Genomic DNA, 72,089 nt, shown 5'->3' on the forward strand with positions numbered 1-72,089 from the left:
TTTTTGTCAATTCAAAGGTTGCAGAAGCTTTGAGCTGTAAATCTGCCGTTGAACTTACCTTTGAACTGACAAAAATGCCCTCATGTGCAAAGCACATAACCAAATTTAACTGAAAAACTAACTGGGTTATGCCTAAAGGACAAAACGTGTATGATATGAAAACATAAAGGACAAAACTCGTCAATTTTGAACATAAAGAACAACGCCTGAAAATGGGTATAAAGATAAAGGACAATTCTTGAAATTCACTCTAAATTTTATTTTTCAAATACAATACATTTTTACTTTATTACCATTACACCTTGCTAATTTTATCTACATTTAAAATAATTTGTTCTAAACCCAGCCACAGCAACACGGGGCATATCCCGCTAGTTATATTATACTAAAATTTAAAAGATAAAGTCGGTGGAAATCTCACCGGTTTTGCCTCCCCTTCTCCCATACTTTTATGATCTTGCAATTTTAGCTCTTTGACTTTGTTACCTTCAAAGTTTCATAAAATGACATATTTAGTCCCTAAACTACTACTCCATTTTACAAATAGTTTGCATTTGACACCCCAACTTTGTCGTTGTTTACTTTTCTGTCCCAACTTTGTTATAATTTCCTTCTTACCCCAAAACTTTATCAAATTTTATCTTTATGCTTTCTTAGCCCTTAAGTTTAGGAAATGAAATTTTTAACCACTTAACTTTTTATGAACTTTGTAAATGCCACTTTGACCCCCTCGAGAGTTTTTGGCTTGACGATATAAATTCGAGTTAATCGGGTCGCTTATAATACGTTATGATTGTACGATATAAATTCGATTTATGTTACGTTTTGATCCAATCGCATTGCAACTATAAGATACATTGAGTTCAATTGGATACGTCAAAACGTGTGTTTTAATATGATTAACACATCACAAAACGTTTGGACTAATTCGTTCGATATTTGCGCAGTACCCGTATCACAACACGCGCGAGTCTTATTACTAGTTTATATTAAAAAGCAATCAGCGCTAACAAAATTTGCTTGGATAATTACCATCACCAAAATTTAAACATTAAAACATTTGTAAAGCCAATGATCACTAGATCAAGTGGTGGAAGACTTGCATATTTTTTGAGAGATGCAAGTTCAACTCCCATTTGGTGGAGAGTGAGACATTGGTAAACAATGATAAAAGACCCATAGAAACTTGGGTTTGATCCTTGAGTCAAACGGGTAAATTCATCGTCGTGTTTACAGGTGGGTGGGTTACTAAATTTTCTCCGGAATTGATGGTGGACTCGAATTACTTTCAAAGTACTCCGTTTGGTCTAGTGAGTACCCCAAAAATGCTCAGAATTTATTCTGTTAAGCGTTAAAAAAACATTTGTAACAAAAATAAAATATTTTTCTAAACAGAACTAGAAGTCTAGAAAGACCCTGTAGATTTATGATTTGAGTGTGGATAAGATAGTGTAGTTTGGTTGTATGGAAATGCAACCTAGATTGATCAAACAACACAGCATACTTCAAAATCAAGCTCAAAACACACTCCAATGGCAGCATTCTATCCAGTTGGAACATTTTGCATAAACCCTAATTCCCTCAATTCGCTTTCCATAAACCCTAAATCACATCGTCCACAACATATCCCCCTCAAAACTCCATTATCAGTCAACGCAACATCTTCTTCATCATCATCTTCCACTTCGTATAATAAACCTCAAGACACGAGCGACGAAGCAATGACGATTGAAGCCTTAAGGCGCTTCATCAGACTCAATTTGGGGAACTGGACCGGTTCTTTTCACGTGGGTTGGGAACACTCATTTCAATATTTTGTTTGTTTGTGCTGCTGTTAATTGATGTTTTTTTTCTTTTGTTGGACCAGCAATTTGATCCAAAGGGGAAGTTGTTGCATAAGATTGATACTAGGCTCTCTGCTGGATCTTATGGTGAAAATGATTTGATTAGTTTGATTCAAACGTAAGCTTTATTTCATTTCATTTATCTTTTAAAATTGCTAGAGCCCTCACTAGCGATTAATCAGATTAGAATTTTATATGTTTTCAAACTTATATATATACACACAAAAAATATTCAAAATCTTATATAGAATTCTTTTTAATTTAATAATCGGATTGGAATTTTATATGTTTTCAAATTTATATATAAAAAAACAATTCAAAGATTTTGACCAACTTTGACTGATTACCGATAGGGATGATCTTGGTACCGTACCGGTACCGAAAGTACAATCCCAAAAATCGCCAAAAATGGGTACTGGTACAGAAAGTGCTCGGTATGGTACGATACGGTATTCCAAGATAAAAAGTGGGTAAAATAATGTATCGAACCGAAAATGCAGGTCCCGGAAAACACCAAAAATGGTACCGAATTGGTACTGGAATTCGATCGGTACTTCACGATTCAGTACCGGTATTTTTCAGTACCCAGTACCAAGTGCTCATCCTTTATTACCAATTTTTGGTCCAACTAGGTGGTATTTGATCGGTGAACTACTGATTACCGATTAATCGGCCATTAATCCCGATTTTGACAACATTGATTATATATTAGTTTGTGTTTGCTACTTGTTACTCTACTATACATTTGGTGTTAAATTTAGGTTGTATATCAAACAATGTTCCTCAAGTTATTCGGCTTCTGGAGGTGATGAGGAAGCCGAATGGGCAGAGTACAAGATTAAAGAAACGAATATGTTTACTGCGGATAAATATCAGCAGGTGAGCTTTTGTGTGACATATTGCATACTTAGAAATGGTGGGCAGGGCAGTTTTGGTTTATTGTGTGGCTAAATGTCAACTGTAATTAGCGTACAGATTGGATTCTTTCCGCAAGAGAAAGCGTTTGCGTTAAGGTATCAGACAGCTGGTATGTTAGAGACGGTGTTAAGGGAAGGAGTGTTGGGTGAAGACGACATTGGAGAGGAATCGCCAAAGTGAGTATTGTATTGTATGATAACTAGAGATGACATTGGGTTGGGTGTGTTGAATGACTTGTACTGTTTGCAGAAACCTAAAGATTCCTTCGAAATTACCTTCTATTGTATGCGAGTGTTGCCTTTATTCACTAGAGAAAGATTTGAGAGCAAGAGCATTCCATATAATGGATCCAAAAGGTTTTGTCGAAATGCTTATCCTTTTTCTTGAAGAAAAAGGTGTTGGAATTGTTACAGCTCCCTTCCTTGATGATGATTCTAAGGTATTTTTGTAGTTATCAAATGTCATGTAATATTATCATCTATGCGTGCATTGACGACATTGTTCTTTTTAGGATGATGCAAGCCGGATGACTCCCCACCTTGGCACGTGGAAAGGTCACTCTGTAACAAAGCGTAGCGGTGTTTATGGCGCAACCGAATCTGAAGCTGACACAGTGACATCACTCGGTTTTGATGACAACGGTCAACTAATCCAGGTGCATTAGCCATTTGATCATAGATAGTTAGATAAATCAGTTTGGGTTGAATTTGTGTATTTGATAAAACAGAATCAAACTTCGACATACAAGGGGAAAAAAGCAACCTCAAATGTGCGTTGGACGGGGAGCATATCGGATAACCTGGTGACCTATGATGGTGGTTACCAGATAACGTTACTACCTGGAGGTATGTACATGGGGTGCCCGTGTGATGTAGGAAAGCATGTGGCTGAAACCAAGTCTTTCCATTTGGAATTCTGTTGGCTCGAGTCACCTACAAAAAGGCAGAGACTGGTTCGCACTTATGACGTGGATGGCTTAGCCGTCTCAACAACTTACTTTCTCGAGACCAAAGTATGAGTCGTTTCAAGCGTTTTTATTACACTTTTGTTGGTTGATGTTGTATCACTTTGTAGCTTTTACCTCTTCACCTTTTAGCTATTTTCATGCTCTCAGATGTTTTTAGAAAAAAAGGGTAAATGTTGTTTGATACTAAAATCCACTTCTATATTTTATAAATAATGTTATATTCCTATTACTTATTTTTTGCGAAATAAATATTAGTTGCCACATGCCACTTATTCCTCCTTATAATTTAAAAAGAATAATACTGGAAAGTAAGCATGGAAATTGTAGAAATTAGAAGAGTTACACGCATTAATTTCTTTCAAACATGATCGAAAAGTAATTTTCACTATACTTTTGTTACCTCAAATGTATTTAATAAACTTTAGCTACTTTAGAAACAAAGTTATAGAGCTAACTTCATAATTTTATGATATTTTGAGCAACCAAAATGTTGGAAATCCACAAACCTTCGTAAACGTCACCTCAGTATCACATCAAATTTCCAAACTTTCTTAAAAACACCTCAATTTTTTCATAATGTACAAACTTCCACAAACTCCATTAAAAATATCATACATTATATACCATATATATATATATATATGGAGGCCGGTTAACGTACAATATTCCTTAACGTACGAGCATACGCTGTGAAATTACGCACGTTGTAAAACTCAAAACCCTAATCACGCATGTTGAAAAACCATAAGCATGCATGTTGAAAAGACATAATCACGCATGTTGAAAACATAACATGCTTCATTACATAAGTATAACATGCGTGATTATGGTTTTTCGACATGCGTGATTAGGGTTTTGAATTTTACAACGTGCGTAATTTCACAGCGTACGCTCGTACGTTAAGCAATATTGTATTTTACACTTTCAGTATATATATGTGTGTGTTAGGATGGAGGGGGGGGGGGTCCAACTTCCTCGTCAGGAACAACTCTGGGATTCCGGACTTTAGTCCAGGAACTACCCAACAAACTTCACCCACAATGCGTACTAGAGGTTCACAAAAGAATCGGTTCCATACCCGATCGGCGTACCCAACCCGGAACCGGTTTCGGTTCCTACCCGATAGTAGGAGGAACCGGTCCCAACCCGTTTATACCCTGTTGTTCCTACCCGGTTCCACTATTTTTTAACCGGACAATGATTGTCCGTATGTTTTTTGAGACTCGAGTTTGCCACGACTTTCATGAATTTCTCACAATATTTGCATCGAGCCATCTCGTTGTTGTCCGACATAAGACAGAGGTTGAAGTGCTACCCAACCTCTGGGGTTCTTTTGGTTTCAAGAACCAAAACTGCTAAAATGTCTTATGGATCGTTTCTTTCATATGCTTTGGGCCCTATATTGTTATGGGCTTGTTATGTGTATATGGGCTCAGTGTACTATGGGCTTTATATGTGTTAATGACATTTGTTGTTAGTGTTGACTAAATGCAAATATGGGCTTTATATCGGTATCCGATACCGAACCGATACCGATACCGCCTAATACCGATCCCGAATTTCACCCAAACTAGGTACCGATACCGATACCGAAACATGTCGGTTAGGTATCGGTACGGTATCGGTATTATACCGTATTTTGAGGGTCGGTATCAGTATAATACCGATACCGTACCGTACCGATACCGAAAACGCCAAAAAGTGGATACCGATCGGGATACCGATCGGGATTGGGATCGGTACGGGATCGGTATTCGGTGGCATATGCTCATCCCTATATGTGAGGGACTTGTGTGGAAGTTTGGAGTGACTGCGATCATTATGTGTCATTCTTGAAGGTCCTGAATGTAACTTATTTCTGATTCCCATATAAAAGAGAAGTTTACAGAGAATTCATTCATTATCTCACTCTTTCACTCACTTTTCTCTCTGTATAGTTAGTTAGGGTTTGGTTGTTGAAGTTGTTACTGCAATCTCTCAACTGTATTTTCTGATAGATTGATTTTGTGGTGTTGATGATCATCAGTGAACGATCATCAAGAGACTATGTATTTTGTATCGTTCTGTATTGTTTGTAGATCTTATAGTTGTAAGATCTAGGGTTTATTGTGGGTCAAATTCTTTGGGTTTGGTTAATAAGATTTTGTCACTGTTTTTGTCGCCATCTTTGTTGTTCATAGTTGTTAGTTGTTTGATTCATAAAATTCTACAAAAACAACACTTTGTTGCTTGCCATCGTTGGAGTCTTGGAGATATAATAAAACTTGAGCGGTTTTATGTTTTTGAGAGTTAGAGAAGCGATGTGGTTAGATCTAAACATTCTAGGCATGTTTATACGAAGCAGAGGGTTATAATGGTAAAAACCGGTTCCAAACGACTATATTACCGTCAGGAACCAATTACCGTGAATATTTTCAAAAATTATGCATACCTGATTTGTATGCGGTTCCGGGTAACCGGGACCTGATCCTACCCGAATCGGTTTTAGTGGGTTTTACTATATATTACCTATAACCGGTTCCTACTAACTAACACCGGGCCGGTTCAATAATGCGCGATTGGACCCTACCTGATTCCGGGTACGGCCCAAAAACCGGTTTGTGCACCTCTAATGTGTACAAACTTCCTCCCTTTGTCCGTTCATGTCCACTTCATCTATGGGTGCTCCTTATCCGATGTAAGACTGGGTATAGAATTTTTAATGGAATGCTGTTTTTTAACATAATATAGGGTAAATACTTTTCGTCCTTTATGTTTGTACCGAATTGCAACGGATAGCCTTTAACTTCAATAGTTACAGTCACAATCATTTATTTGCAAAACCCGTTACACTCTACGTCGTTTAGTACTAACCGGATTAAAATTTTCAGTTAAGTTTATTCATTTAAGGGTATTTTGGTCAATTCATGTTTTTATCTAAATGTTTAATAAATAAAACAAAAAAAATGCATAAACACGTCATATTCCCCAATTTCGTAACCCTAAAACCATTTCTTGCCACCACCACCTCATCCTGCCGCCACCACCACCACCACCACATCCTGCCGCCACCACTCCGGCCACACCCACCGCCCCTAACCCTTTGCAGATCTGCAACCCAATTGTTTCTTGAAGACAAAGTCGCTAAAACTGTAAGCAGATTTAATCTCCTGATCAGAAGAATCTTTAGAAACATTCAAAACTTCATACGAGTCTCTTCCATTTGCAATCACAGGGGTTGAGGAAGAAGTTCCCCCTTTAGTCTTTGAACCCACATCCCCTTTCTTCTTTAATTAAAATAAAAATCATTTTTTTTCAATCCCTAAAAGCAGCTATCTTTTTCTCGAGAAACCCTTTTGATATATGAAAAAAAAATGTTCAAGATTGATTGTAGAAGAGGTGTAGAGCGATCTTTGTAATGATTTGTGTTGGAGGTGATGATAATCAAACCCTACAATGGCGAAATTGAAGAGGGACTTCGATTAGGGTAATTGTGAAGTGAAATTGGTAGCTGTGAAATTGGGATTTCACCTTTGATTAAAAAAAAGTGAACCATCAGCTAAAGTCGGCAAGAAGCCCTTCAACAAGAATCGAAAAGAAGCTTGCTTTCTGGGCTTGCAAAATGGACTTTTTGAAATTTGTATTTGCAGTCTTAGCCTATTTGACTTCTGGAAATAACTGGGTTGCAGATCTGCAAAGGTTTAGGGGCGGTGGGTGTGGCCGGAGTGGTGGTGGTGGTGGTGGCGGCAGGATGAGGTGGTGGTGGCAAGATGTGGTGGTTAGGGTTTTAGGGTTAGGAAATTGAGGAAGATAAAGTGTATACGCAATTTTTTTGGTTTTATTTATTAAACATTTAGATAAAAATATGAATTGACCAAAATACCCTTAAGTGAATAAACTTAACTAAAAATTTTAATCCGGTTAGTACTAAAGGACGTAGAGTGTAACGAGTTTTGCAAATAAAGGATTGTGACTGTAATTACTGAAGTTAAAGGTTATCCGTTGCAATCCGGTACAAACATAAAGAACGAAAAATGTAATTTACCCCATAATATATAATACAGTTACCCTATTGCTTACAAAAATACGTCTTAGAATAACAAGGTTAAAGAGAGCTCGATTGTAGTGGTTTGTAATAGAGTCGTGCGTTTTGAAATATATGTTTTTAAGAGCATGCGGGGTGGTCCGTTATGGACTCCCCATAACGCGTGATCCCACCACGAACACCGCCGCCGCCCCTCCTATAACGCGTGATAAACAAAAGGCGTTGAAACTATAACGCGTTGAAAAGTTTGAAAAACCCAGATCGACGAACATTTATTGCTTGACGAACCCTTCTTTTCTGTGACGAACCTTTCACATTTTAGACGAACCCTCTTACTTGACGAACCTTACTTGACGAACCTTTAATTGGGCTTTTGGTTCGTTCATCAATTTAGGCTTTTGGAATCGTTCATCAATTTGGGCTTTTGAAATTAATTGAAATTTATAATTTTAGTGTGGCTCGGTCATTAATTTAAAATAAAAAAATTAGTAAAATTTATAATTTAGTGTTTAATTTCTAATTTTAAAATGAAAATTAAAAAAATTTGGGAGTGATAGAATTCCATCACTAGTGATACCACCCCACTACATTTCTATCACTAGTAATAGAATATTGGGTGATGACATGACATGAGTTGATTGGTGCTTGATAGTAATAGAAATGTATCACTAGTGACCACCTCTCCTCCCCTAAGAATGCATTAACACTTTTACACAAATTTTATTTTGTATAAGATTTAAGAATCATCCTCCTGCTTATAATGAAAGTCAATATCTTTCTCGAAGGATGGTGGCCTATTCTTGGTGAGTTGTATACAACCACGCATTCATTAATGACTGGCTGCTTAACGTTGATGGCTCATATGATATCAGTCAAATTCGTTACCCCATCCCATGATTCTGATTCGATTTTCGGTAAACATTATTAATCTTATCTAATTTTGATTTTTCTCTATCACAACAATCTGCTTTTGAGAAAAGCTGCAATAAGATTTATTTTCGAGGCATGTGTAAGATTATTAGACAATATGCTAATTCAAGTGAGGTTCGGCTATAAAGTCTAAATCTTCTAAAAAGTGTACAAAGTTGTAAAACACATTCAAAACCCACAAATAACAGAGTGAAATATTACTAAAACACTATATTCAAACCCTGACAATCCATAAAAAAAAACTCCAAACATACCATCGTAGAACTATGAATATAAAACACAACATGATAATCAACATAAACACATAATGTTAGTCATTGGATAATTAGAACTTTATCATCCAAAACATAAAACAAAATCCACATCTATGGTGTTTTTGTAATTTTTATTATGTTATTTGTGGATTTTATGTGTGTTTTATGGTTGACATTAAGATGTTCTATGACTTTTTATACTTTTTAGGATATTTAGAGTTTGTAGTCAACTCCTAGCCATAATAATCCAACACTTATTTTTAGTAGGGGTGTGCAAAAAATCGAATTAACCGAACCATAACCGAATTAACCGACAAAACCGAACCAAATAAAAAACCGGTGGGTCGGTTAATGGTTTTTTTGAAAACCGAAAGTAGCGGGTCGGTTATGGTTATCAATGTTTCCATAACCACCATAACCGAACCGACATGTAATAAATATTTGTAGGATTTAGGACTTTTCATCAGTTTTTTAATATTTAATGTTTTTGATTAAAAAAATCGTACTTATTGGTTATTTCATATCGTTTTGCTGTTTTTGTTGAATGTTTATTTGAATTTATAGAATATATGAGATCACTTTATTTGAAATTCGGTATTAATATTATAGATTATATGTATTTTTTAATATTATGCAATATACTAATATCTACAAATATGCAATAACAATTTATTGCATGTTAAAAAACATTAAGCTATTTTTAGCTAGACTAAATACACGGTTAACCACCCACAACCGACCCGCTATAACCATCAAAACCGATTAACCATAACCATCATAACTGATCGGTTATGATTATGGTTATCTATTAACCAATATCACGGTTATGGTTATGATTTTAGGCTAAAACCAACCCATACACACCCCTATTTTTTAGTACAACAATAATCATTCTATTAAATACGTTAAATAAAATATCTTGTTGGAACCTCGAAAGGACGGATAAGTTTTTCTTTAAGGAAATAATATAATAGAAAGCCAAACAAATCCGTAAAAATAATAAAAAGGTGGTCCTTTTGTAGTTTTATGGCCATCATGTCACGTTATGATTTTGTCTTTTGCATTAAACTACACATTTGATTCCAATAGAAACGTAGAAAGCACAAACATACGAATATACATAGGGAAAATCATGGGACCACTATCTTCGTATGGATTGATACATCTCTAGTCATTAGATATGTAAATCTAAGGGAGGGAAATGAAGGAGAAAGAAAAAGAATAGGTTCAGACTTTAGACATAAAAGGTACGAAGAACTCTAATGGCCGGCTCAAGTACCCTAAAAGTTTGTATCTTTCTAATCTTCCTAATATAATAAATCAATTTATCAAATCCTATGTGTCAACACTACAAGCCTCCCTCCTTATCTCTCTCCTAGTTGTCACCTTCTCCCATCTTCTAATTCAATGTGTCAATTTGTGAGATTTTTTCTTTTTTTTATAAACAAATTCAACCTATTCTCGGTATTGAATCAAAATCCTTTCTCTTACACCGCACACTTTCCTCTTTCCTTTCTACTGCTTCAAATCAAAAACCCTAAAATGTAATTCTATATTCCAGTTTGTCAACAAATCTCTAAGTCAATCCTCTCAATTCATACACTAAACTATCATCTGAGATCTGAAACCCTAATGATCGGATTGTTGTAAAGAACGCGGTGGTTGTGGTTAGTTGTGGATGATGGATGCGGCGTTGGTGATTAAGGTTAACAGTGTTAATGATGGTACATTGTATGGGGGTGACGGAATACAAGGGTTTTATGATGGGGTGTAATAGTATTGGTGGTGTTTGGATTCTGATGGTAAGCAGCGACGGTGGTGGATATACTCGGAGATGGTGACTGTGGTTAGGGTTTAATGGAGACGACGATGTGGTGGTCGTCAATGGCGACGATGTATGAACTTACTCCAGTCAGTGGGCGGTGACGAGGTAAACACCTTATTTCCCCAACTTATACTTTTCTGGAGATTTTTTACCTTAACAAAGGTGGATGATGATGGTGGTTGTTTGCAATTTGGATAATGCTGCTTTGATGAATTCGAAAACCCATAAACAAATTTTTGTAATTAGGGTTTTATTCGATTTATATTTCGGTTCAGATGAGGATGTGAGAATGAAGATAAAGATTAATGGCGATAAGGATCCCCCAGTTTTTGGAGATCGATGGAAACATGGTAAGGATCCGGTTAATACTCACGGGAACGGGGATATATCAAAGAACAGTCATAGTGGTAGTGATACAGGTGTAACACCCCGTGTTTCGAAAGTCAAAGTCAAAGTCAAGATTGAAGTCAAAGGAAGAAAAGATTGCTAATTGCGATTTGTCACTCCTTGCTCAACTACTGTTTTGACTTCTTTGACTTGTAATCGAATTTTTTTGTTTGCTTTAGTTGTATTATGTGGAGTGTCTAGTAATAATCGAGGTTTAATCGATATTTATCGCATGTTTTATCGCTTTATCGCTTATCGTATCGCATTCGCAACTCGAATTATGCGTTCTGGATATTGTTTTACGTGTGTGTGCTATTTATGTGTTAATTGTGCATGTTTAATTATATTTATGTTTGTGGTGATAAATCGAAACACAATCGCAACTCTATCGCAATCGAATCGCAAACGCTAAACGCCAGTTATTTATGATGATTGTATGTTAGATATAGTATTTGTGTGTTTATTATTAATCTATCGCATCGCTCGCTCAAAACGCATCGCAACGCTCAGCATGCGAATCGAAACAACAAAACTCAAAACGCCGGACACCTGGATCGAGTGGCCATCCGATCGAGTCGCCATCCGATCGGTGACCAATCCGACCCTGCCCACTTTCCTCTTTTGGAAACCCTATAAATACCCTCCTATCACATCATTTGTGATGTGACAGCTCCTCCACTCGACCAGCTCGCTCAAGCACTCGTTTCTCTCGATTTCTCGCGATTCTTGTAAGTTTTCAACCTAAATATTGTACTTCTATGATCTACACGCACTCCTTCATCTTTTTCACCTTTGAATCTCGACTTTTAATCGTGAAATCAGTGGATTTGAGGTGTTCTAGGGTGATGTCATCATGGAGTTCTTATGAACTTCAAGTTTTGGCCTCATTCCACCAAGAACAACTCAGATCTGAAGGATTTCCACATGAATCAACAACGATTTCGCATAGATCTACACATATTCATGGTTAAAAGGATTGAAAGATGGTTTTCTAACTTTCATTCAACTCTTTTACACTCAATGCACTCAAAACCGATAGAATCGGAGCTCGTTCTGACCTTCTACTATTTCTTAGTGATGTGTTGGTTCAAGATCTGAATTCTATCTAAGAGACAACTGATTTCGGGTTGAATGTGAACCACTGTCTCGAACGGTTAACCGATCGGACTAGGGTGATTCCTGTTCGATCGGAGCACTTGGGTCTTGACGGGGTTTCTGTTGTTTAGCACATTGTCATATCGTCTCGAACAAATCGCAAACTTAACGAATTTCCAAGTTAGCAACACGATCAGGTCGCGGGACGGATTGTCGTCCGATCGGATTGCCATCCGATCGAACTGCAATCCGATCGGATTGCACTTGAAGGTTCAACACTTAAACTTTTTATTCAAACCTTTCAAAGTTCTGAACGTCGAACGGATTGCCGTCCGATCGGATTGCCATCCGATCGAACGACCACCCGACCATGTGACATTTGGAGCTTCAACACTTGAACAATTTTCAACATGTTCAATGCATAGTCAGTAACCAACGGATTGACACCCGATCGGATTGCAATCTGATCGAGTGACAATCCTGCTATGAACTTGTTCTCACTAGGTGTCCTACCAATCGGATCGCTACCCAATCGAACGACCGTTCGATCGACGACCTGAAGGGTAGAGATACTTCTCTGTTTTCAAAATGCTACAACGAAAACTTCAAAGCCATCATACACAAACACATCCTTACCAAACAAGATGTCAATCCAGTTGAATGGCCATCCAATTGGATGACCATCCGATCGGATGACCATCCGAACGGATTGACATCTGATCGACTGGTCATCCGATCGGATTGCCATCCGATCGGATTACCATCCGACACTCACCACCCTTGCACCGTTTAACGCGTCGCTCATCGTTTATGCTATCGTTAACTGTTCAGGCTAATCTCTCTCAGCGCTCCCTTCAATCCAAGAGAGTGTTTACTTGTTAAACACAATTTGTGAGTATACTCGATCCCTTTTTGTTTTACGCACTTTTGGGTGTTACATACGTTACTTATTCTAAATCACAATCGACACACAACGCAAACACTATTTATACGCTTACCGTTATTGCATGTTACGTGTTATTCGATGAATGCTTGTATGTTATGTTAACACAGTGATTGTTGCCTGACACCTTAGCAACGATAGTACTATAGTTTGGACTCAGCACCTGTCGTGCACAGGGGTTGTTAAGGGCTTTACTTCACGTGTCCTAGTAGGGATATGTGTTGCGCATTCTACAACTCGCAGTCACGTCTGTGCATATTCCTCTGTCGATAACCTACTTGCCTTCACTTTGTACATGTTACATGCTGGTTATGCTTAAACTATTTCGAACTCTATTATGATATATCAAACTTGTATGCTCACCTTTACACTACGTGTATTGACCTTTATTTTAACGTATGTGACAGGTGTTTAGGATGCTATCTGCTAGGAGGCTGTGTTTTACCTGCTTTTGTGGAATCAAGTAGGATGGAGTCTAGAAACAAACAAAGACAATTTATTTTACTTATTTAAATTTGAGTTGTCGGAACATGTTATTTGTTTTTGAGATATCGCTGTCTGTAATAACTTATTTTGCTTGATGGGTTATGGTATGGGACATAATGTTAACTATTTGGTAATGTAGTTGTTATGGAATTTCTCTTAAACAATCTGTTTCGCTCAGTGCCATGCCCCGATGTTTCCGCCATTGGTTGGGGTGTGACAGATTGGTATCAGAGCCATAACTATAGGGAATTAGGCAAGACTCGACCTAGTCCGGGTCAATGTCTTAGAAACGACCTAGTCTATAGTCTAAGTACCAACAGACCCCTTGTGCGAACCCGTTAGGGGTTCCGTACGAGCTTATTGCTATTTCTCGATCGACTCGCACTACACTATCACTGCTCTCTAATTTTCGAAAATGAACGAGTGGTTAGGTCGAGATTAGGTGTGAAAACCGCAAACTCTCGACTAAATCGCCTGTTCGACCTGCATTTTTTATTTATAAACAGGAGAATTTGCGTTGAACCAGGAGTGAAATCTGTACTTTAATGTAGATTTTCTTCTCTATTTTTATCAAAACGGAAACAAAGCTGTTAAGTCATGGGTGAAACCCGAACCTTGACAACTTGTTCCGATCTTTATTTTGGTTTCATAACACTCTCAACAAAGTCTGGACGGACTCCAACGACTTGAAGTCACACTGTAACTGGAAAGATGCGTGCCGATCACCCAAATCGAGGCGAGAGTACAGTCCTGAAAGCCAAAGTATGTACTAAAAGTCCTTGTGAATAGTCGATCCACTTTGGTTAGTCAACGTCTACGCACCCAAGACAATCTACTTTTGATTTTATGTGTTTCAATTCTGGAGTTCGCTGCTACTAACTCTAATAATTCATCACTTTTATGTGGATTTTATGTGATTAAGTGGCTTTACCTGTTTATGAGTTTCGATTTTGGTGATTTATTCGCTTTTCGCTTTCGCTTTGATCGACACACACGACCCACACTGCACATCTATCTCAATACGCTAACAAATCGCTACTACTGGTGGATAATCGCATGCTATGTTAGTCGCTTATGCTATACTACTCGCTTTGTACTCGCCGATCGCAATCGCTATTCTCGAACGTGCGAACTTCGAGTGATAGGTTTCTATGTTCTGACTGTCTCATGTGTTTCTGTGCCTTACGTGCTTACGTGCTCCTACGTGCTTATGTGTTCTGTGATCATGTGCTTATGTGATTATGTGTTTGTATGGTTGATGTGTTCCTGAGCCTTATATGTAGTGATTTAGAGCGGAGTGGGAATCTATACTAGGGTTTAATCGATTTTATATAGTGTATGAGTCCTATGGCGATGTCGGTTGCAGACAATGTCGTCATTTGGATCATTTCACTCCCGATCAGCTCGCCGCAATCACGATGACAAACGCATCTCCTCTCTGGTCGCTAAGCAGATAGCTAAAGTCATTCCCCAGATTGTTAGTGAACTGAATGAAAACGCTAGCAAGTCGTCTGAAGAGTCCCGGACTGATTCACTAAAGTCCGCTTTTAGCTTCAAGCAGTGCAAAGCTTGCGGCCCGAAAGAATTTACTGGCGAAGATGGTCCACGACCATGTTTCAGTGGTTTGATTCTATCGAAGTCACCCTGCGCTAGAGTGGCTGTCCTGATAATCTCCGTACTCTTAACGCAACTGGCGTCTTCCAATCTCGAGCTTTAGATTGGTGGACGACCGAGAGAAACAAACGTGGAAACGATGCAGCTTACGGGTTGACATGGGATGAGTTGAAGGACGTCATGATGCAAGAGTTCTGCCCTCCCCACGAGTGCCAAAAGCTGGAGGACGAATTCTGGCATATCAAGCTGAAAGATGGAGATAACGCTGGTTTGACTGCTCGCTTCAAGCAGCTAAGCATAATCTGTCCGAGCCAAGTTACTACGCCCGAAATCACCATCAAGAAGTATATCCGTGCTCTTCCGGATTGCGTGGCTGATTTCGTTCAAGCTGCAAAGACGACGACAATTGAGTAAACCTTCTTACTCGCTGCTGAGATTAACGACAAGCGAGTCAAGTCTAGTTACTGGGATAAAGGCTCCAAGAATCTGCATCAAGCTACCACTACCGCAACCGCTGAAACCGCCGCCGCTCCGCAGTCATCAAAGTCCTCTCGTCGCAAGAGGAAGAACAACAACAACAGTAGCAAAAATTGCGCTTTCACCACTGCTGCCCCGCTCCAATCGGTCCCTGCTCAACCGCAGCCTCAACACAGCCAAGTAGCGGCACCGGTCACCAACGCACCGCCAGCCAAGCGTGCGTACACTGGTCCTCACCCGGCTTTCCCTACTTGTACCTATCACCACCCAGTGGGAATCGCCGGCAGATATTGTATGCATTGCAACATGTACGACCATTTCACCGCCAACTGCCGTACAGGTCCACGTCAAGCTCCAGCTCCTACTCAACAAGCTCTACTTCCTGCTCCGCAAGGCCAACAAGCGGCTCCTGCACCCGCGATCCATGCTAGAGCTTGCTTCGCGTGTGGTGATCCCAACCACTTTGCAAACATGTGCCCGAATCGAGTGGTGAAGCAAGAGCCACAACAGCAGCAGCCCCAGCAACAGCAGCAGCAGCAACCGCAGCCAGCAGCCCGCGGACGCACGTTCAACATCAATGTCCGCCAAGCTCAAGCCGATAACAACGTGGTCAATGGTACATTCCTTGTGAATGGTATATATGCTTCGTGTTTGTTTGATACCGGAGCCGACAACTGTTTTGTGTTGTTTGAATTCGAAAAGCTCCTTAATCGTAAGCGCATCCATCTCCCCTCGACGTTCGATGTTGAAGTTGCCACCGGAAGAACCGTCGCTGTCATTTCAGTTCTTCGTGATTGTACTCTCGAACTCAACAATCATGTTTTTCCTATCGACCTTATCCCGATGCAACTCGGTAGTTTTGACGTCATAGTAGCCATGGACTTTCTTTGTGAAAACCATGCTGAAATTGTTTGTTTTGATAACATGATTCGATTCTCGCTCGCTAATGGTGATCAATTGTGTGTTTACGGTGAATTCGCGTCGAAGAAACTCCAACTCATGTCATGTGTCCAAGCTAGCAAGTATCTCCGCAAGGAATACCAAGCTTTCTTGGCGCACATTGTAATAGCAGAGAAAAAGGAAGTTAAGGAGGTAGAACAGGTACCCGTGGTTCGTGAATTTCCTAATGTTTTCCCTGACGATTTACCAGGATTACCTCCAAGTCGTGATATCGACTTTCGTATCGACCTCATTCCTGGAGCCAATCCTGTTGGTAAAGCGCCTTATCGACTCGCTCCGTCCGAAATGCACGAACTCTCGAGTCAGCTCCAGGAATTGCTTGATAAATGCTTCATTCGCCCTAGCACCTCTCCGTGCGGTACACCAGTTCTTTTCGTCAAAAAGAAGGATGGGTCGTTCCGGATGTGCATCGACTATAGAGAATTGAATAAGCTGACGATCAAGAATCGCTATCCCTGCCTCGAATCGATGATTTGCTTGATCAGTTACAAGGTGCTGCGTGTTTCTCAAAGATCGATCTACGCTCAGGCTATCACCAATTGCGTATTCAAGAGGAGGATATACCCAAAACCGTTTTTCGCACTCGTTACGACCACTATGAGTTCGTTGTTATGACTTTTGGTTTAACCAACGCACCCGCGGTTTTCATGGATCTGAGGAATCGCGTGTGTAAACAATTTCTTGACCACTTTGTCATCGTGTTCATCGATGATATCCTAATCTATTCCAAGTCGAAAACCGAACACGCGCAACATCTACGTTTGGTTCTCGAGCTACTCCAGGGGAATCTACTCTGTGCCAGGTTCTCCAAGTGTGAATTCTGGCTAGAGGAGGTTCAATTCCTCGGTAATATTGTCAATAGTCAAGGTATTCACGTCGACCCCGCGAAGATCGAAGCAGTTAAGAGTTGGGTTACACCTGAGAACCCGTCTGAAGTCCGTTCTTTTCTCAGACAAGCGGGCTATTATCGCCGATTTATCGAAGGATTCTCCAAAATCGCCGTGCCGCTTACTTATCTCACGCATAAAGACAAGCCTTTTGTTTGGGGAACTGAACAAGAGTCTGCCTTTCAAACTCTCAAACATATGCTCTGCAATGCTCCCGTCCTTGCTTTACCCGACGGAAACGACGACTTTATTGTCTACTGTGATGCCTTGAACCTTGGTCTTGGTTGTGTTCTCATGCAACGAGACAAGGTTATCGCTTACGCGTCTCGTCAACTCAAGATCCACGAGAAGAACTATACAACCCACGACCTCGAGCTGGGCGCAGTTGTTTTTGCGTTGAAGATTTGGCGACACTACCTTTATGGTACCAAGCGTACGGTCTTCACCGACCATAGGAGCCTACAACACATCTTCAGCCAAAAAGAACTAAATATGCGTCAACACCGATGGGTAGAACTTCTCAACGATTACGACTGGGAGATTCGTTACCATCTTGGCAAAGCTAATGTCGTTGCCGACGCTCTCAGCAGACGAATCTATTTGCATAGCATTCGTAATGTTCACGCCCAGCATCATCTCAAAACCCTCATCCGAGAAGCCCAACATGCTTGTTTCACCGAGCGCACTTTGAAGAAGGAAAGGATTCTCAACGATGGAGCCCAGTTAGTGAACAAGTCGAATGGGATATTCCATTATCTGGACCGAATTTGGATCCCTAAGCGGACCAATTTACGACAGATTCTGATGGACGAAGCCCACAAATCCCGATATTCTATTCATCCCGGTGCCGATAAAATGTACCAGGACCTTCGCTACAAGTACTGGTGGCCGGGCATGAAGAAAGATATCGCTCTCTATGTTTCAAAGTGCCTGACTTGCTCGAAAGTCAAGGCCGAGCATCAAAGACCCTCTGGCTTACTCGTCCAACCCGAGACCCCCATGTGGAAATGGGAGAGTATAGCTATGGACTTCATAACGAAACTTCCGCGCACGCCATCAAGTCACGACAGCATCTGGGTTGTCGTTGACCGCCTGACCGCGACATCATCTCTGACCGTAATGGTCGGTTTACCTCGCGTCTTTGGGAAACATTTCAATCCGCTCTCGGTACTACGCTTAATCTAAGTACCGCTTTCCATCCCCAAACTGACGGTCAGACTGAAAGAACGATTCGTAGCCTTGAAGACAAGCTCTGTTCGTGTGTCATAGATTTCGGTGGTAATTGGGACGCATACTTACCTTTAGTCGAATTCTCGTACAATAACATTTATCATTCCAGCATTCAAATGGCACCATTTGAGGCATTATATGGAAGAAAATGTCGATTGCCTATTGTATGGCACGAGATCGGAGACTCGCAAATAACCGGTCCTGAGCTGTTGCAAGAAACGACTGACAAAATTGTCTAAATTCGAGACAAACTGCTGAAAGCTCGGAGTCGTCAGAAAAGTTACGCCGATAGACGACACAAGCCCCTTGAATTTGACGTTGGCGATCACGTACTCCTAACTTGGAAGGGTGTGGTCAGATTCGGCAAGAAAGGGAAACTCGCGTCTCGATATGTTGGACCCTTTAAGATTCTGGAAAGGATCGGCAAAGTGGCCTACAGACTCGAACTACCGGAGGAACTTAGCAATGTCCACCCGACTTTCCACGTTTCGAACCTCAGAAAGTGTCTGGCTGAGCATGATTTACAAGTTCCACTGGAGGATTTTCAAGTGGACGAAACATTACACTTCGTGGAAAAGCCTGTCGAGATCATGGACCGAGAAACCAAGCAGCTCAGGCGCTCACGCATTCCCATTATGAAGATCCGATGGGAAGGTAAACGAGGCACAGAGTTCACCTGGGAACTCGAAAGTGACATGAAGGCGAAGTACCCGCAGTTGCTTGTTACGGCTAAAGCCTAATTTCGGGACGAAATTCCCTTATGTAGGGGAGGTTGTAATACCCCGTGTTTCGAAAGTCAAATTCAAAGTCAAGATTGAAGTCAAAGGAAGAAAAGATTGCTAATTATGATCTGTTACTCCTTGCTCAACTACTGTTTTGACTTCTTTGACTTGTAATCGAATCTTTATTTTATTTGCTTTAGTTGTATTATGTGGAGTATCTAGTAATAATCGAGGTTTAATCGATATTTATCGCATGTTTTATCGCTTTATCGCTTATCGCATTCGCAACTCGAATTATGCGTTCTGGATATTGTTTTACGTGTGTGTGCTATTTATGTGTTAATTGTGCATGTTTAATTATATTTATGTTTGTGGTGATAAATCAAAACGTAATCGCAACTCTATCGCAATCGAATCGCAAATGCTAAACGCCAGTTATTTATGATGATTGTATGTTAGATATAGTATTTGCGTGTTTATTATTAATCTATCACATCGCTCGCTCGAAACGCATCGCAACGCTCAGCACGCGAATCGAAACAACAAATCTCAAAACGCCGGACACCTGGATCGAGTCGCCATCCGATCGGTGACCAATCCGACCCTGCACACTTTCCTCTTTTGGAAACCCTATAAATACCCTCCTGACACCTTAGCAACGATAGTACTATAGTTTGGACTCAGCACTTGTCGTGGACAGGGGTTGTTAAGGGCTTTACTTCACGTGTCCCAGTGGGGATATGTGTTGCGCATTCTACAACTCGCATTCACATCTGTGCATATTCCTCTGTCGATAACCAACTTGCCTTCACTTTGTACATGTTACATGCTGGTTATGCGTAAACTATTTCGAACTCTATTATGCTATATCAAACTTGTATGCTCACCTTTACACTATGTGTATTGACCTTTATTTTAACTTATGCGACAGGTGTTTAGGATGCTATCTGCTAGGAGGATATGTTTTACCTGCTTTTGTGGAATCAAGTAGGAGGGAGTCTAGAAACAAACAAAGACAATTTATTTTACTTATTTAAATTTGAGTTGTCGGAACATGTTATTTGTTTTTGAGATATCGTTGTCTGTAATCACTTATTTTCCTTGATGGGTGATGGTATGGGACATAATGTTAACTATCTGGTAATGTAGTTGTTATGGAATTTCTCTTGAGCAATCTGTTTCGCTCAGTGCGATGCCCCGATGTTTTCGTCATCGGTTGGGGTGTGACAGTTTCCTCTTTCGTGCCTAAAGATTTCAACGTCATAGTATGATTGGCTCACAACCCTACGACCGCTCCTTACTTTGGAAATTAAGGTTTTTTTTTGTGTGTTGTATGGTACCCTATTGCCAGCTATTTTGAGGATTTTAGGCACACTTTATTTGGCTCTATGGAGAATTTGATTATGCTCATTAGTGTAAATATTTATTTATTTATAATTAAATTTGTGATTGTGTTGTTTAAATTGCTACTGTCAATTTATCTATAACCTATTATTAGATGTTCTTTAGGAAACTTATTGTGGAAAGTTAATTGAGTTTGATGTTTTTTTTTTGTTTGGTGTGTTTAGCTTATCTTTGTCAATTGTCAAGGTTAATGGTTAATTTTTTGAAGTTGTAGGTGAAATGAAGAACCCTACAGTAAATCAACTGCCAGAAGCAGATTCTTTGCCTGATGGTTTGTTGATAGCTTTGCAAAACCTCTAACCTCTTCGCCCCAACACCAGATCAAGAAAGTCAAGTCACATATTATAAAGAGGTAAACTTAATTTGCTTTCTCCCACTAGGTTTGTATTTTGTTTGGTAATTTGTTTAGCAAGTTAATTGGATTTTGTACTTGATAAATTTTGTAATGGTCTTTAATTCATGGTAGGGTAGTTTCAATTCAAATTGCTAAGCAGTTTGAGGCCTTTGGTTTTATGGACAACTTCGCTTAAAGTGTAGATAAATTGTGGAGAAGAAAGGGTTAGGAGCAAGAATATAGTGGGATGCGACGGAAAACGATGAGAGTCTGAGTACGTGTCCCTACGGAGAGAGATGAGAGTCTGAGTATGGGTTCAATCACTTGCTTCTCGAAGAACCGATATGCATGGCATCCACTCCCGAACCTTCTAGATCTGTAAGTTCCATTCGCCATTTTCATGACTCAAATAATCAGCGTTTTCATTTATTAATAATAATTGGGCGTTTGTTTTGTGATCGTGTTTGTGTAGAGTAATTTTTCATCAATGAAGAAGATCGTTGGTACTCAGACCGAAATCGATATCTCTGGAGGTTCTTTCACAGTGTCTCGACCGAAATCGATATCTCTGGAGGTCTTTCACAGTGTCTCACGCCCGGAACGTCTGGTAAATCTACGATTTTTATGCTTTAGGTTACTGAAATGTGGATCTGGTGGTAAGTATTGTGAATATTGGAGATGAGTTCAGAGTTATCTTTTTGTTTTATTTTCTAATTTATTGTTATTTTTGTAGGTAACTGGTATCATCCTTTTGGAAAAATCACAACCTCCGCTTCCATTTATATATTCCATATGTGTGTTTGATGTTGAATCTAAAAGATGGTTTAAGGGTTTGGATTTAATTTGAATTGTATGATGTATTCATCTACTACAAATCCACTAGTAGGATCCTCTATAGATGTGGCAAAATGGGCGGGTTGGATAACGGGTTAAACGGGTCAACAGGGGTGGGTTCTAGATGACTGTGATAAATTGTGTGCATTTGTTTTAAAATTATTTGTAAATAATGAATTAGTTACTTGTGATTACATTAACAACATCATTACAATAATTATGTTTCAGCTAATTTACATAGGTAGCAACTGGAGATGGAATAGCCATGGCACCGAATTGTGATTATTTCTTCTAAAATTGTTTGCTTATTAAACTTTCCAAAAACTAATGAAAAAAGACAGTGATTAATATGACATACATTCTCTTACAGGCTCTAAAAGCGTTATAAGCATTGTATATAATAATGATGAAAAAGGTTTGTATTGCAGATGTAGCGTGAATATATTCTTTTCAATCATGGATGAATATAGACAGGTAGCAATTTATCCATTTCTTGCACACATGCATGTTTATTTTCTTTTACTATCATTGACCGTACCTTTTTTACCTGACCCGTTTTGACCTAACCCATTTTATTACCTCAAAAGGGCCAATGATTTATAGTTCGCTTTGGCCCCCCCCAAAATGGTTGAGCCAACCCTGCTGATTGCTATCTAAAAATTCTTATGTTTTTTAATTATGGAAAACAACAAACTTTTTAATTTAAGGTACGGAAATTACATTTGAATTCTATTAAATGTGTTAAATGAGTTGTGTTCATGAGTTGGCGGGTCGAATTTAACTGTTTTTTTTAAAGAATAGGTAAAGCGGGTCGACCTGGTGGGTTCAACCTGTTAAGCTAAATGGGTCAGTGTTATGTTTTTGTGATTGGATAATGTTTGTGATTGGGCTATTTGGGATGTCTTTTATCATGGTTGTTGTGTTGCTCTGCCATTTTGCGTGGCAACTTATGTTGCAGCCATGGCAGATCTGAGCCTTTAATTTTGGATTTTGACTCGATGCTGATGCATCTAGGAATATCTAAGGGTTGCTTGGTCTGTCTAGTGATGGCGATGGGTGCAAAGTGCAAACTCGATGAGGTTGTATCCATCACTGATGGTCTGGTTTTATTTGTAAACTTGTATTATCCTTACAAAACATCAAATAAATTGTTTTTGTTACTCTTTAAAGTTTATCTAATGTTATGTTTTTGTAGTGTCTGGAACTATGGTAGTAAGCTCAAGTATGAAATAGAAGTCAAGAAAAAGATGTCTATAGATGTATTGTGTGGGTTAGGCTCCAATCTAGGAACTTGAGCGCTCCTGGCTTTGGATTGTTTTACGATGAACTGGTGAAAGGTGTGCCTGAAATATTTGGACACTTTCTGACTACTCTCCCAACTGTTCATTCAATGATTATTTTTGTATGCATAAAGTACACCCATGTTCCCGTTTTGCCTCAGAATAAAAGATTTTTGTTCAAGCGAGTCTGCTTCAAAAGTTACCACATATTCCATTGCATTGTCAGGTGAATTTGTTTCTCAAGATATTATTCCTACATGCAGTAAATTAGTGTCATTGGGACCCACCACAAAACTTTTTACATGTTTCTAATAGTTGGTTTGCACAGGGAATTAAATGCCTTTTTTTCCTGAATGTTTTGCTTAGAGTTGGCAAGATAGGCAGGGTTGGGTAACAAGTTGCAGTGTGTTCGGGTTGGTTGGATTACCCACATTTTTTTTCTTTTATTAATTTTTTTAGTAAAGGATTAATGCGTTAAATACATTTACAATAGAGATAGGCAATTTCAGCCCGTCATTTGTGAATGGGCTAGGTCAAATTCTAGATTCTTAGCTAAAAAATAAATCAAATGGGTCAAAGTATGGGTTAATTCGGGTCTCCTAACGACAAACATGTAAAGTACAAGATTTAGCTTAAACAAAAGCAGGTTAAACGGGTCAAAAGTTGCACAGTGTGTGTTTTAAATGCATTAGACTTCCTAATTCCTTAGCGATTAAATAGATATAGCTTCCATGGTCATCATATGTACAAAGTTTTTTTGGTCAACCAACCTGCTCAAAAGATTTAACCGTTTACCCAACCTCATTTGGGTCCAATAACTACTTACATACATTAACATTTTGTGGCAATTCTCAAAGTGCACATTTATTAACAGGTATGGTTACAAACACGTGCGTAACGAAAACCACAAGCTATTCCAGCGACTGTTGCTTGCAAGCCTTGAAAGGTTCAATTGTCGTGAAGCTCTAGAAATATTATGAGAGGGTGACATGGATGATGATGATTCTGATTTTGAAGATGACTCATCAAGAGTAGTTGTTGGTCCAGATGGCAGTGTCTATTTTGGTGTCAACGAAACCGGCAACATCATCATAACAGTTTCAGAAGCAAGCACCTCACAAGATCCCGAGAAGGATGTTCCTGCCACCTCAGATCCCTAGCATAGTCTTGAGAGTGAGGTTGCTTTTCTGCACAAGGCTAAGGAATTAGGGGTTTTTTTGTTGTTTAATAGATGGATGATTTTCTTTCTGGATGAAAGTGTAGGTGGCTGTGTTACAGATTGTTTGTTAGTTGTTTAATTGGTACTTCAATGGTATTTATCTTGCTGCCTTCTATGCCAAGTCTGTATTTAACCGCTTCCTATCATTCTATGCTTGGATTTAACAATGTTTTTGTAATATTCAAATGATTTTTTGTCACTTTGTAGTTTCAATCATGCTTTAAGATGTTTTGTATACTTAACCGTATCCTGACGTTCACTGTAACACCCGTCTCATTTAATTAAAGTTTTTACATAAAAGAACACAATTTTTTTTAAAATAAATGCATTACTTGCACAAAACTTAGTTACGTTAACAAACTTACACGATAATAGAAATTTAGTTAACTATCCAACTAGTTTAAAACATTCAACATTTGGTTTAGTGTTTACAAAACAAACATTGTCTAAAACAAGGTTAGATTAGAGCGGAAGCTTCAAAATATAGTGTTTGGTTCTTGGATTCTTGCTTGATCGCCCTCCGGAATGAGACCAACGTCACCTAATGTCGAAACCATATCAAATGTTAGTTTTGACAATGTTAAAACTCATATAAACTAGTTCTAATATCAAACAATTAGAAAAAAAATAATAATTTTCGAAACATAGTCTATCGCGCCACGCGACAGACTCACTTAAATCTTTCGCACCCCGCGAGCGCTCCCGCGTGTCGCGCAGGGCTTGATGTTCCCTGTCGCGTGTCACGGGGGAACCCATTTTCCAGCAGGTGCAAGTTTGAGACCTGCATTTCCTGCCAGCTCCGTTTTTTCACAATTCCAACTTCAAACTTGCATAACTTTCTATCTAAGTGTCCGTTTTAGGTGATTCTTTTTCCTACGCGTCCGTAATTAAATTACCAACGCATCTATCATGATTATCATGTCAAAATTTTAGTTTACGGACTCAAAGTCTATAAATCCCTATTGTAATTGTTCGACCCGCATAGTTTTGCATCAATTCTACCACCAATATTTTTATGACCACAAGGCGTATTTACCCATCTTCCGGGGCTTACGATCTTTGGCGTATCATTACCAATTCCATGGTTTACGCTCTTATGATCTGCAATCGCCAAGAGATCTTTCAACATTTTCATAGTATCAATTAAACACACATTTATTTGACCCGTTTGGCTGATTTATGGAATCCACCATTTCAACAATTACCAAACGTTTCCTAATCTAGTCTTGAATTGTTCAATTAAGTAGTGATCATCGTCAATTCAACTAATACAAATCCTTATTCTAAAACACAACTTCAAGCGACTATAATTTTCAAATAACATAATGACGGTTACATACCTTTAAAGCGCTCCCTTCAAACGCGCGTCACCACCGGCTTGTCCGCTCGACATTCCGGTTTCCTTTCCTATAGAGTTCAAGCACGAATTGTTTAGAACTCTTTTCTTAACATTCCACGCATAATTCGCCAAGATATACAAGTATGCATTTTTCAATAAAATTTTCAACATTAGGCTTTCTTTTAGGCATTTCTACGAATACCTAAAGGGCATAATTTATGGAAATTTACAATTAAGCTCATGACTAACTATGTAGCCAAAATTAATCATCAATTAAGCAAGTTCATGTAAATTTTTCACATCACATTCTGAAATCACTTCATAGAACTCAAATTACACTAGAATAACAATCATAATCCTAGTGTTTAACATGTTTCTACCCACTTAACGCCTTCAATGGTGATTATGAATTTCACAAGTAATAAGCAAAATCTCAACAAGTAATTGACTAGGGTTTATCCCTAGACACTATTTCATTCTAATTTCATCCAAGCAACAATCATGCATCACTAATTCCGAATTTCATATGTTCATCCAGAATTTTAGATGAAATCAAATAGTGAATTTTCACATACCTTATGATCCCTTTACTAAGGAGATCACCAATCTATGCTCGGATTTCGTTTTGGAACTGATTTGAGCCTTCAATTTGTTGTGAAATTTGTATGAGTTAGGGTTTGATGGAGGATGCTTGGTCGCCCCCTGTGTTTTGATCGAACCAGACACACACTCAAGTGTGTGTTTGGTGTGTTTATTTTTGTTTTAATATTATTAGTTTCAAACTTAACAACTTTGGTCCCCCATCTATCATTTGGTTCTTATTTTAGGTGTTTCTAACACACTAACGTATTACCACAAGACTTCTATCTAACTAGGTTATTTTTATTCCTAGTTAGTTCATTTTATTTATTTTCGACGTCGAATTTATAACAACAGGTTTATATTTTTAGAGGTGTTACATTCACCAGTAGTGATAACATGTTATCCTGAATGAGTCTTTATGGTTTGAAATATGGTGGTTACTTGTAACCATAAATAAAGCATCTTTCATTTCTTACTCATTGTTATAAGATTTTGTGTAGTGAGGCGCTATGCACCCACATAAAGCCCCTATAAAGCCCCAAACACCACTACGAAGGGCTTTATGAGACAAAAAAAATGGGGGAGGCGCCATTCATATAGCGCCGGGTATGGGGGATGTTTTCAAAGTTTGGACCAATCACAAACAAACAAGGTTTTTATAATTAATTAATAAAATTGAAAATTAATAATTAGGTAATGATGGGTAGGGGCTTTATGACTACGGGCTCTAGTGATATAACGCCCCATAAAGCCCCCGTGTGACGTGGTATGACACGTGTCGTATAACGCCCCACAAGGGGCTTTATGACTACGGATGGCCTAACTAGAAATCACAATCAATGAAATCACAATTAATGCACATTTTATTGGTTCGGAAAAGTAATAACTCTACTATAACTATTGCTGAAATCTTGCCTTTTAACGACATAATTTGATAAATATAAATTAATTTTTGCTACCCGGGAAGTTCCCGGGTTATAACCTAGTCTCTTAATAAAACAATACACAAAACATATATACAATAAACTAAGGGTAGAAGAGATGCTCCCCAAATAGGGAGTGGTAACCAGTAAAGTTTTTCTCTAGCTAAGGCCACTCAGTGTGGGGCTCGTCCTGGGGCGGCGACGAGCCTCCACACCATTTCCGCCTGGCCATCGTCATCTCAATCGTCCAAGGGCAGCCGCTGAAAACGTGCAGAAAAGGACAAAAATGTTAACGTTAGGGCATGCGACCGTTGTAAAAAAAAATATATAATTCAAATTCCTTTTTAAATCCAACGGACAAAATTTTTAAAAACCCAAAACATTATTAACTTTACTTATAAATACAATCAAAACACCCCATTTTTTACCAACTTCAACCAAATCTCTCTCTCAACTTTTCTTCAACTTTTTATAAAACTCTTCTACTTTTTCTAAACATTCTTCTACTTTTGTATTGGATCCATACAACCCGAACAACTCGGACAATCCGAACAACCCCACCCCGAACCCAAACCCGAACAAAAACGTTTTTGCGGTGCCCGACTACTATCCTTCAATGGAACCGAGTTGGTCATCCTCGCAATTTTCTCTCAACGCATTCGCAGGTTTTCAACAATCAACGAACGCTTTCTCGCAAATGCAACAAATGCAATCATTACAACAAATGATGATGCAAAACCTGTTCAACACGCAACTTCAATCTCAACAACCACAACCCGTTGAATCTTCTCAACAACCACAACCCGTTGAAGACGACATTGAAATTGTTCCGGAGACGCAAGTGCAATCATCGAAACGTAAAAAAGAAAAGCAAGTGGCGGTTGAAAAAGATCAACCTTCGAAAGCGAAGGCAAAACCATGGACAAGGATCGAGGAGGAGGCCTTAGCGAAGGCGTGGATTAGCACATCCAAACACCCCATTATCGGTATGTAAAATTATATATATTTTACACTAAAAATATATAAATTTTAATTTTTTTTAACATATACTTTTGTGACATTCTAAAAATATAGGTACCAACCAAACAAACGAAGGGTTTTGGAAAGCGGCATTAGCAAAGTTCCTTGCGATCATGGAACAAGGCCATTATCACGATGTCGACTCGATCTCTTCAAAGTGGCGAAACATGCAACCGGTCGTGAACCGGTTTGCGTCGATATATAATAATTTATATACAAGTAATCGTCGTAGTGGGATGAGTGACGAAGATGTTTTAAGGGTATTCTAGTCCATTAAAGTCAATAGTTTCTCCCGCCTCTAATTCCCCCCACCCCCCGTTTTTAAAACGTTAATAACTCTTTCGTACGACATTTTTTTAATAAAAATTGCACCATAAAACAAGCGTTTTTTATCTTGAAAATGACTATACTATTTCTATACTTTTGAAAAAAAAAAATCAAACACCCAGATCGTAAAACGCAATTCACAATAATAAAACCCAGATCATAAAGCGCATTGTTAAAAATCATGTCATAAAACGGAATTCACATTGATAAAACCTTAGATCGTAAAACACAATTGTTGAACCTAGGTCGTAAAAAGCATTTCACAGTGGTAAAACCCAGATCGTAAAACGCAATTCGAAAACCCAGAACGTAAAACGCAATTCAAAAAACCAGATCGTAAAACGCAATGATTGATGAAATTCTTCAGATTTCTTACACAAATTGAAGCCGATTTCATAGAATTTCTTCAATAATTAACGAAATTTGAATGCTAGAAACACTAACAATCGAATGAATCGATTGAGTCGCTTTAAAAACACAAGAAAAAAATGAGGAAATTGTGTGAAATTGAACTAGGTTTCTTCAAAAAAGTTGAAGAACACGTTGATTTAGTGTATAAATCATTGATTGATGAAGAAAATCGCAATATAATGTAGTGATTATAAAAAGAGAAAGCAAAGAAAAGGTTGAAGATGACAAGTTTTTGAAGATGATGAGTTTTTAATATGAGAGAAGATAGATGAGATTGACTAACAATGTCTCTTTCTATCAATGTTTTTTGTTCTTGTCACATGTTCTTCCATTATTGCTTTATATTCTTTCTACCAAAACAAATCTTCCTGTTTAATCTTCTCCCAATAAAACAGAATGTGCCAATTGAAAAAACAGAAGATACACGAATCCCGTATTGTGTAGGTCGTGTATTTTAGTTTGTGTTATAATGCATGTTTTATATGATTCTTATTTTTTTTAAATGAATGGTCATTCCTGATGTTCAATTATTTTATTATTATTTTTTGTCGTTTTCAAATTTTCGGAGTTTATTGTTTAAACAAAATAGAAATAGTTAATCAACTAAATACAATTTAAAACTTTTATTAATGATCAAGAGTTAATCAACTAAATACAATTTAAAACTTTTATTAATGATCAAGAGATATTGATTTTTTTTATTAATGATCAAGATATATCGATTTAATATGACTAATGTTATACATTTAAACCGAATAGATAAAGACACAATTAATTATGTGTAAAATTCTATTATTGAATGCTATTCTTATAATAAAATTAAACAACAAAAAAATATTTATTTAACACATAAAAGAGTCATATATGTAGTCACAGTAATAATTAAAACGACTAAAGTTAAATAAAATAATATCCCTTAAAGATTATATTTATTGATTACGTATGTTTGGGGATATGAAAACAACAGAATATTACATATTAACTCATTTCTATCATAAGCTAGCTTTTATAAATTCTACACCTTCATTTTAACTATCTATTTAAGGGTGGAAGGGGTGCTCTTCAAATGGGGAGTGATAAACTTTTTTTAACTAATAATATCATGCATTTCAACTTCTACATTTACTTCCCAATTTGCACTCAAACACTAGAGATGTTCAAACATATGAAGACATTTAAAAAAAAAAGAGTAAATTACAAGTTTTGTCCTTTATGTTTACACCAAATTGCAGACGCTGTCCTTTAGCGCAAAAGTTGACTAATTTTGTACTTAATGTTTCAAAATCTTACACGTTATGTCCTTTAGGCCAAACTCAGTTAGATTTTTTGGTTAAATCTGATCATATGTCTTACACATGAGGGCATTATTGTCTTTTCATCTCCTAAGGGACTATTGTGTAAAATTTAATATTAATTAATATAAAATCTATACTATATAATAAAAGAAAACTGTTTTTAGACACTTGTCATTCTCTCATTTAATTGATTAAAATTATTAATAATACTAATAAAAATAATATTTGATCTAAATTAATATAAATTTTCATTATTAATAATATTTAATCAAATCTAAAATCTAATCTAATACAAATTTTTATTATCAATAATATTTAATCAAATCTTTTTATATATTTTTCTCTAAGAATCGGATACGTGAATAAATGGCCGATTAATCCAATTTTTAAAAAAGATGAGCCAACTAATTTGATCAACAATCCATTAACCGTAACATTTGAAAAATGAGTGGTCACTAATTTCAGTTAATAAATTTATATTTATACTATATAATAAAAGAAACCTGTTTTGAGACACTTGTCATTCTCTCATTTAATTGATTAAAATTATTAATAATACTAATAATATTTAATCTAAATTATTAATAATATTTTATCAAATCTAAAATCTAATCTAATACTAATTTTTATTATTAATAATATTTAATCAAATCTAATAAGAATTCATACGAATTCCAAAGTTGATATTAACTTTCAAATAATAAAAAAAAATCCACCTAACATCACAAATGTTTCTGTTAAATTCGATTAATTAATTTGTTCAACAATCACTATTATATTTATCATTCAGTACGGTTAACCGATTTATCATCATACAACCTCCTACCTATTCAATCATATGATTTTTCAATCTTATATTAACTAAATAAATAAAAATTAATATTCAATCTTATCCTACATTAAATATAAAAAAATCCGTTAGTTCAAATTAATATTCAATCTTATCCTACTTTAAATATAAAAAAATCCGTTAGTTTTTTTTAAATATAGTTTTTTATTATTTGGTATATAAAATAATATTTATTCAACCCATATAATACACGGGGGTTTTTAAAAATATAACTTTTTTATTATTTGGTAAACAATATTACATTTATTCAACCTGTGTAATACAATGGTTTTAAGGATATAATTTTTTTTATTGTTTGGTATATAATATTACATTTATTCAACCCGTACAATACATATGGTTCTTATAGATATAACTTATTTTATTATTTAATATATAAAATTACATTTATTGAACCCGTGCAATAAAGGAAGCTTTTAAAAAGATAATGATTTATTATTTGGTATATAAAATTCATTTATTCAACCCGTGTAATACACGGGGTTATAACCTAGTATATATGCATAACAAAAACTAGAAGTCTCTGTTCACCTATCTTCCTCTTCCTCTCCCTCTCAAGCACCACCGCCATCACCTACTACAACAGCCACAACCACCACCACCAACCAATCCCTTACAACCAGCCACCATCACCAGCCGACCAGAAGATGACGAAGCAGAAGACGAACCTTGGTGGGGGTCGGAATGTCTGAGGGAACCGAATTGGTAGAACACGACGATTTAGAGGGGATTGAACAAGATCTGCTTCTACTGGTTCTTGAACCACAACTAGAGGGGGTCGAACAATGTCTAAGGGAACCGATCTTGAACCACCAACTGGTTCTTGAACCACAACTAGGCTCGATTCTTAAAGGGGCTAGGGTTCCGATCTGTACATTTCGAAACCAGATCTGCTTCTACTTTGTCGGCGGTTCAAGAGGAGGCGGTGGTTGCAGCGGCGGTTTCTTGGACGGTGGTTGCAATGGGAGGGGTGGTGTAATTCTGTTCGAATTCGAACCAAATCATCATACGAATTCTCTGCTTTGAAGGGCTTGCTTCCAGATTTGAATCAAATCATACAAAATTAAAGACCCTCGGCTATGCCCCTCCGATTCGAAATTGAAGATTTGAAGGCATCTGATTCAATAGTATGGTATACATTGCTAAAGTCTGTCCAATTACTTTGCTAGATTTGAGTTATTGAGTTCCCCAAATTCGAACAGAATTGTTATGAGAATAGAAATAGATGATTATTTTATTTTCTAACACTGAATGTGCCATCATCTTCTTTAATAATAATAATTGTTTTATTTTTTAAATAATATTAAATAAATAGCAAAAAGACTAAAATACCCTTTTGTAATTTAACTTAACCAAAAAATCTAACTGGGTTTGGCCTAAAGGACATAACGTGTAAGATTTTGAAACATTAAGTACAAAACTTGTCAACTTTTGCGCTAAAAGACAGCGCCTGCAATTTGGCGTAAACATAAAGGACAAAACTTGTAATTTACTCAAAAAAAAATTATAATTGGTTGAAAAGGGTAGGGCTCACCATTAACCCTCCTCTCTCTCTTTTCTATCTCTTCTCTTCTCTTTTCGCCGAGTATTCACCGTTTGGAGGAGTCACCAAACACTGATTTGAGGGTGGTGGCCCAATGCTGCTTGGTAAAATGGGGTTACCAAAAGGGTCACCAAAGGTGCCCCTTCCACCCTAAGTGGCATCACATTTTTTCATATTGAAATAGTTATTAATGGTGAAAAAATTGCTCAGAATGTTCACAAGTTATTATTGTCTTAGTAATTTATCAACTGATTTCAATAAATAATGCGATATTTTTTCCCCATCCTGTCTATTAGGTCATGTGTAATAAGCATTATAGGGACATGAAAAGGTTTTGGTAACGCCCTAGCACCATCCCCTGGGCGTTATAGGTAGGGGTGTAAACGAGCCGAGCCGAACCCGAGCCGACTAGGCTCGAGCTCGGCTCGTTATGTTTTTATGAAGCTCAAGCTCGAGCTCGGCTCGGTTCGAGCCTACTTCCCTGAGCTCGAGATCGGCTCGTGAGTAAAACCCAAAGCTCGAGCTCGGCTCGACTCGGCTCGAGCTATTTCGAGAACAACCTCAAATGAGCTAAAAGCTCGGCTCGAGCTCGTTTCAACAGCGATTAAGCGAGCCAAAGCTCGGCTCACCAATGTTATCATCATCATTATTATATTATATATATAAAAAACTAAAATTTTGTTTATGCTCGTTTGGGCTCGCGAGCCTAAACGAGCTTTGTATTTCAGGCTCGAGCTCGGGCTCGATAACTAATCGAGCTCTATTTCAGGCTCGATCTCGGACTCGGGCTCGTTAAGGCTCGACTCGTTCGAGCTTTTAACCGAGCCGATCACGAGTAGCTCTCGAGCCTCCGGGCTTGTTTACACCCCTAGTTATAGGGGCCTGAAGAAGGATGAACATTTCTAAAATCATGCCCAAAGAGAAGAAAAAAATGGAAAGTATTGAATGAAATGAGCATTAAGAGACATTAATGGTTATAAATTTTTGAAGGGGCGTTATTATTGATGTGGCCAAAAAATGCCCCTTAGAGGGTATTAGCCATTTCGTATGATCTTACAATTTAATCTTAACCACTGAATTAGACCATGAGTAATGGTTAATGCCCACCAAGGGACATTTTTCGTCACATGACCATCACAGTGCCCCTTCAAAAGATGTGTAACAATTAATGTCCCTTAATGCCTATTTCATCTGAATTAGACCATGAGTAATGGTTAATGCCCACTAAGAGACATTTTTCATCACATCACCATCATAGTGCCCCTTCAAAAGATGTGTAACAATTAATGTCTCTTAATGCCTATTTCATTCATTGCTTTTCATCAATTTTCTTTTCTTTGGATATTATTCTTGAAATATTTATCCCTCTTCATGCCTCTATAATGCCCAAATAGAGGATGTTAAGGGCATTATCAAACTATTTCACGCCCCTATAATACCCATTACGCATGACTTACAAAGAATCTTTCTTACACTTCCTATAAAATTAACATATGAGTAATATGACACAATATTTCTTACACTTCCTATAAAATTAAGACTTCAATTCTTATTTGATCCTCCATAATACCCAAATAGACGATGTTAAGGGCATTATCAAACTATTTTACGTCCCTAAAATGCCTATTACGCATGACTTACAAAGAATCTTTCTTACACTTCCTGTAAAATTAATATATAAGTAATATGACACAATCTTTCTTACACTTCCTATAAAATTAAGACTTCAATTCTTATTTGATCCTCCATAATGCCCAAATAGACGATGTTAAGGGCATTATCAAACTATTTCACGCCCCTATAATACCCATTATGCATGACTTACAAAGAATATTTCTTACACTTCCTGTAAAATTAATATATGAATAATATGACACAATCTTTCTTACACTTCCTATAAAATTAAGACTTCAATTCTTATTTGATCCTCCATAATGCTTAAATAGACGATGTTAAAGGCATTATCAAACTATTTCACGCTCCTATAATTTCCAAATAGACCATGTTAAGGGAATAATCAAACTATTTATGTCTATGTATTCATTTGTGAGTTATACCAATATATATCAACTTTATTTATGTTTTGATAACCTTTATTGCACGGCAAAGGATGCTGAAATATGATAATGTATTCTTAAAATAAAATAATATATAATGGAAATGGAATTGCCATACCAAGCACGAGGTGAACGACATTTTAAAAATCACTAGAAATTTGGAAGCCGCCACATGAATCCAAATTCATAATAATTCGATGGCTAAAGTTTAGTTCATTTTATTTGTTACGTTGGCTCGGCGATACAGATACAGTGTCCGGACGTTTTGATTAATATTTAAATTAATTACTCACTAAAAGTCAAAAGGTTATATGAAAAATATAACTAAAAATGTGAACTTTGAGAAAAGTTTTCAAAATAGATGACACTTTATGAAAATGTGAGAACGACTGATTTGTAAGAATCTAATTAGTTAAAACTAGTGGGATTCTCTATCCTTTATGGTTTTCCAATTAGTATTTGTTTGGTTCGTTATAATAATGTTACGATTCCGGTACTCATGATATTAGCAAATGAAAGAGATATGTCAAAAAAAGATATTGATATGTGTTTTACATCGATCGAAAAAAAATGAAAAACATTGGCAACTTCATTGGAATCACCTCAACTAACGGCACCCCCTATAGTTCACGGTACTAAAAAATAGTCTAATACAATACATCAAGAAAACCACAAGAGCGTATACGGTACTACCAAGACTGATGTTGTTTAGACAATATTGATTCGGTTCGTCATGGTAAAGAAAAAAAGAATTAAACTTTTATCGAATCGTATATAAGAAATAAACACGTCACATGGTAATCAAACGACAAATGCATCTTCTTCTAGTTCTACTACATCTTCAAATGTTAAAGAATTAAGAGTATATGAGCTTTTGATGTTAAGTAGTTTTATCTAAACAACAATGTTGTCATGTTTATCAATTATGTTTATTGGATTAGTTAATGTTATTTTGGTGGTTATTATTGATAAAAATGATTCTGTATTGATGTGTGTTAATCGTGTACAAGGTATTACAAAATATATAGACAACACTAGGAAGGGAAAAGATATAAACAAAAATACAAATGGCATAGATCAAGGGAGAGAATTATGTGCAGCCATTGAATGATGATTGATTTGCAATCATTTGTCAATCACGTTGATTGACTAAATAAATGAGAGGAGAATATTCATCAATCATTGATAGCTTGATTAGTGGTGTTGATACGCCCCCGCAAGATGGAGGATCCGTCGGAGACTCCAATCTTGGACCGAAAAGAGATGAAAGGCGCTCTTGCAAGCGGTTTGGTGAGGACATCCGCGAGTTGATCCTTGGTGCTGACATGAAGAACTTTGAGTTGCCCGGAATTAACTTGTTCTCGCACAAAGTGATAATCTAGAGCGATATGTTTCATACGCGAATGATAAACAGGATTTGCACAAACGTAGGTTGCTCCGGTGTTGTCACAGTAAATTGATGGAGTGCTCATAATTGGAAGCCCGAGTTCACTTAGTAAATTCTTAACCCATGAGATTTCAGCCGCAGCATTGGCGAGTGCTTTATATTCAGCTTCGGTAGATGATCTGGAAACAGTCTTTTGTTTAGCAGATTTCCAAGAGATGATATTGGGCCCAAGGTAGATGAGGTAGGCGGTAGTGGACCGTCCCCCATCATTAATACCGCCCCAGTCCGAATCCGAAAAAGCCTGCAAGGTAAGATTAGTATTGTGTTTCAAGAACAACCCATGATAGACCGTTCCTTTCAAATAGCAGAGTACCCGTTTGAGAGCTTGCCAGTGTGATTGTTTAGGTGAGTGCATGAATTGAGATAGCTTATTGACCGCAAAGGAGATGTCGGGACGAGTGAAGGCAAGATACTGCAGAGTACCTACCAGTTTGCGGTAAGGGGTGGGATCGACTGGGGGAGTGGAGTCAAAGGAAGAGAGAGGATCGGAAGTGCTTAGAGGAGTTAGCACCTCTTTTGCACCATCCATTTTAAAGGTGGTGAGAATATCTTGGATGTGGCGGTGTTGGGAAAGAAATAAACCTTGAGGCGTAGGAATGACCTCAATTCCTAGAAAATGATGGAGGGGGCTTAAGTCTTTGATAGAAAATTGTTTGCTTAGGGCTTGAACAAAGGAATTATGATTGCCAGTGAGGACAATGTCATCAACGTACACAAGGAGATAGCAAGTGATATTATTGAGGTTGTAGACAAATAGGGAGGGATCTGAGATACATTTTTAAAACCAAAGCGAATGAGAAAATTGGTTTGTTCGATGTACCAAGCACGTGGTGCTTTCTTAAGTCCATAGAGGGATTTTTTGAGTTTGCAAATGTGTCGTGGGAATTCCGTATTAGTGAACTCGGGGGGTTGCATCATGAAAACATCTTCGTGGAGAGTCCCATGAAGTAATGCATTATTAACGTCTAGTTGACGCAAGGACCATCCTTTTGAGAGAGCAATAGAGAGAACGGTCCGAATTGTGATGGGTTTAGTGACGGGACTAAATGTTTCATGATAGTCCTTTCCATGTTGTTGATGAAACCCTTTGGCGACTAGACGGGCTCTTGTCAATTGTGCCGTCGGGTTTGCGTTTGATTCGGAATACCCATTTGCAACCAATAGGAGTTTGGGTTGTGTGAGGTACAAGTTTCCATGTGTTGTTATGAAGGAGAGCATTGTACTCAAGGTCCATGGCATGGTGCCAATCCGGATCCTTCAAGGCTTGAGTATAGGTAGATGGTTCAAGGGAAACGGGTAGAGGGTGAATGGTGGTAGAGTTAACAAAGCTTGGGTTGTAGTATTTTGGATTTGGTTTTGGTTGTCGACGAGGTGGTTGAGAAATATGTGGAGGTGAGTTTGGGGAAGAGGTGGATGAATTGGTAGTGGATTGAGATTCGGTTGGGTGTGAGTTAATAGGCTGAGTATGTGGGCCAATGGGTGAGGAAGGTTCATTGGGCTGAAGAGTGGGGCCGGGTGAGGAGATGGGCTCAGGGGTGGGTGATGGGCTGGTGTCAGATAGGCCTGATGTAGGGGCGTTATGGCTGAAAGAAAGGGAGGAGGTATGCGGGTCGTGAGAAGGAGAAATGTGAGATGGGTCGTGGGCTTCTGGAGAGATGGGCTGGGGAATAGGGGTTGGTTGAGGGATGCTTGTTGGGTCAGAGGATGAGGAGTGTTGGGTAGGAGAGGGATGTTGGTTGGTCAAGTGGTGTGGGAACAGAAAGGTTTCAAAGGACATGTGTTTAGGTTGGGAGTTTATAGTTTGGGATGGAAAGATGTGTGGGATAAATTCAACATGGCGAGAATGGTAGAGTTTATGAGTAAGGGGGTCATAACATTTGAATGCCGATTTGGAAGACGAGTACCCAAGGAATATGCACACCGTGGAGTGGGAGTGGAGTTTAGAAGCGGCGTATGGTCGTAACCATGGGTAGCAAAGGCAACCAAAGGGTTTGAGTTTGGAATAAGTGGGAGTGGTTTTGAACAACATATCAAACGGGGATTTTTTGTTAAGGATGGGTGTAGGCAAGCGATTAATTAGGTGAGTGGCGGTTTGAAACGCATGGGACCAAAAATGTTATGGTAAGTGTGAGTAATGGAGGAGCGCAAGGCCGGTTTCAACGACATGGCGATGACGACGCTCGGCGACACCGTTTTGTTCCGGTGTGTGAGGAGGTGTTGTATAATGGGAGATGCATTGGAAAGTAAGATATGCGGAGATACCCACATATTCACCCCCATTGTCGGTAAATAAGGCAATAATATTGGTTTTAAAAAAATTTTCAACTAAAGTTTTGAATTGCGGAAAAAGTGTTTTAACATCAGACTTGCGTTTAATTGGATATAGCCAAATGTATTTGGAGAAAAAAATGACATAATATTTAAAGCCATCAATAGATGTTTTGACGGGACCCCAAACATCCGAGTAGATGAGTTGGAGAAGTTGATTTGCAACAAAAGAATTTTTGCCAAAAGGTAGTTTGTGGCTTTTATTTAAAGAACACGACATGCAATGAAACGAGTCATGGGTCACTTTATTACAGTGAAGTCCTAATCTAGAAATTAAAGACTTAAACACTTGAAACGATGGATGTCCAAGTATGTGGTGCCACATGAGAAGAGAGGTGGTTTGAGTGGTGTTGACTTGAGGAGATAAGGAGATGGGTCCATAATAGACATCATTGACGTTCACTCCCCGCATGAGACGCGCCCCCGTGCGTAGATCCTTGACAAAAAAATGATAAGGAAAAAATTCAATGGAAACACGGTTAGTACGACAAACTTTAGCAACGGAAATAAGATTATTTCGAATATTTGGAGAAACCAAAATATTGTTTAAAAGGAGTGGACGGGATTTTGTTGGAATAGTTGTTTGAGCAATATGAGTTATAGGGAGAGTTTTACCATCACCTAGCACGATCTCATTGGGTCCTCCGTATTCAGAAAGAACAGGAAATGGATGCTTGTTGTTTGCGGTATTGCGCCGGTGTCCCACATCCAAGAAGGTGTTGTACCCGTGGGATGAGGAGTAGTATGATTGACTACCGGGGTGTTGTTGTTGTGAGGCGAGACATTATGTTCTTTGAGAAAGCGACCAAGTTTCCTACAATCCTTAGTGTCATGTCCGGGAATATTACAATAATAACAATAGGTGTTGTTGTTTCGGGTCGGGCGATTTGTAGAGGAGGTAGGCCGAGAGTTCCATTGGTTTCGATTAGTGGGTGGAGTGGTGTTGCGAGTGGAACGAGAATCAGAGGTGGGTTGGCGGTTATAGTTTGAGCGGGTGGAGCTTCGGTAGGTGTTGTTGACGGTGGTAAGGATGGGTTCGGTGAGAGTTTCTTTGAGAGTGCGTTCATGGTCTAAGAGTTTTTCAAAAAGGTCGGCAAAGGAGATTGTGGTGTCATGGGTTCGAAAAGAGGCTACCAAGTTGGAATAGTCATCGCCTAGTTGGTTCATGATATGAACAACAAGATCTTCCTCGGACATAGGGCTTTGAGCAATAGCAAGTTCATCAAATAGAGACTTCATTTCATGGAGATAGTCGGAAATAGAGCGATTCCCTTTTGGATTTTTGGCTAACCGAGACTTAAGGGAGATGATGCGAGAACGTGATCGACTCGCATAGCTTGAGTTTAAGAGATCCCAAGCTTGGCGGGCTGTTTTGGCGGACGAAACAATAGGTTGGATTTGATCGGAGCAACTACCAAGAAGAGCGCTTATAATCATTTGGTCTTAACGGAACCAACAGAGATATTCCGGGTTTGGTTTGGTTAGTTGGCCCTCAGTAATAGTTTCGGTTGGAGTGGTCTCGGTTTCAATGATGTGGTGGTCGAGTTCAAGACCGATTTAGGGTGGCGTTAACTTGGGTGCGCCATGAGGGGAAGTTTTGAGGGGTAAGTCTGATGGGAAAGTGAGTAGCAGCGGTAATATGAACAATCGGTTTGGCCAGGGGGATTGAAACGGGTAGGCAGCAAGAGAGCAGAAGGTGTGCGAGAGGAAAAAAAAGAGACTATTGCAGCCGAAGGTTGATAAGATCGAATGTGGCTCAAATGAGCTTGTTAGGCTCTTGATACCATATTGATAAAAATGATTCTGTATTGATGTGTGTTAATCGTGTACAAGGTATTACAAAATATATAGATAATTCTATGAAGGGAAAAGATACAAACATAAATACAAATGGCATAGATCAAGGGAGAGAATTATGTGCAGCCATTGAATGATGATTGATTTGCAATCATTTGTCAATCACGTTGATTGACTAAATAAATGAGAGGAGAATATTCATCAATCATTGATAGCTTGATTAGTGGTGTTGATAGTTATTGGTTATACTAAATGATTAACTTGTAACACAAAACGTTTAGACAAAATTATTAACTAGTTTGTGATGGGATCATGCAACACTTTTTGTTTAAAAATTGATATGTACCATTTAAGAACTCATATGCTATAGAATATAATGCGATACAAAAAAGATAATGTATTTGATAGTTATTATTACAATAACACTCCATATAACTATTTGGAATCACAAAGCGGAAGCCAAATAGATGCAACATCAATGAAAACACATGGATGGATGTTACTTATGCTATCACTTTGGGTTACAACTCTTTACTTCTTTAGAGAATATCTCTACCCTTAAACATCACGAGTAGATGTTGATTCCATAGAGTTTGACTCCCTGTATATTTTAGCATTATGATATGATCAACCCCTTCACCATGTACCATGCTATATGGGGAAATGGAGGTGTGGACCATAAAATAGTAAAAAATGATACACATAAAGGCCATGAAAGGATGCATTCCAGAGAATTTGTTAAATAAGTTGCAACAATATTACATTTCCAGTGTTTTGACCTATATTTGTCACAAGCGACGTGTGGTCAATCAGAGCCCGTGGATGTACTCCCATCTCTGCAAATACTAACTGTCGTGACAGAGAGGACCCAACTGATATTCCTTGACAATGACGTCTCGTCCAATCCTTCTCCAACCTCTCGGCTATAAATACCAAACTTCTCCAAAGGTGAAAGGTATGTCACATTCCCTGCTCTCACTCTAACTTATACTTTCTCTGTCTAGAAAGAACAATACTTATTCTCACACCGGAGGATGATTACAAGAAAAACTCCTCACCTCCCTTCTTGTAATGAGGTCACGGTGTTCTTAGCTTTGAGACTCTCAAATTAGTGCTTGTAAAGATTAGATAACCCCACATTGGGTTAAACATTAGGATAAATTGATAACCTCCTCGAGTTAGACTTGTGTTTCTTCATAATATAGTTTAAAAGTAGATAAAATCGCAATTCAAAAACTATGATATAATGCCACTTAGGCTATAGCCTAGTGGTCAAGAGAAATTATCTCTTGTGGGAAGATCAAGGTTTAATCCTTAGAAGGTGTAAGTATTTAAGAATTGTCTGAAACGATTTGCAAAACCTGTGGTGCAGTGGAGGAATCAGCTGCCCATGTCTTACTGTAATGCAACTTCGCAAAACGGGTCTGGGAAAAAATAACAATGTGGATTAGGATACATATGGTTAATACCTATGGTAACCTAAAAGAATTATTATCGGAACTGAACGAGATGAACTGCAGCCGGAAGATGAGAAAAGTGATACACGCAATAGCTATCCAAACAATGCGGTCTCGTTGGAAAGTCAGGAATGAGAAGATCTTCGGCGATAGACAAGGCACGGTACAAATGATTGTGGCGATCATAAAGGAGGCAACCCTTCAAGGAATGAGGATGAGATCAAATTATAAAAGCATTACACAACAAGAGTGGTGGGATTTTAATGTAAGTTGGTAATGAATGTAGTAAACTAGTTTTTTGTTCTGATTGTTTGTTTTGTATTGTTTTTGGATGTAATGGATTGCCAGCTCTTGACTGATGGTTCATATTTTGACGGATTAATAAAAGGGTTTCGTTTGCTATTAAAAAAAATTAAGAGGAAAAATTAGTCTATCAAAAAAAAAGATAATCGATAAATTCGTAAAAGTTGGTAATTATATCGGCATTAATACAGGGGGTGCTACTTTCTACACCCCCCCTATTTACTTTTTTCACCCCCCTCCTCTCACATACTTACAGGTGGGGCCTGCGTGGGACCGACAGTTTTCCTTTCACAAGGGGGGTGTAATCAGGAAGGAGGGGAGGTGTGTATAGAATGGGCCAATACAGGAGACCATAGCAAATTCAATGGTCAAGTGTATTTAATGTAGACAGAGAAATTCTCACTATTGATAAATATCTAAAATCCAAAAATAGATATGAACACGACAACTTGCCAATTTCCATAGCGTACATTACAATTTCAGCCTTGAGGTATTCCTTAATTGCAGATGAAGTCCTCTAAGTCGTTAACTAGTAGCCTAAAACAAGTTAATGAATCGCTTTCTGTAACAAACAGAGTAAAAGCATCCATAACAATAAATCCCCCACAAACCTCCATCTTAGCGTCACATCAAATTTCAAACTTTCTTTTAAAAACATCTATTTTTTACATCAACAAACCTCTGCAAACCCATATTAAAAATATTAAATTTATATATAAGTAATATGTTTGTGAGAATAGAGGCCCCACTTTCTCATCCGTTTCCAAGTCCGGGGTTGCAGAATTCCTTTCTAGACAACCTCCAAAAACCTCGCCCACATCAAGCCGTCCAGTGGTCTACACGTTGTTCCGGATAGCACTAAAACAAGACCCTGACTCCAATAAAATGTTTTAAACTGTAAATAAAAGTTAAATAAGACCACCCGTAGTAGGACATTATTTTTGAAAAAAATTGAAAAATAACGCCCCCACCCATTACACTAGGTGTTTTGGGAGTTTATTTTTGAAAAAAAATTTTGATTAGCGTTGTATTTAAAACGCCATGTTGCACTTGTGGAAGGTTTGACTTGGGTTGACCCACCAATGAGAAATCAGTTTATTTTATTTTATTTTTTTGTTTAAGGATTGAAAGGGGCATTATTTGGTCATTATCCCCACTACGCTAATTTTGCAATAACGCCCCATGCTGACTGGACTGACACGTGTCGAATAATGCCCCATGGTGGAGGCATTATTTTCCCCTTTCACTACACATGTTCTAATAGATGAAGGACCAGTTATGTAAACCACCATAATCCGATAAGAAGAAAATCTATTGAGGATGTAGACACACATACACTTTCTGTAAACTTTTTTTTTTGAACGGCAAACACACTTTATATATATATATAAAGGGCCAGCAAGAAGCTGAGAACAAGAAAACAAAAACAAACAACGACCACAATTACATCGAGTCTATTAAACTAAAGGACATCCAATTTCCCCAACTCGGCTTCTTGATCTTTGACCGACAGCAAATCCAAACAAAGCTTTCCTCCTTTATTTGCTCGACGACTGAAGAGACTGGGATGAAAATGTCTTCAAAAACTTTTTTATTCCGAGTAAGCCAAAGTCTCCATACCGTTGCAAAAACAACTGTGGACACGCACTTCTTCCAAATACTTCCTCCTGGGTTATTGAGAATGTAAGAGACGAGCTCATTAATAGAATTAACCTCCAAAGGGAAGCCGATTTTGAGCCGACTTTCTGTAAACTACTACTGTCTGCTGTCTGGCTGTCTGTCTGTACACGGAATCTAAAACCATATTGAAACAAGTAGATAGATACATACCTAATCATCCAAATATCAAACCCACCAAATCATTCCCATCACCTATAAAACTTCCAAACCCATCACCCAATTTCTAGAGAGAGAAACCCCATCTCTTAGAGAGAGAAACCTCATGGCAGAAACACCACAACACCACCGCCAAGTTCCACCGGTGATTACACTACCACCACAATCATCATTCGAAACCCTATTCACAGGTGGGCCTGGGCCGGGCCCAGGGTTCAGCCCCGGCCCAATGACCATGGTTTCCAATTTCTTCACTGATCATTACCCTGATGTGGATTCACGCTCGTTTTCTCAGCTTCTTGCTGGTGCTATGGCTTCACCTGCATCAAACGCAACTGGTTTTGTGTTTGATGGGTTGAAAGAAAGTGATTCTGCAAAGAAAGTTGGGGGGTTTAAGGAAAATAGGCCCGTTGACTTGGTGATTGGTCAATCGCCATCTGGGTTTGTGTTTCCAAATGTTTTTAGTCCTTCTGGGTTTCTTAATTCTCCTGGGTTTTTATCACCTCTGCAGGTATTGTTGTGTTTCGTTATGTGTTCTTGTGATTTAAATGAGGAAGTAAAGTTTGATTTTTTTTTTTCTTAAAGAATATCTTTGAGTTTTGGTGTTAAATTAGCTAATTTTGAACTTTAGTTTTGACTTAATTTGTTTGATTTCAAGTTAAAGTTTGAAAATTGCTCCAAGAAAATGGTGATCTTTGAGTTTTGATGTCAGATTAGCTAGTTTTCAAATCCAAATTTGACTTAATTTGTTTGATTTGGACTTAAAGTTTGGTAATTTTTTCAAGAAAATGGTGATCTTTGACTTTTGATGTCAAATTAGCAAAATTTTAACTTCAAGTTTGGCTTAGTTTGTTTGATTTGGACTCTTTGATGATTGTTTGATGGGAATATGGTAACCTTTAACTTTTCATGTCAAATTAGCTAATTTTCAACTTCAGTTTTGACTTTATTTGTTTGGTTTTTACTTAAATTTTAATAGTTTCTCCAAGAAAATGGTAACCAAATTTGTCAAATTAGCTAATTTTAACTTCAAATTTGACTTACTATTTTTTATTTGGATTGAAACTTTGATAGTTTCTCCTAGAAAATAGTAATCTTTGACTTTTGATGTCAAATTAGTAACTTCAAATGTGTTCTTATTTGTTGAATTCCGGCAGAGTCCATTTGGGATGTCACACCAGCAGGCGTTGGCTCAAGTTACCGCTCAGGCTGCATTATCTCAATCTTATTTCAATCATATTCAACCGGAAAATCAGCCTTCCGCAACAGAGTCATATGAGCAACAACCACAAATGGTCAACACAGTCAATTCAAAATCAGATCACGAGGATTCCCAAATCGGGTCACCAGATGATTTGTCGGTTTCTCAATCCGACGCTACTGAACCTCAACAAATGATTGCTACTGATACCAATGATGGCTACAATTGGAGGAAGTACGGTCAAAAACAGGTCAAAGCAAGTGAGCATCTGCGAAGCTACTATAAATGCACATATGTTAACTGCCCGGTGAAGAAGACGGTCGGGCAATCAGTTGATGGTCAAATAACTGATATCGTGTTTAAAGGCAAGCACAATCATGACCCACCTCCACCTAAGCGCGCTAAAGAAGGTGCTGCTGATGTGAACAAACCGATTAATTCTCAATTGGAAACGCGCGTTGTGGAAACGCCGGTAGCTGATCAAGGATCGAACCCGTTGATGAAATTTGATCAAGTATGTAATCAGTTCATTGATCAGTTGATGAGCACTGATGAGCCAGACGATGAACCTAATCCAAAAAGAAGGTATGTAGAAGATCGTTAAGCATATGCATTTATGTGTGTGTTTTGTTAAATTTAACATTTTGCACGTTCGTTAACGCATTTTTCCCACATGGACTAAAGGAATACTGAAGTCGGGCCTGTGTCTGTGCCTGTGGACCCGGCGGCTTTATCTAACAAGATGGTACCAGAACAGAAAATTGTAGTTCAGACAAGAAGTGAGGTTGATCTTTTAAACGATGGGTTCAAGTGGCGAAAATACGGGCAGAAAGTGGTCAAGGGGAATACTAATCCAAGGTGATCGATCTTATTTAAATTTTGTTGGGTGAGGGTGAAACATATAAAATGGTTGAGGTTGCTTATATGAAGTTTTGAAATGTGCAGGAGTTATTATAAATGCACATTTGCAGGATGCAATGTGAGAAAGCATGTAGAAAGATCTCCATCAGACCCGAAATCTGTGGTAACGACATATGAAGGGAAACATGATCATGATATTCCAGTATCTAAGCATCGAGGATACTTTAGCAACAATGGTGGTGGGCAAATGGGTAAATCTACAAAACCGTCACAGCGCAAAGACACCAACTTAGGAAACAATGAAAGACCGGTTCTTTTACAGATGAAAGAAGAGGCAATAACGGCATAAACGCTGTTCTGAATGTGGTAATGTAAAAGATGTCTTTTGAAGTTTGTATTGTTGCTAACAGAATAGTAGTACATTTCGGATTATAAGTATTTGATGGTTTATTGGAGATGAGTCTTTGTACAAATGGTCGGGTTGCTTGTAATGAGTAGATCGCGGGCCTTGCTCGCCCTATTTGTTGTACACAAAGAGAGTTATATGTACTTCAAGTTTAAGGGTAGATTATGTGCTGTCATTGTAGCTCTTGGTTGTTGGTTTGCTCTTTAAAGGAAATTTTTGGAATGCTGTATGGTATAGTTATGATTTTCTCTAACATGTGTCATGTATGTTTATATGCTAGCAATCTTGGTTTAGCTGTTCTTGAACCCATATTAGGATTGAAAGGGCCCGTGTCGTGTCGGGTCTGAAGCCCCAAGTTACGGCCGAAGAGGAATTACAAACAATTCCTTCTGGGCCATTGGGTTTGGTTGAAAATTGGGATGGCGAACGAACTGGAACCAGGCCAAACTCAAAATCTAAAAAGTTCGGGACGGGTATTTAGATATAGGACCGGATATGACTAGATTAAATTTAAAACTTTCGCATGTATGGACTGGTATGGTATTTGGTGATTCTCACCAAATTACCTGAAACATGCTTACTCATTTATACGTGCGATACACGTAACCATTTTCTTTTGTCTCTAGATTTTTTCGTCCTCGAGTATCAAAATAATATACTGATTTACTAATTTTGTCGTCTTAGTTTTATAATTTCTAATTTCTAATTTTTTTCGTCCTCGCGGGTATAACCGATATGTGATGAGTAATTACTCATCGTGTATTGGGTATAACACTTTTTTTTTGGATAATCTTTTGTCAAGAATGTTGAATCAAAGTCATTTTGTTCCAAATCATAAGATTACAATCACAGATAGCCACAATCATTAGTCACAAGATTGAGGTCATACCAGAACAATAATCACAAGCTTAGCACTTGCTAATTGATTTTTGCAAGATTTAATTGGTATCCTTATTTATATAAAAAATGAGTCCATGTATGTAGTCCACAACTCCACGGTGTTAAGCTAAAGGGTGTGGTTATGACCCTGACCCTCCATATAGGCGTCATGTCACTCACCTCTAATCCACCATCCAAAACCACTACCCTAAGGGTGTGGTCATGACCCAAACCACTATCCCCTTTATTTTTTAAATATATTTTTGTCTCAAAATCATCAAAAGGGAGGGCCGTGGTAAACGTGGTTCAATCCACGCAAACCACCATCAATAAAGGAGGGGGGGGGGAGGGGGGTTTGTACCATTTGATTAATGGTCCTATGTGGCAAATAACTCCCAATCCATGCCCCTCACACCCCATAGCCTAATCAGCAACGCTTCAATACAGGAGCCCAACTAGCTGGTCCAACATAGTTAGTAGTCCAAAATCTTCTTAAACTAATACACTAACATATAATTTAACATCTTTATTATTAGTCGGTATTTAAAAGGTTCAGAAATATTATAAGTGGAACAAGTATTATTTTTATTATTTTTTTTGTTTATGTCAATATCAGCATGTTAACTTCAGTGGAAATTGGAAAGCATGTTGAAAGTTGTATAACGATGAATTACTCTTTTTACTTTAAAGATTTTGTATTTTTATGTATAACTAGTTATTTTTCGCCCGCGCGTTGCGGCGGGACCCAATGACTACAAAAGGCGTGTCAGCAACGGTAAACAGATACCGAATATCAAAACATAAATAAAATGACGTGGTAAGGATAATCACTCCGTCATAAAAATACAATTTTAAATAACCTAATATATAATAATAATAGGACCCACACGTCCTACACGTTGGAAATTCGATTGTTTTCAGTTCAGTTATTACGGTGCTAACACGTTAAAATATGGATGAGCTCGGTACCGGTAACGGCAGCGAAAGTACTGATCCGGAAAATCATTGAAATTAGGTGCCGGCACCGAAAATGCTCGGTACAATACGATATGGTATTTGAAGGTAAAAATCAATAAATACAGGTATGGTGCTAAACCGGTGTCAAACCGAAAGTAACGATTCTGAAAATGCCAAGAGGTAGGTACCAAATTGGTACCAAAAATGATTTGGTATAATAAATTTGGTACCGATACGATGCCGATTCGTTTACAGGATTTGATACGATTTGCTCATCAATATTCTAAATATGCAAGTTAATTTTACATGTTACAATTTATTCATTACAGAAAAAGACAAAAAAGAAAGCAAAATAAGTTGTTGTGTATATAAAACCTCATTCAAACGAAATACAGTTTACTTACTGTGTGTACAAAAAGTAATCTAAACGGTGCAATTACTTGCATTGCTGCGTTGCTACAGGATTTGATGAGCTCGGTACCAACCGGTACCAAAAATACCGTTACCGAAATCCTCAAAAGTGGGTACCGGTACCGAATATACCTAGTATGGTACGGTTCGGTACTGGTACGGTACCGGTATTTGAGGGTAAAAACCGGTGAATACCTGTGCAGAACCGGTACCGAAAATACACCGATTTGGTAAATTTGAGACCGGTACCTATACCCGATACCATTTGCTGATCTCTTAATGATGTATTCCATTCTAATTTTAATTTAAAAATAAATTATAAAGCACTGTTCCCGTTACAGAAATCCCCAAAAGTGGGTATCGGTACCGAATATACCTAGTATGGTACGGTTCGGTACCGGTCGGTACTGGTACGACACCGGTATTTAAGGGTAAAAACCGGTGAATAACTGTACAGAACCGGTACCAAAACTATACCAATTTGGTAAATTTAAGACCGGTACCTATACCCGATACCATTTAATGATCTCTTAATGATATATTCTATTCTAAATTAATTATTAAATATATATTAAAAAAGAAAGTGAATGAAACACTGTTCATTCAGTTTCTTTTTTATTATATGTTAATGTAAAAAGAAATGCATCAAAATATATGCAAATACTTGTTGGTTCAACTAGAGTTACTTATATACTCACGTACACGATCGTCGATCTCTAAACTATTTGTTACCTTTACGAAAATATAAACTCTCTCATATGTAACTTTATTCACAACTCATAAATAACTCTTTTTTATTTAAGAAGCTAACTGTTTGTAACACCCTGTCCTAAAAATCATATGTATATAGAGCTAAGTTGGATGCTCACAACACGTTTCTAATGGTCCATATGGTTTTGAAAAGTTGGACTAATGCTGAAATTTGTGCAAAGTTTTAGTCCAAGGGTCAAAATTGACTTATTAGAAAAGTGGTACATATGTACCGTAATGGACTCCTTACAGTCCGTAAGACATTTGTAAAAACCTAGTAGCTATGGGATGTGGAATCATATGCAAATCGCAATTATGTGGCGATATTTGATCTTGCCATGACTTGGGACACGTGTTGTGACGCGGGAACACCCTTTGGACTATAATTAGAAGCTCTTGGTCACCGTTTTTAAACTTTAACTCCTTAATTTCGATCATGAGGATTACCTACTTGAAGTTCTAGGGTTTTGAAGACTTGGAATCTCCAAGTCGCTTGTCTTGTTCGATTAATTCACTCATCTCGGTTGCTTAGACCTTAATCGAATTGAGGTATACCGGGCAACCATAATGAAAGTAAACACTGAAGTAATAAGGCAAATCATCTGCAATATTTCAATCATCATGGCATTAATCATCTGTTGATCAACAACAATGCAACAAGATTTCACAAAATCTAAACTAGGGTTATGAAATCGAATTTTTAAGTTACCATACAGTTGAACGACATAATAATTGTCAACATTGTCTCGAATATACCAGCCTTCTTCGTCCGACAACATTGTGTCTTTGACCGTATGTTGGTTGTGTCTAAAACCCTAAGAGGGCGTTTGGTTCGCGGAATGTGTAGGAATTGGAATTGGAATTTGATGGATTCCTTTGAAATCCATAGATGTGTTTGTTTGATAAATGTATTAATGAAATTAGAATTTAAAAATACATAAAAAGACAAAATTACCCCTAGTTATAAACAATTGGCAAAAGTTTTAAAAACAACTATCTTAGATAAAAATTCAAAACAATTCTAAAAATCATAAAAAATTTATAAAAATTCAAAAAAATTATAAAAAATCCAAAAAATTCAAAAGTATCAAAAAAATTAAAAAATAAAAAAAATCTAAAAAACAATAAAAAGTTCAAAAAATTCTAAAAAATCAAAAAAAAAAAATCTAAAAAACAAAAAAAAAATTTCTAAAAAATAAAAAAAAATTCTAAAAAATAATAAAAAATCCAAAAAAACCTAAAAATTTAAAAAAAATCTAAAAAATAATAAAAAATCCAAAAAATTCTAAAAAATCAAAAAAATAAAAAAAAGTTCAAAAAAATCTAAAAAATCAAAAGAAATTCTAAAAAATCAAAAAAGTTCGAAAAAATAATTAAAAAATCCTAAAAATTCAAACAAAAAATATAAAAAATAATAAAAAATCCAAAAAATATTAAAAAATCAAAAAAATTCAAAAAAAAAAAATCCAAAAAATTATAAAAAATCGAAAAAATTCAAAAAATTATTTATTTTTGAATTTTTTGATTTTTTTGATTTTTGATTTTTTAGATTTTTTTGGATTTTTTTATTATTTTTTTAGATTTTTTTAGAGTTTTTATTATTATTTTTTTTTGATTTTAAGAGTTTTTTTTATTTTTTAGAATTTTTTGGGTTTTTAATTTTTTTTATTTTTTAGAATTTTTTGGATTTTTTATTTTTTTTTGATTTTTTAGATTTTTTATTATTTTAATGATTTTTTAGATTTTTTTGGATTATTATTTTTTCCTTTTTAGATTTTTTTGATTTTTCGGAATTTTTTGAATTTTTTAGATTTTTATTATTTTTTTGATTTTTTAGAGTTTTTTTTTATTTTTTAGAATTTTTTGGATTTTTTATTATTTTTTTTGAATTTTTAGATTTTTTTTTTATTTCTAAGGATTTTTTGGATTTATTATTATTTTTTATTATTTTATTTAGATTTTTTTATTTTTTATAATTTTTTGGACTTTTTATTATTTTTTTGATTTTTTTTATTTTTTAAAATTTTTTTTATTTTTTGGATTTTTTATTATTTTTTTATTTTTTTTTGGTTTTTTAGATTTTTTATTATTTTTTTGATTTTTATTTTTTTGTATTTTTGTATTTTTTTAGGATTTTTTGATTTTTTTTAGATTTTTTATTATTTTTTTAGATTTTTTTTTGATTTTTTAGAAGTTTTTGGATTTTTTATTATTTTTTTGATTTTTTAGAATTTTTTTATTTTTTAGAATATTTTGGATTTTTTATTATTTTTTTGATTTTTTAGAATTTTTTGGATTTTTTATTATTTTTGGATTTTTTTTGTTTTTTATTATTTTTGGTTTTTAGGCAAAAATGAAAGAGGCAAGGGGTTATTTCCGTAACTTTGGAAACATTCCCGTGGTTTTTAAACTTTCCTTTGAAATTTAGAAGGAATCTGAATTCCATTAAATAAGGGATTTTGTTGGAATTGAAATCCAATTCTCTTCAACTAATTTGTGCAAACAAACACACAAAGGAATGGAATTCAAATTCCAATTCCTTTGAAATCCAACGGATTCCTGTCAACCAAACAGGCTCTAAGTCTGAAGGTCAGGGACGACGAAAGTGAAAAACGAAACAATTGAGGGTTTTAAAGGGGGAAATAGAAAGGGGTGGGAAAAAGACTATTCTACCCACGTGTGCGGTGCACGTGACCTGACTTAACCGAGATTTCAAACTGAGTTTGGTCTAAAGGATAGAACGTGCAACATTTTGAAACGTTAAGTGTAAAACCAGTCAATTTTGAACCTAAAAAACAACGCCTAAAACTTGGTATTAACATGAGGTACAAACTTGCAATTTACTCTTTAATTTAAATAAAAGAGTAAATTGCCAAACTCATCCCTGAGGTTTGGGTGTGTTTGACAGTTTCATCCAAAACAACTTTTTTGTACCATATTGTTCCTCACTTTTGTGTTTTTTGCTATTTTCATCCAAATGTCTAACTTTTTTGTCAAAATCATCCCTGAGATTTGGTATTTTTTGCTATTTTTATCCAAATATTTGAGAGAAAATATAAAGCAAATTAGACATTTGGATGAAAATGACAAAAATCCTAAAAATAAAGGACAATATTATAAAAAAAAAATTAGTTTAGATAAAACTGACAAACATGCACAAATCTCATGGCCGATTTTAACAATTTACTCAAGGTCTCATATGTATCAAGGTTAAGAAAGTCAATGGGTGTGTGAATGATGAGTTTGGCAACCAATAAACAAAAAATGGACCACCTAATGATGAACCATCACCAAATCCAAAAGTTGTGCGGTGTGCCCCCATTCATTTTGAACTTAAATTTGTTCGTTGAGGCAAACGGTTGGTAAACTCTCTCTCTCTCAAACCCTTGTTCTGTTACCAAAACAGAGATGATGATGATCATCAATTTGGACCCACAATTGTCCCTCTCTCACTCAATCACTTCCCTTTTCTTCCTCTTCTCTCCGCATATCTCGCACCAATCACATCCCAATTACACTTCATTTCAATATTTGGCTGGTTGTTTGCACAAAGCTTACATTTTTACATTAGGGTTTTGTTTCTTTAAGGGTTTACTCAATTCTTGGGCAGATTCTTTGCCCAATTTTGAATTCTTTATAGTTTAAAACTCGATTATTCCCAAAATGTATCAATTTGTTTGATGAATTTTGGGTGAAGGTAATGGGGTGTGTTAATTCAAAGCATATGGTTAGGTTTTACTGTTCTTTAGGTAATTCTTCACTGAAGAATCATGATCATATTGATAGTCATGTTATTAAGTCATTGAAGAATATGAAGAAGGGAATACAAGTTAATGATGATAGGAGGAGGAGTAAGGATAGAGAAAATCATCATCTTATTGATACTTGGAATGGAGATGGAGAGTCTTCAAATTTCGGTTCGATTAATTTGAAATTTGAAAGGATTAAGGAAGCAGAACATGTTGCTGCTGGATGGCCTTCTTGGCTTAGTGAGGTTGCGAGTGAAGCCATCGATGGTTGGCTACCTTTGAGATCCGATAGCTTCGAAAGATTGGAAAAGGTATGACATTGAATTGCTTATGATCAGTAGATATTATTAAGTTCTTGAAATCTTATTTGTTGCATATTAGTTTAATTTTGTAAGAATGCCGTATGATTATAATCCTTATATGAACATTTGTAGATGATTGTTATAGAATGTTAGAAGTCCAAAACGCCTTGGGTTGATGTATGTACAAATGTTTTGGTTTTTGTCAAGCATTCTAAACCGATTGTCACAAATTATATGTATAAATATGCATCGAAACACTTACTAAGAAACTATGTATTCAAGGGCACTTATGAAACCGAGTCTTTTGGTTTATATTTCTTATGTAGATCGGACAAGGTTCATACAGCAGTGTCTACAAAGCACGTCACGTCAAAAGTGGTAGATTTTTTGCACTAAAAAAGGTGCGTTTTCAAAATCTAAAGCCAGACAGTGTAAAGTTCATGGCTCGAGAAATCACAATCCTCCGTACGCTCAACCACCCAAACATCATGAAACTAGAGGGGTTAATAACATCCACATTATCATGTAAAATATACTTTGTTTTTGAATATATGGAACATGATCTCTCTGGATTATTGTCATGCCCCGACATCAAGTTCAGTGAGTCCCAGGTTTGTAACATCTAACTAATAAAATATTAATACGTAACAGAGATAAAAGGCAGCCAAATGAAGTTGTTTTCGGTGCAGATTAAATGCTATATGAAGCAATTATTGAACGGTATCGAACATTGCCATTCACTTGGAGTTCTACATCGAGACATTAAAACCGCAAATATTTTGGTGAATAACGAAGGGATTTTGAAGATTGGCGATTTCGGTCTAGCAAAGTTCCACGGTCCTGACTGCAGGGAACCGTTGACCGGTCATGTAGTGACTTTGTGGTATCGGCCTCCTGAACTTCTTCTAGGATGCACGAATTACGGGACGTATGTTGACCTTTGGAGTGTGGGATGTGTTTTTGCTGAACTTTGTTTTGGGAGACCGATCCTTAAGGGCCGAACTGAGGTGAAAACATACAAAAACTGTAATCTATACATATATATATATATATGTATATGACTTGGTGTAAAAGTGTAAAACATCCTTTTCAGGTGGAACAATTGCACAAAATATTGAAGCTTTGTGGAACTCCCCCTGATGAATACTGGAACAAGTCGAAACTTCCTCTTGCAACGATGTTTAAACCGCATCATGCTTATCAAAGTAGTCTTCGGGAAACGTGTAAGCAGCTCCCGGAAACTGCGGTTGACCTTATTCACACGTTACTTTCTGTAGAGCCTTGCGAGCGTGGGACTGCTACATCTGCCCTCAAATCTGAGGTATATATCTTGGTACAACATTTTCATTGCCCAAAATCGAGAGTTGACTGTTTGTTCTAACTAGATTGTGTTAACAGTATTTCCATACGAAGCCTTATGCGTGTGATCCCGCTAGCTTGCCGAAATATCCACCTAACAAAGAGATTCAGGCAAAGGTCCACGAGGAAGCCGCATGTAGGTGAGTAACTAATTCGTGTTCTAGTTTTTGTTCTTTTTAAACATGATTTAACGTAATTTTATTTCAGAAAGAAGCCAGGTGGCATGGTTTGGGCATCCGGAGCTTCAACAAGAGTCCCTACCGATGCCCCTCATATTGCAAGAAGAAACAATGGCGGTGGTTCGTATTCAAAAGCGTCGCTCGACACAGTGTTGGGGCTTTCACAAACTACACACGGGTCTAAATCCGAAGGGATTTGTGCACTCCCCACTCAAGCGACTCCTTCAAATGGTGGTTTTCTGTGGGCAACAAGAAGGCGGAAATATGGCGGCAATTCGACCCTGAGTGGTGGTGTCGTGGCGGTGCATGCAGCCTCCCAACAAATGCCGGAAAATGGGGAATCTACGAGCGTTGTTTGTAGTGGATTTAGAAATTGTAGGCTGCAAAGTCTTAATCAGTCCGCTTCTTTTGATTCGTCAAAAGTACATAACTCTCAGGATTTACTGAATGTAAGTTTTCAATTGACAAATTAATAATTTTTATGTGTAATTGATCCCTTTACTTTATAGTGATGTTGAAGACTGTCTGTTTACAGGATGATCAAGAAACCTTTTTTGATGCTCGCTCCCACTGCTGACTCCATCACACAAAACTCCGGGGTTCAAGAACTCATAAATCTCGATATTTGTTGAGGTACATACAATCCCTTTAGTTGAATAATTCTCTAAAGTTCGAGTTCTTTACACACATTTTTACACCTGCAAAAGTCAACTCTTTTGCTAGACATCTACAAAAGTCAAACTAAAAAATGGCCAAGAACACAATGGAGAAGGGATCAAGAGGATAAAGTTTCGTCGACTGCTAGTCTGCTACTAATGTAGGTATTTGACCACGATTAACAAAGTCAATCTTGTTTAATCTCAAGCAGCAAAGAACTTTCTCCGGCAACTCTTCGGGTTTCTGAGCCTGTGAGGTATTTTAAATCATATTCGTTCTTGTTTGTAAAAAATAGATAGTGATACACTTATACTAGTTTAGTTTACAATTTACCTGAATTGTTAGGCCGAGATTCATTATCCCGTCTTTAAGGCGTTCACGAAACGCATCTAATCCCTTTCTTGCTATGTAACTAAACCGATGAATGTCCAGGTCAACTTCAAAGTAATTTGATCCCTGTGTTTGGATACGTGAGATTGTTAGTTTAGGAGAGCGGTTTTACACCTTTACTTGATTAATATATTGAGTTTGAAAACGGAAAGTACCCGAAAGAAGTTGTGTTGAGGGCGTGAGAGGACGGGTTTTTCATTGTAGGCGTGCAAAAGCTTTCTCTCGGTGCTGTTAGTAACAAGGTCGTCTGGGTTGACCACACCCACCATTATCTTCAACCGTTCTCTGAAAGCTACCATCGTTTCTTTTCTGAAACTCTTCACCTTTTCCATTTCATCCTCCACTAAACTCTGCACACGTCATCACTATACATTCGTTCTAGAGTATGAATAGGTTTAAAAGTAACGACGCATCTTACTTACCTTGATGCTCTGTTGAAACTGGGCAGGAGTGTCTTTCTCGTACGTTTCCGACAGTTTGAAATATAAGACGAGGCTCAAACCTTCACCATCACTGTCACTAAGGAACATCTGAGCAGCATAACTAGGCAACTGTAGCAAAAACAAAATTAGGCCTTTCGTTAACTAAAGCTGTATTGAATCAAACTGCCGCTAGAAAACACAAACCTGAATATTGATAATGAGGAGAGGTGGCAATTTGCCATCGCCTTTTAGCCTAGGAAGCTCGAGGTATTTGGCAATGTGATCGATCTTTTTCGGGCATACAAATAGATCTACACCGACTGGAGTGTAAGGGCAATAACTTGGAGCAGGTTTTTTTGATTTATCTCTGCAAGTTATGGCATTGATCAGGTTATAGTCACATATACATGTTTTCTTTGGTAACCTTGAGAACTTGTCACCCGAGAACTCATGGACCCCACCAATATACCCTGCTAACCAATGGGATAAGGTAAAACGTAACTTGCGCTATGTAGAGGTGTTCATCGAATAACGAGTTCTCGAATTACTTGAATAGAATTTTTCGAATAATTTTTATTTTGCTGGAATTCGAATTCGATTAAAAACTAGCCAATTTGATTCGAATTCGTATTCGAATTAGATTAAAATTTCGGATCGAATTTGAATAAATTAGTTTTGATTCAAATTCATTTATAATATGTAAATTCGTTATGGGCCATTTGGGATTGATAATAGGCAGGACTTAGATTAAATTTATAGATTAGTTTATACTATATCCCAAATTAAGAACTGATTGTAGCTTTCGGGCTCACCGATCCTGAAAGGACCAGGCCGAGCCCAAGACTGATCATGCATCTGTAAAATGACCCAATGATAATAAAGGTAGGGAATTCAATGATATACTTGAAATAGTTTTCACTTCTGAGGGAAAATGTGGATGGGTCAATAGCAGACCAACATCCAGGAGTCGGCTTCTCATCGGTACAACATGGAATCAAGAATCCTGCCCGTGGACGGTAAAACAACTTTTCTGTAGCACCTGCATTTCATTTCATTTCATTTCATTTCATTCATCGCGATTTCTTGGAACGAAACCATAAAAGTAAAATCTTAGTGTTTTATATTTATACATACGGGTGCCATTGGGATCGGTTCTTTTTACCGCAAGCTTAATCACAGTGGGTTTGCCTGTCAGATTCTGTGAGCCCGAGTTTGATGTGTTAGTTATGTTATCATGGTAGCTAGCAGAATGTAACAGTTGGGGATTCAATATCCGGGCTTGGTTTTTATCATCTTTATCACCGTTATAGCTGCTGTAACTACGTCCTAACTTGTATGTCGGGCTGGATTCACCATCATATCCCTGGTAACCTAATATGGAAAACTGGTTAACTTGCTCGAGTGCGTTCACTTTGTATACATTCATGTTGTCCAAGAACATCTCATTGTCTCGGTTTGGATCGTCTTTAACCAATAAAAGAAATTAAGTAAAATTTAGTATAATTTGGTTATGAAATATTAATCACAAACACGATGGTTTGAGAAGTTAACAACTCAATCGAACGCGATGGTTTGATAATATACCTCCATCCACGCTAGTGAAGTCATCATCTGAATCAGAATCTCCAATGCTGCTGACAGAATCAAACCATGGTTCGTCTTCTGCAAGAACACGACGATGCTCATGTCATTTCTAGTTTGGTAACAAATTATTTTACTTATGAATGAGTCTATTTTTTACGTCTTTAACGGGTCAGATAAGTAAAACTAACAAAAACAACTTAAAAGAAAATGGGTCAAATATGCATTTTAAAAGTTAACCAAAGTATAAGGAGAAAAATGTACCATTAGTAGCACTCTGACTAGTGTGTGATTCCAAGTGAGTGGGTTCATGAGTACAATCAGAAGACACTGATTCATGACAAGGGACGGTTGTGTCAGTAACTGCAACCGAGTCTCCTCCTGCATCGGTGTCCTTGTTCTTCTTCTTCCTTTTCAGTTTGTCAGGCACACGTATCTTTTTGCTATGTAGACGCAGTGACTTTATTGGTTTTATTGTTCTAGCAGGGCTTGAAGAAATACCACCCATTTTTTTTATCTTTACGTATCACGCAAGTCCCTATTACAAACAACCAGAAATTGTTTGATCTTTAAAACTCACAACGACAATGCTTGTTTTCAAAGTGCTTTGACGTAGATGAGCTTGCCTTAGCAAGCTGCAAGATATTTCCAACTTTGCTAGCATCAATGCAATTATCTGCAAATAAAGATCAATCACCAAGATGAAAATATATCAATTGTGATAGAAGAATAATTCCCATATTTGCTATCAACCCATAATGGATTTGTGCGCCTATACGTCCATATACCAAGGCTATGTGCTTTTATATTGGGGCGATATGCTTGTATACAAGATGAAATGATTGACGTGATGAGGGCAGTAAAACCGTAATATAAACAAATAATTATAGATATAGATGGATTTAGAGAAACATGTAGCTATCATGAGGGTAATGAACTTACAATCTCCTCTCTCTCGATCAGTCTGATGAATTGAAGGAACCCACCATCGGAGGAGAGGGAGGGGGTCCGACCGATCGTGGGGTTCAACCAAAACAACCTATAGATTGATTGTTTGATTGATTGATTCTTGTTGGTTGTGAAACCAATGGAAAGTTTGAGATTTTTTTGGATTTATAGAAATGAAATGATGCAGATTCTTTTGAATTAAAACCCCTATTTTTTTTCCTACAAAAACGATGGGATTTGGAGGAACAAGATTCCCACCTCCCATTTTCTAGTATGCTTGCTTCAACATTCATCATGGTTTAATAAAACAATTATGCCCGCACATATATATACATACTAGTTTTATATGGTTAATGCATGCATTCTTTTCATACTACTTTTATTTGTCTTTATGTTCTTTCCCTATTACCTTTTTTCTTTTCATGAAACACATTGTATTCTTTTGTGTACCATAAAACATATTCTTTTGTGCACTTTTAGTTGAATTCTAATGAGTGATCCATGAACTGAAATATAATATTATCTTTGCAGCTTTATCTAATTCAAAACATTAGGGTGTAAGGGGTGCTCACCTAATAGGTGAGTCCCCCCTCTTACACACAACCAATCACATGGTGCCATGTCAACTCCCCTAATACACTCCCCTAATACCGATTTTTGATGGCGGCACTCCCCTATTAGGTGAGTTCAAAATTAATTTTTTTTTTTGGTAAAATTATGGATGTTTAAAAATTATATAAAAGACATTTCATTAAATTTAAAAAAAATACATCGTCACTAGAAAAAAAAAACACATTCAAACTAGAAAAAAAAAAACACATTCAAAGTAGAAAATAAAAATTACATTAAAACTAGAAAAATTACACATTTAAGGAAGGTTTTCATATCCCGTCCCTTAGTTTTTTTCTTGGCCTCGCGGGGTCGGTTCTCCATTGCTCGGTGTATAAAAAATAAAAAGTGAAATGGTTGTGGTTGGAGAGTTTAAAAAAATATAGAGAATGAGATGGGTTGTGTATAAAAAAAAGGGTGAGAATGAGATGGGTTGTGTATAAAAAAAGGGTGAGAATGAGATGGGTTGTGTATAAAAAAAGGGTGAGAATGAGTTGAGTATTTATATTAGTTTAAAAAAAGTGATTTTTTTTTTATAAAAAAGTCGACCGTTCAACGGTCATCTCCTCGATCAACGTGCAAATTCAAGCGGTAACCCCACACCCAAAATGAACCCCAATTCGGGACCCCGCGGGGATGGCGGCGGTGTTCCCGATCGGGGAAATCCTTCACCGCACCACTCCCCGATTGCGCCCCGTACACCCTTAGGTATATTGTGTCACAATCAATAATATTAATTCAACACACTAACAAAAAATAACTTTTTACATTCATATAATACAAAATTGACATGCCAGTTTTAAATTATTTAACTCTCCTTACATATATGATTTTGTCTCACCACCATTATAAAGCACAACAAAACAATAAGCAAAACATACTGAAGTTTGGATGACCTCGATAATATAAAACACTTGACATACGGGCAAACTTGGTGTCATATGACAACAACCTTACCGTTGTTTCAATGTTGTCTCCTAATAAAACACTAACACACTCGTATACAACAAATTGTTACACACCATTAGCTTTTTAAAACATATTATTTAGAATAAATTACTTAGATTATCCTTGATTTATATACTAAATTGCACTCTTTATTCTTTGCCTTTAAAAATCACGCAAAATGTCCTTTATTTTGTAAATTTTGCACGCTTTTTATCCTTTAAACTAACTCATGTTAACTTTTCAGTTAACTTTAAGGTAAAAATACCAGTTTGCCCAAAGGACACAATTTGTAGTTTATTTATAAAGGACATGACTTGTAATTTATTTATGTTCTTTTATTTTATTTCTTTTCTTTTTATTTTATTAAATTTATCATTATTGTTTTATCAATTACTTTTTTTAAATTGTAATTTATTAATCAACATTTTTTTATAAAAAAATATATGTTTTTATAATTTATTTATTTTCATTTGTTTGATTAAATTAATTTTTTTTTTATTTTACAAATAACATAAATTTTTATACTATGTTTTACATAAACCATTGGTGTTATCAAGTTATTTTTTTTATCACTTTCACTAATATTATATGTTATACAAACGAAATTTACACCAAAATATGGAGAAAAATAAGCATGTTGGTCGCGTTATGACAGGTCGATTTAAACTATGATTTTCTATAAAATTTTGAAAATTTTTAATGTCATTTTTAAAATAACTGGTTATTTTAGACGTGTTATAATATATCCGACGTATGCTCATCTTAAAATACAACATTGCGGCATATATTTTTTTATCTATGTTTAAACTAACCCGTCATAACACGCGACTGACGTGCTTATTTTTCTCCATATTTTGCTGTTAAGGACTTTTTGCGTGATTTATAAAGACAAATAACAAATAGTGCAATTCAATTTGTGTAATTTACTCTATTATTTAAAATAGTTGAACGATATATGATATTTTTGTGTAATTTACTCTATTATTTAAAATAGTTGAACGATATATTATATATTTGTGTAATTTACTCTATTATTTAAAATAGTTGAACGATATATTATATATACTTGTAGTCTTCATTGATTGGCTGGTGTGGACGGTGGCTTCTGTTTTCTTCATCGCTTGTAGGCTTTATAGCTTTAGGGGTAAGGAGTGGAGGCGACAAACTAGTTTCACCGATTCGGCAATGGGCGGCAAACCACTGCCAACCCCATTGCCGCATACAATGTTGACGAAAAGGGGTTAAAATCGGTGATGCTTTACCGATGCGGGAAAGGAGAAAGGAAAGAGAGAGGGGGGGGGGGGTGTGGGGTGGGGTCCATTCCAATCTCAACCAATCACATTTTTTTCCTTTTTTTTATTTAAAAAGTTTACCACTTCACCAAATGTTTAAACCATTGCCAACACTTTTCAGCAAAGTTTAAACATTTTTGACTGATTGACATGGCACGCTCTAATTAGTCGGTTTTTTGGTTTACCACTCCAAAATGTTTAACCACTCCTTACACCCTTATACATATACAATTTAGTTCAAAAGAATAACATGATTAGTGGTAGACAAGTAATAGATATTTAAAATTATGTGATGATGTAATAATAATTACGTATTGATATAATTATTGTTATATAATTACGTATTGATATAATTATTAACTTTACGCTTGTTTCAAGAAAAAAAAATATCATGTAATTATGTACTGGAACATAATCACGTAACATTACACAAATTATATAACTTTATAGCTTGTAAAATAAATTTTTAAAAATTAGAAAAACTATAGCAATGGTCTGCTCAAATTAAAGAGAATGAAATGCTCGTTAATACGGTGTATATTTTTTTTTTTAAATATTATCGTATGAAAAAGTTATAGCCGTCTGAAAATCAATGGGGAAACTAGTTCAAGGGACAAAAGACCATCATACAATTCCCTCCTTATATCGCAAAATATGTATAAGGCCATGATTCTCTCCAACACTTTGCATGGAATTCATCTCTTGTACATATATTTATATTCTTTTAGCAAAATTACGTGTATATCGTTAATATTTTATAAACCTTTGATATATGTTTAAGAGTAAACTGCCATTTTGGTCCCTAGGTTTGGCCAGTTTTGCCACTTTAGTCCAAATCTCAAACCTTTTGCATCTGGGTCCCTGTGGTTTCAGTTTTGTTGCCATTTTGGTCCAAAAGTGAAATCAACTCAAATTCCTCAAATTAAATACTGATGTTTTGTCCTTTTCTTCAGGGGTAATTTGGTCATTTCATTTTTATAAATAAATACAGGGACCCTAGCTCTTGACTGATTCAGTCATCTCCCTTCTCTCGACTGAAGCAGCCACCATCTTTAAAACCAAACCCTTGCTCCCTCATCTCCCTTCTCTCTACCTCTTGACTGTTATGGGTTGCGGATCAGGGTTGCAGAGCTGGTTACCACCACACCCCCACTTCTTCTACCTCCTTTCTCTCTGCCTCCAATTTGCCCTAAATCTAACCCCTCCACAACACTCTGTTTTCTTCCTAAAAATCCTTTCACTCTGTTTTCTTCCGAAAAATCTCCGGTAGCTTTTTGCAGATCCTTATACTTATAAACCGTCAACGACCCAACCGCAATCCGAACCCCTTTCGACAAAGTCGACCATGAATTACTCCCAGGCGGGAGTAACGCGGTGGCCGGAGAGTGCTTTGTCAGAGGGAGACAATTCTTCCCCTCCTGAATCTTCCTTCTTCTAAAGCACCAAACAAGAACCCCAGACAGGGTAACAACCAGGAGCAAACGACACCAATTCCGACACCGACAAAAACCCACTTGCTGGATGAACCACTACCACTGCTGCTAGGCGCCACCAGAATCACTGGTGGAGCAGGAGGCGGTGCTGGAGTTGCAGGAGTGTTGATTCTTGACGGTGTCGTTGTAAGCGGGATCAAAATCGGCGTAAAGGGGAAGATTATATGCGTTTCATTGAGCTCATTAGCATCTAAAATACTCTCAATGTCACACCCTAACCAATGGCGGAATCATCGGAGTGGGACTAGTTCAAGATTGTAAGAGACTTCATAACACTATTTGTGACAATATTTAATTCAACCGATTTCATTTCATAATCAAATTGTCAAACTTTACATGGAAATTCAAATAACAACATTGTTCATAACATAAACATAACAAAATTGATACAACACCCCTTTAAACCTAAACGTCTAAGTGAGTATCTAGGCATCATTGCTAATCCATTTCATAGCATCATCAATCCTCAACCTGTAACATGTTTAAAATACAATTCAATGCAAAAGCAAATGCGAGTATACAAGTTTAAGAATAAGTATAACATAAGTTTAAAAGTTTTAAAACGAATCCACATGGCAACTTAGTTTATACAAGATCAACATTACATGGCATGCAATATTTCTAGTCAACCCTCTGTTTACGCAAAATGATATAATTCAACATGACCACTAGTCTACGGGCGGTGCGTTACTCCTATAGCGCTATACATGTCAAATGGAGGCTCGTATAAAGCTAATGACTATAGTATATCACATAAGTATGGTCCACGTATAAGCATCAAGTATAACAACATAGTATTCATGTATAAGGATTGTTTTCGTGCATTGCATAAAGAATAAGTTTAAGTGTGGTTTTAATATTTTAACATGTTACACCCCAAAAGTGGTAAACATAAAAGGGGATTGCGAGTAAACTCACGGTTTTGCAAGTCTTATACTTGTGAATCTGCGAGTGAGTTGTTGTTGGAGGTAGGAACACCAAGTCCTTCTACGCGAAGAAACAAAGTGTATGAGTAACGGAGATCAACGGTAGATTAAGGATTCGGAGTTTGAAGCATAAGAACATAAGTATACAAAATTAATCATCTATTAACACTAAGTACTTGTTTTGACACTATGAAACCTCAAGGGTTAATGCTTTCATGAGTAATATACTCATTAGAATCATACAAGTCTTATGTCTTGGATGATGTTATTCTAACACTTTGACGAATGAACACAAGTTCACCATCAAGGTTCGAATATTGAATATTACATACATATAAATATTACTTAGGTTATATATTATTATGTCCAATATTTCAAGCATGAGGTAGAAAATTACATCTTCATTTAGGTACCTCTAGTATCATGGAAATCATGTAGGAGGTAGGAAGAATAGTCTTCCATTTAGGTACCTCTTATGGTTCACCACTACACTTGATGTAAAAACATACAAGGAGGGTCATGCACTATGAATAACACAAGAATATAAACAACTACACTAAGAGAAATCATCAAGTAATGCGGGGATTTTATGTTGGACAACCCAAGTTAGTCCACAATCACACCTTCATCAAGCTTGAAGCTTGAACACCACTTGTGGGTCAAAAACCCTAAACAAAACAGAATGTATATGAGGTTTAACCTCTGATTTTGAATGTCTCAACCTTGTTTTTAAGCCTAACTAACCATAGAAGTGGTTATAAGCATAAGGACATAGGTTTGAGATGAGAAAACTCAAGTTTGGTTAAGTTTAACAAAGTGTTTGTATAAAACAGAAAGTTTCTTGCACTTATAACCCTTTTATGATGATGTTCCATCCTTGGTTTTCCAGGGAAAACCTATGGAAACATCTCTAGGGTTGTTCCAAATGCTAAGAAGCAAGAAAAGATGAAAAAGATGGAAGATAAGTGAGGTTAAACTCACTTTTGCAACTTGAAATCTTTCTGACTTTTGCTCCTGTTTTGCACCAGATTTGGAGTGATTAGAGAGTGGATTAGTGAGTTTGTAAAGTGAATCAAGTGTGGGATTGAGTTGGGTTTTATAGAGGGTGATTAGGTGAGGTTTAGTTAGCTAATTAATGAAGAAAACACACGAAAGAAACACAAAATTGACCAATCCATGAGCTGGAAATACAAATCTGCCGGATTGATGTCGTGGCATCGCGCCACAGCAAACATGCCCTCCCGTCGCGCGACGCGACGGGTCAAGGTTCCGGAAACAAGTTTGAATTTTGACGTTTTAGCCCCATGAAGTTTATATTTGATGGTTTTAAGGCGTTTAGGGACTATTTTTGACGTATAAGCATAGTATAAAGGTAAATTAAGTATGATGAACATAATCCAAGTATAATTAAGCGTATGAAGGTCATATTTAAGTATCGTTTACGATCCAAACATGTTTTATGCATAAGTTTCACATATTTGCAATTTTAGCACATAGTTTCCAAGAATTACGAATAAGCATCAATTGTTTCACGAAAACGAATGTATGAGCATGTACAAAGTATGTACAACATGAATTTAACAAAATACGAGTTTTATTTATGATCCAAGTCTTGGATTTTACAACGATTTCAAAGAAAGAACGATTACAAGAACACAAGACTTCTAAAAATAGAAATACGAACAAGACTTGCTATAAATGGAAAGTACAAAATAAGCAGGGCGTTACAGTCTCCCCTCCTTTAGGGAATGTCGTCCCGAAATTTAGGTAGATGCAACATCGAACAGATATGGATACTTGGTCTTCATATCACTCTCGAGTTCCCAAGTAAATTCAGCGTCACGTTTTTGTAACAACCCACACGTTCGTGCATTGTTACCATTCATTGCACTCGTTACGCCTAGCACCAGAGATTCAGATCATAATGTAGCTATATCGCATACATCGCTATGTCCCTCCCACTCACCCCCGCAACACATACCTCAGGGCTGCAAAACGCCCTGACAACCAGCCATACAGGTCGAAAGCTGCGGCCGAAAACTCCAAATTCGCCCCGCGAATTGCCCACGCCCATGTCACCACAACAAAATTCCCATTCAACGTCGGGAAATACAACGGTTCGTCCGACCCGGAAGACCACATGAACGTTTTCATGGGCGCAGGGTGCAACGGCCTATGGGATGAACCCACTTGGTGCAATTTTTTCCCCCAGACCCTTACGGGTCTGGCCAGGGCTTGGTTCGATTCTTTGCCAGTAGGATCACTGGCCTCATTCGAGGATCTGCATGCAAAGTTCCTCGCTCACTTCAGCCAGCAACGACGTCACGTACGTGATTCGTTAGACGTCATGAATATCTGGCGCAGGGACGACGAATCTCTAGAAGCATTCGTCGTCCGATACAACAAAGAGTGCCTAGAGATAGGTGACGTGCAAGACTAAATGGCACGGAACCATTTCATCAAGGCCGTTAGGGACAGGCAGATGGTTATGACCATCTCTGGCAAGGAGGGCTTGCCTAAAAATGGGAAGATGTCATGGCTGCAGTCAAGACATACGCCCAGACGCAGCGGTTCCTCGAACCGCATATGGCAAAGGCACAGCCCCAAGCCGAAACCTCCCACCAGGGGTCCAAGCGTAACAATAAACGCAACCGGGACGTTGGAAATCGCGACATTTCTAAACCATACTTCCCGCGGACCAACCCGTTTGACCCGAGGAACTACAATCCCCAACGGGACAACCGGGCGCCAAAGAAAGATTCTCGGGACCGCAACTGGACCGAGATCACTGTGTCGCCAAGCGAAGTCCTTCTTACGGACGCACAACTCTTGCGACCGGCCCAACCAATGAAGTCCAAGAAAAATCAGGATCTCACACTCTATTGTGAGTATCACAAGGACTCGGGCCACACCACAAACAACTGCATCAGTCTCCGGCTGGAGATTGAGCGAGCCTTAAAAGAGGGAAAACTGCAACATCTTTTGCCAGGTGGACAAAAACCCACCAAGCGCCCCACCCCTCATGGCGAAGGCACCTCCTTAGGGAAGAGGACCATGTATGTGGCCTCGACCCACATGATCAATGGAGGCAAAGGAAGGCCGCACAAAGCGGCGAGAAGGCCGGACAATGACTGGAAAGACGAACAAGTCGTTTTTCCAAAAGTTCGAGGCGCACCGCGCGACAGGCGCGCCGTCGTTATTACAGGCCAACTGGCGCATTATTGTACCGAGCGTCTATTCATCGACCCGGGCAGTACTTCTGATATAATCTACGAACAATGCTTCAACCAGTTCGACCAGGAGGACAAGGATCGGTTGCAAGCAGTAGATTACCCGTTGGCCGGGTTCGCAGGGGAAACTGTCTTTCCCCTAGGCCAGATTACTTTTCCTGTGCGTCTTACCAGCGGAAGGCACACAAGAACAGAAGAGGTAAACTTTATGGTTTTACCTCACACCTCCAGATATGACGTACTCCTTGGGAGGGAATCCCAAGGCGATTTCAATATGGTTACGTCCGTCCCCCATTCTGCTATCGGTTTCCCAACCGAATCGAGGGTCGCGATAATTTACGCACGCAGAGACGTCATGATGTCGGACGAAATACGTCCGACCAAGGTCGCAAGGCCCACCCCCAACAACCAACCAGAAAAATGGGTTCTCAACGCGAGATACCCAGAGCAAAAGGTTACATTGGGTCACGCCTTGTCCCCGACCACCAAAGCGCACCTGAAGCAGCTTCTCTTCAGGAACCAAGACATTTTCGCGTGGACACCCGCAGACATGACAGGCGTCCCACGTGATATCGCGCAACATCACTTGAATACCATACCAGGTATCAAACCGGTGATCCAAGGCCAACGCCACCTTGAATCCGCCAAAAACCAGGCGATGCAAGAGCAGGTGGAAGAACTGCTCTCCGCAGGCATCCTGCGGGAAGTTAAATACCAGACTTGGTTATCTAACCCAGTCATGGTAGAGAAACCATCCGGGGGCTGGCGCATGTGCGTCGATTACAAAGACCTCAATAAAGCCTGTCCCAAGGATTGTTACGCACTTCCAGAAATCGACGAAAAAGTCGATAATCTCGCACCATTCAGATGGAAGTGTTTCCTCGATTGTTACAAAGGTTATCACCAGGTACAAATGGCAATCGAGGATGAAGACAAAACGGCATTCCGCACTCCTACCTGGAATTACTGTTACACAAAAATTCCGTTTGGGTTACGCAACGCGGGCGCAACCTACCAAAAACTGATGAACGACACTTTCACCGGGAAAATAAGCAAAAGTGTCGAAATCTACATGGACGACCTAGTCATCATGAGCATGGAGGAAGATACCATGCTCACAAATATTGAAAGAACATTCCAGACTCTGGGAAGCGTTAACATAAAGCTCAATCCAGGGAAATGCTCGTTTGGAATGGAAGAAGGCAAATTCCTTGGATTCATCGTCACCAAAGATGGATTCAAGGTAAACCCGGAGAAAGTTCAGGCGATCGAGCACATGCCGTCGCCTTCAACGATGAAAGAAATGCAACGGCTGGCCGGTAGGTTAGCCGCACTGAATAGATTCTTAGCCAACCATGCAGCTAAGTCATATCCTTTCATCAAAACCCTGCAGAACTGTTTAAAGAAAGAACAATTCCAGTGGACCGCAGAGGTCGAAAATGCTTTCCGGGAAATGAAGGAGTGTTTGATACAACTCCCAACTCTAACCGCACCACGCAAGAGTGAACCACTCATATTATACTTATCTGCCGCAGACAACGCGGTAGGTGCGGTACTGATAGTGGAGCGCGAGGGGGTTCAAACACCTATCTATTATATCAGCAAGATGCTCAACGACCCAGAAACAAGGTACTCAATAATGGAAAAATTGGTATTAGCACTAGTGCACGCATCACGACGGTTGCGACGCTACTTCGCGAACCATGTTATCACGGTGCTAACCAATTACAGGATCGGCCCGATCCTATCCAAACCTGACATTTCTGGGAGATTAGCAAAATGGGCAATCGAGCTGGGCGCGCACACACTGAACTATAAACCGCGTCCCGCGATTAAAGGTTAAGTCTTAGCTGATTTTGCCGCCGAGGTACCGGCCGATCGCATTCAAGAATGCGAAGCAGCACAAAATCCTACGCCAACACCAGCTTCCTCGGAGATATGGGCACTTTTTACTGATGGTGCCTCCAACGAGGAAGGTGCAGGCGTAGGTCTGCGACTCGTCAGCCCTGATTGCCAAGAACTTACATATGCAATCCGCCTCGATTTCAAAAGCACAAATAACGAGGCAGAATATGAGGCCCTACTAGCAGGACTACGTTTAGCAGTCAAACTCGGCGTACAACATCTGGAAGCACACGTCGACTCTTTGTTGGTTGCAGGACAGATACGCGGCGACTATGCCGCAAAGGGGGATATTATGATCCTCTACCTCGAGCAAGCCCTGCAACTAACATTAAAATTCACTTCATTCAATATCCGACATATCAACAGAAGTGAAAACAAATCCGCAGATGCACTATCAAAACTTGCATCCACCAGCTTCTAACACCTAGCAAAGGCGATACACATCGAAATCCTGCAGGATCCTTCGGTACCCCTGCGCCAGGTCAATGTTATCCAATACGGCATAACATCTTGGATGACACAAATTATTGCATATTTGCAATCGGGTGTGACTCTCGAAAGCAAGTCAGAAGCACGCAAGTTGCAATACAAAGCGTGCCATTATCAAATGGGAGACGGTATCTTATACCGCAAATCATACCTAGGGCCACTCCTACGATGCGTCAACCCCCAGGATGCCACATACCTCATCAGAGAGATACACGAGGGTATGTGCGGCATACACGCAGGACCACGCATGGTAGTGGACAAAATCATGAATGCTGGGTATTACTGGCCCGGCATGCACCCGGACGCCGTCAAAGAGTTGCGCAAATGTATCAACTGTCAACGACATGCTCCAAAAACTTTGCGCCCCAAGAACAACCTGGTCCCGGTCACCACCGCATGGCCCTTCCAGAAATGGGCAATCGATGTGGTCGGACCCTTCCCAGACGCACCAGGTGCGGTCAAATTTATCATAGTAGCGGTTGATTACTTCACAAAATGGGTAGAGGCAAAACCGCTCGCCTCGACCACTGCTATGATAACAAGAAAATTCATTTGTGAACACATCATCTGCCGTTTCGGTCTACCAATGTGCATCGTCACCGATAACGGCACCAACTTTGCTGCCAACGAATTCCAAAAATGGCTAGAAAAACTGCATATTGAGCACATACTCATCCGTGGCACACCCACAAGGGAATGGCCAAGTCGAGAGTATCAATAAAAGCCTAGTCGAAGGCATCAAAGCATGGTTGGGAACAGCCAGACGTGGTTGGGTTGACGAACTCCCAAGCATCTTATGAGCTCACCGCACAAGCCCAAAAACGAGCAACGGGGAGACACCTTTCAGCCTAGTTTATGGCTCAGAAGCGGTGATCCCCGCGGAAGTAGGCCTCCCTTCACCCAGAATGTTGGCTATTGAAAAAATAGACAACAGTATGGAACGCAGGATTGACTTAGACCTCTTGGAAGAGAGGCGTGAAAACGCTGCCATCAACGAGGCTAAGTACAAATCCAAACTGGAAAAGTACTACAACTCGCGTGTCCGCGTTTGTACTTTCAACCCAGGAGACTACGTACTCCGCGACAACGAGGCATCCAATGCTGAACGCCCAGGGAAACTTGCCCCAAAGTGGGAAGGGCCCTACCTCATAAATGAGGTCTTGGGCAAAGGGGCTTATAAATTACAAACATTAGAAGGCGAACTTATCGCACGTACATGGAATGCACAACTGTCACACCCCAACCGATGGCGGAATCATCGGGGCGCGGCACTGAGCGAAACAGATTGTTCAGAAGTTTCCACAACAACTATCATACAATTCAGTTATATAACACGTCCCATACCGTGTCCCAAATAATAACAAGCTATCATAGAAATCAACTAAACAATATGGGAACTGTTCCGACAACTCAAATTCTTAGTTATTACAGACCGAATTAAATATTGTTTTAAGACTTCTAGACGACTAAATGTAGGTCTTACTGACTACAGGTGCCAGTACAAGATCTACAGATAATTATGACCCTGGAGCAGGTATATGGACACTGTCCTAAGGTCACAGGCTCCTAGAAGCTTATTATTGCCTCGCTTCCCTAGCACGCTAGTAGCTTAAACACCTGTCACATACGTTAAAATAAAAGTCAATACATATAATGTAAAGGTGAGTACACAAGTTTGATATAGCATATAGAGTTCGAATAGTTTACGCATAACCAAGCACGTACACAAGGGCAAACGATGCATGTAAATTATCAACATGGGACCATCGATACCAATGACTTCAAGTTGACTGTCCGAGACAGTTCGCGATACATGATTACCACCGTAATCCATGCAAGTAATTGTCCTTAGCAACCCCCGTGTGAACGGGTGCTGAGTCCAAACTATAGTACTATGTTGCTAAAGCAGGTAGATAGCACTCCACGTGTAAACATAATAAACAGCAATCATTTAGACAAGTAATACATGCAAGTAGGTTAGCGTTCAAATAGTTTG

General features: G+C 37.9%; 4 protein-coding genes, 1 long non-coding RNA gene and 1 pseudogene across 6 annotated transcripts; 4 read left to right on the forward strand and 2 right to left on the reverse strand.

Moving 5' to 3' along the window:
• The first annotated feature begins 1,392 nt into the window (after positions 1-1,392).
• Positions 1,393-3,958, forward strand: LOC110879103. The gene is made up of 7 exons (XM_022127508.2): positions 1,393-1,787; positions 1,868-1,962; positions 2,606-2,723; positions 2,820-2,938; positions 3,012-3,201; positions 3,274-3,417; positions 3,490-3,958. The coding sequence occupies exons 1-7, from the start codon at positions 1,533-1,535 to the stop codon at positions 3,778-3,780; spliced, it is 1,212 nt and encodes a 403-aa protein (XP_021983200.1). The 5' UTR covers positions 1,393-1,532; the 3' UTR covers positions 3,781-3,958.
• Positions 3,959-21,649: 17,691 nt separating this feature from the next.
• LOC110876553 lies at positions 21,650-24,833 on the forward strand (annotated as a pseudogene).
• A 109-nt stretch (positions 24,834-24,942) lies between these two features.
• LOC110874799 lies at positions 24,943-26,702 on the reverse strand. The gene is made up of 3 exons (XR_002556227.2): positions 26,549-26,702; positions 25,975-26,041; positions 24,943-25,175 (listed from the first exon to the last, which is right to left on the reverse strand). It is a non-coding gene; the product is annotated as an uncharacterized LOC110874799 (long non-coding RNA).
• Positions 26,703-43,817: 17,115 nt separating this feature from the next.
• LOC110879102 (probable WRKY transcription factor 3) lies at positions 43,818-46,844 on the forward strand. The gene is made up of 4 exons (XM_022127507.2): positions 43,818-44,660; positions 45,307-45,935; positions 46,035-46,208; positions 46,296-46,844. The coding sequence occupies exons 1-4, from the start codon at positions 44,256-44,258 to the stop codon at positions 46,558-46,560; spliced, it is 1,473 nt and encodes a 490-aa protein (XP_021983199.1). The 5' UTR covers positions 43,818-44,255; the 3' UTR covers positions 46,561-46,844.
• Positions 46,845-52,918: 6,074 nt separating this feature from the next.
• LOC110879100 (protein IMPAIRED IN BABA-INDUCED STERILITY 1) lies at positions 52,919-56,308 on the forward strand. 2 transcript variants are annotated; one of them, XM_022127503.2, is made up of 8 exons: positions 52,919-53,674; positions 53,992-54,276; positions 54,355-54,672; positions 54,759-54,986; positions 55,064-55,164; positions 55,232-55,652; positions 55,739-55,836; positions 55,911-56,308. In XM_022127503.2, exons 1-7 carry the CDS (start codon positions 53,315-53,317, stop codon positions 55,778-55,780), a joined length of 1,755 nt encoding a protein of 584 aa, XP_021983195.1. In that variant the 5' UTR covers positions 52,919-53,314; the 3' UTR covers positions 55,781-55,836; positions 55,911-56,308. The 2 variants fall into 2 exon arrangements, with proteins under 2 accessions (XP_021983195.1, XP_021983197.1); XM_022127505.2 differs by having other exon boundaries at positions 55,927-56,308.
• Positions 55,838-59,482, reverse strand: LOC110879101. The gene is made up of 10 exons (XM_022127506.2): positions 59,196-59,482; positions 58,518-58,929; positions 58,257-58,334; positions 57,807-58,136; positions 57,576-57,711; positions 56,877-57,039; positions 56,673-56,801; positions 56,406-56,600; positions 56,194-56,316; positions 55,838-56,109 (listed from the first exon to the last, which is right to left on the reverse strand). The coding sequence occupies exons 2-10, from the start codon at positions 58,759-58,761 to the stop codon at positions 56,005-56,007; spliced, it is 1,503 nt and encodes a 500-aa protein (XP_021983198.1). The 5' UTR covers positions 58,762-58,929; positions 59,196-59,482; the 3' UTR covers positions 55,838-56,004.
• Positions 59,483-72,089: the final 12,607 nt, after the last annotated feature.

This window comes from Helianthus annuus, chromosome 9, assembly GCF_002127325.2.
Source record: "Helianthus annuus cultivar XRQ/B chromosome 9, HanXRQr2.0-SUNRISE, whole genome shotgun sequence".
NCBI classification, from domain to species: Eukaryota; Viridiplantae; Streptophyta; class Magnoliopsida; order Asterales; family Asteraceae; genus Helianthus; species Helianthus annuus.

Bases quoted from the DNA above. Each gene is read 5' to 3' on its own strand.
- LOC110879100 (XM_022127503.2), top strand. From the start codon at position 53,315: ATGGGGTGTGTTAATTCAAAGCATATGGTTAGGTTTTACTGTTCTTTA. The intron at 54,987-55,063 runs GTATATATCTTG...TTGTGTTAACAG, and splicing joins CATCTGCCCTCAAATCTGAG to TATTTCCATACGAAGCCTTA. The intron at 55,165-55,231 runs GTGAGTAACTAA...ATTTTATTTCAG, and splicing joins CACGAGGAAGCCGCATGTAG to AAAGAAGCCAGGTGGCATGG.
- LOC110879102 (XM_022127507.2), top strand. From the start codon at position 44,256: ATGGCAGAAACACCACAACACCACCGCCAAGTTCCACCGGTGATTACA. The intron at 44,661-45,306 runs GTATTGTTGTGT...GAATTCCGGCAG, and splicing joins GGTTTTTATCACCTCTGCAG to AGTCCATTTGGGATGTCACA. The intron at 46,209-46,295 runs GTGATCGATCTT...TGAAATGTGCAG, and splicing joins AAGGGGAATACTAATCCAAG to GAGTTATTATAAATGCACAT.
- LOC110879103 (XM_022127508.2), top strand. From the start codon at position 1,533: ATGGCAGCATTCTATCCAGTTGGAACATTTTGCATAAACCCTAATTCC. The intron at 1,963-2,605 runs GTAAGCTTTATT...TGTTAAATTTAG, and splicing joins TTGATTAGTTTGATTCAAAC to GTTGTATATCAAACAATGTT. The intron at 2,939-3,011 runs GTGAGTATTGTA...TACTGTTTGCAG, and splicing joins ATTGGAGAGGAATCGCCAAA to AAACCTAAAGATTCCTTCGA.
- LOC110879101 (XM_022127506.2), bottom strand. From the start codon at position 58,761: ATGGGTGGTATTTCTTCAAGCCCTGCTAGAACAATAAAACCAATAAAG. The intron at 58,335-58,517 runs GTACATTTTTCT...GTGTTCTTGCAG, and splicing joins TAGTCAGAGTGCTACTAATG to AAGACGAACCATGGTTTGAT. The intron at 56,601-56,672 runs GTAAGTAAGATG...TGACGTGTGCAG, and splicing joins AGTTTCAACAGAGCATCAAG to AGTTTAGTGGAGGATGAAAT.